Here is a 72089-nt window from a genome sequence, read left to right as displayed (position 1 = left end):
TGAAGAATAGTTAGACTTACTACAGATCTCGAAGACTTTAAGCTGGCCCAGGTCCTAGTGTCAGTCCGGCTCATAGGTTGAGTCATGACAATAAAAAACAATGAAAAGTGAGGCCCCAATCAATGGAGGCAGAGGCATAGGCGCTATAGTAGAAGATGACACTACAAACAAGAAAGACGGTAGCAACAACAAGATGGTCGATGCAAAGCAAGATTAAATAAAGCCGAATCAGCCATAAGATTGGAGTGTCTAACAGCTTCAAATGACTCAAAAAATAAATGTCAGCAAGAGGACTCTCTTCAATGAGCGCACAATATTGATAATAAAATAGCATCAACTCCGCGCAAGAATTTATTTTTTTCCATATATGAAGATGATTATATTAGTAGAGATATTTTTATATATTTAAAATATTATTTTAATCATAAAAATTTGAATGTTGTGAACTGAGAGATAATAATAATAATAATAATAATAATAATAATAATAATAATAATAAATATTATTGATTTTATTAGATTTAATTATAAGTTATATTACATTGTTACAATAGTTAAGAATTTCACACACACACACACACACACACACATATATATATATATATATATATATATATATATATATATATATATTCAAAAAAATTGTTCAATATAGAGAGAGAGATTTCAATGTCATAATTAATTATAAATAAATATTAATTTTAAATTAAAAAATATATATGTTAATTTGTCCCATTAAAATAAGAAAAATAAAGATTTTTTTTTCTAAAAAAAAGGAAATTATGGTGAGAAATTTGGATTGGCATACAGATATAGATAGATAGGCTGGTTCAACTTCTCCCAGTTATCTTCACTGTTACTTGAAGATACTATGCATCAACGCTCTTTGATTCGTTGAATGAAATCCTTTGTTAAGACAACAAAAATAATAATAATAATAATAATAATAATAATAATAATAATAATAATCCTGTTCTTGAGACAGTTTTGGCCTGCTATTATGTTAATCGACTCGTAAAACGGATATGCCAATCTCAAATCAAACAATTTCTGGACACTTATATTTCCATACATCGATTCATAAAAGAAAATTTAAGATTTTATTTTTCTTTGTTTTTGATCATCGCAGAAAAACATTTTGGGTTTTCATTTGTTGTCTTTAGACACAACAAATATAAATATTGAAACAAGGTACTCCCACATTATTTGCAAATGAAAGAAAAATAAGGTAATTGAAAATCAGATCACTAGAATTCATATGAATCCATTCAGTTCCAACTCAAAATTCCTCCAGTACCTTAATAGCATAAATCCAAAATAAGATGAGCATGATATATAAGCTGGTTAGAACATTACTATGGACAGCTTAGAATATACATCTTCCTGTTTCATTCAGACAGAAAAATTCTACTCCTCTTGATGGGATCCAAAGGTATTCTCCCCACTGTAACTCATGTAAAGAAAACCATCTTCATCCTTGTTCTCCTCATAGATTGTAGACATCAATGCAGCTGCAACAACAGAAGAATTTTATCAAACACAAGAATATTACTAAAATAATTTCATATCTAGCGATTAATTAATTAATGTTACTCACCAGTTGGAGGTAAAGTGTTCTTCACAAACACAAATATAGCCTTCTCAGCACTAAGCTTAATCCTTTTACGGACAACATAGACAAACTGGCCCACGGTCAAATCAGCTGGCACAAGATATCTAAATTCACAATAACCAGAAAAATTAAAGGAAAGCTAGCATACGGTAGATTTGAAAAAAAAATTGATTTGGCAATGCCGCTCAATGATCCCTATAATATAAAAATAAGTGCAAGCAAAGAAACTTCCTACTTACATCCAATATTAAATTGGTACACCTTATATTTGGCATGCATGTGTAGAAGCCAAATCTTATCTTTGAATCAACCAATGAAAAAGCACTTAGCAAACCTACCTAGACTTAAAAACCTAAGTTTCTTGTGTACATGTTAGTTTTAACATGCGTCCATAACAGAGACCTAACATGTGCCTCATCATGTTAGCTTTGCTTGAATGATCTGAACTATATTCAAGTTCATCAACATCTTTTACATTATGTTAATCAACATTACCACCACATCCCCAAAAAAAAAAAAAGAAAAAAATACATAGCTTAGGGTAAATCTCCATAATCCCATGTCCTGAATTACTAGAGAGTATTCCCCAAATACCAGTTCTATGTCCATCACCAACAGTTGTGAACCTAATGGCAGCAAAAATCTCACCAAAAAACATTACCACTGCTGCTAAGGTGCACCTTAACTAACCAAAAGCATACAAATACAGTGAAAATACTACCTCAAGCCTATGAAAATAGGCAAAGCCATATGCATCCAAGACTAAAATAAGCACAGCTACCTAGAAATAATTAAGTACTGAAAATTGAATGAATATAAAACTAGAGGTCTTATTACTGCAGGATATATAACAAGTAGTGCCTAAAAAGTAACAGCTCAGTTGTGCAATACAAATGTGAAACTGGAGAGAAGTATAAAGAAAGAAAGAATGCTACTAACTTCTTCTTATCAATATCAGGAACGTCACTCCTCCCAGCCTTTTCCACAATTACCTGCATCACATTTTCAGTAAGAAGATAAGCACATTGAATAAACTGAATGGAAGAGACAGAATCTAGATTAACATATTTAGAAACAGAACCTTACAGGTATTCTATCAGGATACTTCTCCCTAATGCGAGCAGCTTCAGCTTGTCTCCTCTCTGAATGGTAAAACATGAAATTAGACTCCAAGAAGACAATAAATAAATAATCGTGATAATTTTGTCTTCAGAGTATGGAGGACATCCTATAAAGTAACAAAGGAAAAGTTCCACGTGAAAACCATTAACTCGTACATAGAGTTAAAGCTATACACCAATTGAAAAACAAGAGTTGAAAATAGTTGTTCACAGAAATAAGGCAAAAATTCTGTTTTATAGTTTAAGAAAGAACCAGGCATTATATCAGCTACAATTTATTCTATTCATGTGGCATTGAGAAAGATCTCACGTTCTGATGCATAGAAAAATAGGGGGCCCAAAAAATAGAAAAGAAATTCTTCAATCAACTATCAGGGGTATAATTGGAAAGAATGGAAACTTATCACATATATGAGCATCCCATCAAACAAACAGAAAACTCCATCAGCAACGTAAGCCATACAAAATTTCAGTTTCATTTTTTATTTAATTTTTCGGCATTGCAACAATTCTCACCAATTTATACTAGGGCATACAATAGACAACTTTACGCCATATGCTCAAGAGCCATATAGAAATTGGGGAGTAGCCAAATCAATATCTCAAGATTGATCACAACAGATATGTATGTGGTATAAAAAAATTCCATAGTTTGAAAGAAAAAAGAGAAACGAACCCAATGGATGTTCCAGCTTGAAGGAGCTTTTAGCCATGGCTAAAGTCGACCTTCGATTACAGCTCTCTGCGAATATCAAACATGAAAACATCACAACCCCACAAATTCAGAAATCTCCTCCAACCAAAGACCATCAAACAAAAGGGGAAAAAAAAGAAAAAAGAAAAAAAGCACTGCTTCTATACCGGAAGAAGCAACAAACACAAGAAGACAAACACAGTTTGAAATTTTATAACATACCCAACACGAAAAAAGAGAATTAGATGGCGAAATTATGGTTTCAAAGAGAATTGATTGATTGATCCCATCGGTCGTTATGAAAAAGAACGACCCAAAAAGTCGACATCAGAGAGACAATTATTGGGTGTTTAAAAAGAAAAAATTAATCTTCAATTGAAGAGAAAGGAAACTTATCAGAGATTCATTCTGATTCCAACACGAAACCTAATACGTATACGACTTTCAATTCTAATGCAACTCACTTTCGCAGATTGGAATGGGTTGGATTGCCTCAGTTTCAAGCAAATTCTGTCTCCTCGTCAGCAATTAGTGACAGGGAGACTGCCTCATTTAAACGACGTCGCTTTGGTATTTGCCGTTTTGGGCCTCTTGATTTCTGAATGGTTGGACTGGGTTGGCTTGTTGGTATCCTCTAATTAATTTTCAAATATTAGTAATAAAATATATTTTTCGATCAATATAAAAAATCTTTATCTTGTTTTATAAAAAATCTTTATCTTTTCAATAAATCCAATGTTTGATTGTCCTCATGTCTGCCATCCTTAGTGAAGTGACTATTGTTTTTTTTCCTTTTTCAATAGTTAATAATGTGTGTAGACTAATATTCGATATAGTGGAGTTTTAGCCACAGATGAAATTTCAATTATACAACCATCACCGTCATCATATGGTGGATACATAGTCACTATAACAATAATTATGTTTTAATTTAAATTAATTAAAATTAATTATATAAATATTTTATTTCTTATTTAAGTCTGTTTAAAATTAACTCTACATTAATATTTAAAGGTTAATACTTAAAGATTGTAAATTTTTAACATCACAAATTGTATATTAATTATAAACCTATTTTATTCAAAATTTAGATAAAGAAAATTTCTTTTAACGTAGCGAATTAAATACTAGCTACTACATCTTTCTCATTTCAAATGATTTTTAAAATTTTTCATAAATATTAAAGAAATGATTGAATCACCTTATCTATCTATCTATATATATATATATATATATATATATATATATATATATATATATATATATATATATATAAAATATTAATAATTGAGTAAAATATTCTTAAAATAATAAGAAAAATATTACATTGGTAATAACAATAGACAAAGTAAAGTTGAAAAAAAAAATTATTACTTAATTTTCTAAGATGATAAATAAAGTAAAAATTTTTTTTTTTCTAAAATATAACGAAAAATGAAATGGAGAGAGTACAACAGTATCAATAAATTCTAATTTAGTGCTATTAAAATCATCGCTAAATTATAAATTCTTGAATTCAAATGTCAATAAATTAACAAAACATTGTCTTTTATTTATTAGTATATTTTTCTATATCAGTTTTAGGTTTATAGAAGGTTAGTTCCTTCTGGGTTTGTGACCCTTCTCATTAAAATACACTAATTAATAATTGAATGATTTCGTCAGAGGAGTGTACATATTTGAGTCTTTGAGGAGATTTTGTCCGGGGACATGGTGATCAACTCACTTTTGGTTGATTGCGAAGTTTTCTTGGAAGATGCGGAAAATAACACCATGGTTACAGTGGCTTTGGTCTTGGAATTAATTTTAAGCAAATTAGGATGGCTAATGGAGCCAATAATAATAATAATAATAATAATAATAATTTTCCTTGCTTTCAAGGATCAAGTGCCCCTCAAAAGCATCCGCCCACAAATTACAGGCCTTGTATTTTACAGCTTCTGTTTGCTTATCGCACTAACAGATAGTTTAATGTTCATGAAAGTATTCATTAATCAACTAAAGTTTTGAAAATATTTTAACTAAATCTTTAGGACTTCCTACAAACCACAAAGCAATCAAATATTATTGGCACTAGAACCTCATTAGTCCATATCTCAGTTCATTATTTAATTAGCCTAATTTTATCTCAAGCCTGTTGATTATAAAACGTAAATGGGTTATAACATTCAAGATTTAAGGATATATGTAATCATTCTTTCCAATTTTTGCTAATTATTTTGTTTGAAGATGCACGAAAGTATATTTAAGGCACTGACACCTGCAACGTCTCCTCATTACATGGCTCTTGCTAGGCCATGTTACGAGGGAGACAACCTGTGGTCCATACCCCATACCAAAACAACTAAAAGAGCATCTTCCTCACAACCCAATTCACCTACAAATATCTCCTCCCATAATCTCTCTTCTTTATTACGGTTTGATCTCTCTCTCTCTCTCTCTCTCTCTCTCTGTGCTGTGAATTCATAAAATTTCAATTTTGGCCATTATGAGTGAGTGTTGTTCTTCATCATCATCAACAACAAAAGGTTATAGTAGAAAGCGTTCAAACATCAGAAAAAGATGGCTGTTTAAAGCAAAGGAGCGAAGGTCTAGGTTATACATAATGAGAAGGTGCATTATTATGTTATTATGTTGGCAGAAATACAGTAACGAGTATTAATTTATATATATTGTCAAATAACTATATATATACGTACCTATCCACCATCTCTATGTCAATAAATGCATTGTTTGTAGGTTGAAGATGGAATGATCAACTTCAAGGGGATCGAAGATGCATGTGTTTTTGGACTCTACAATTGGTCTTCATGTTAGAACAAGGCAAGAAAAGGGTTATGGCTTAATTCAAAGAATATTATAGATATCCAGAAAATGTCAGCAGTTAGCTAGGGCAAAGCAGTGACACAATAGAAAGAGAGATCAAATGATGAATTTAGGGTTTTAGTAGAAAAAACGTATTGCTGCAGTGCAGGGTGATCATGTGAAAAAAAAAAAAAAAAAAAACATTGATAATTAAAGTGGGACAGTTTTTTCTACTTTGCTTCTGTAGAGGAAGATGAAAGGAACAAAGCATTTATTCATTCAAAAAATTATTTATTGCAGCGCATATATATGTATATATATTAAGAAGACTTTACAAATATTAGATATTTTGTGCTTCAGGTTTTGTTTTTAGGAGTACATATTGATAAGCAAGCTAGCAAGTTAAAATCTTTGCAGAACATGGGTTGTCGGTAGCTAGAAATGAATGAGCACACACACAGATATATATATATATATATATATATATATATTTATTTATTTAATATATTTTATATTAAATATAAAATTCATTTTAAATGAAATGAGTTTTATATTTAGAATGAATAAATAAAATAAAATAAAATAATATATAATAAAAGGATAATTTTATCACTTGAAATATATAAGATTTTAAATTTGAAATTTATTTACAAATTTTATCAATTTTAATGAAATTTGATTTAATTATAATAAATTTTATGAAATTAATTATTAAGAAATTAAAATAAATTTTAATCAAATCAAATTTTAAAATTTTATATTTATAAATAAATTTTACAAAATTTTATGAAATTTATTTATACCAAACACTAACTAAGTATCGAAATCGGAAAGAATGCAATACTCTATATATATATATATATATAGTTGTTGAAAAAATAGTTTAAAATAATTATTTTGAAATTTTTATTAAAATATATTAGATTTAAACTAAAATTTAAAAAATTTTGAATTTATATATATGAGGAGAGCATAATTAAACTTATCTTAAACTTTTATGAATCATGAACATGAAGTGAAGCTTATTGAGGGGTCCAATTTAGAGCTGTAAGTCCATGGATGATAATTTTGCTTTCTCAAATATATAATTAAATTAAGAAATCCATTAAATAATTATTTTCTTTTTTTATTTCTCTCCAAAGATAAATAAGAGTTTCATCGATAAAGCAAAGATTAAAGTCCAATACAATTAATTTGAGTTCAATACATGTAAAGGTCATGGCCTGAAGCAGAGTTCTAACATTACCTGGAACTAACCCATCCTAAACATGAGAGCAAAGCCCGCAAACACCAAAACCCTAAAAGGAAAGGATCCATGCCCGAATCCCTTTACCTGACTATAGGAATTTGTTGCGCTGCAGATCGAAGGCAGAGAAAAATCATTGCTTTGTTGATTGTTTGGCTAGACAAACACCAACCTAGGGGAGACTCATCTGACTAAAGCTCGATGAGAAAAGTCAGCTGAAAAGCCTGATGAAAGAGGTCTCCCAAAAACAGCACCCCCCGAAAAAAACCAACTCAAGAAACGCAGCACAAATCAAACAGAACTAGTAGAAACACTGAGGGGGCAAAGCTTTGGCCACTATTCTCTCAACTTTGAAGGGCTGGTAGGCCCCGAAAGCAGCGCCGTAATGTCCCCAAGTTACCCAGTCCCTGTGGAGGTCGAAAAGCACCATTGAAGTGCACAAAGCAGGACCAAGAAGAACCCTTGCCGTTTAAACTCAGAACTTGCAAACAACCCAACAAAAATATGTACAAAACCCACTCGGAGGTGGGGAGGGGAAACCCACATGCAGGATCCCCCGCCCGTAAGGGGTAGGGGACAATGCGAACACCAACAGACGAACGACGTAAAGTCTCGGAGAGAGAACTTTCTCTCGCTAACAAACTAGAGAGATAGTCAATATCTTTTTTTTAATATTAAATAATTATTTTCATTCTTTTCTTAAGTTGATGAGAACATAACCTATGTATTACGTAATTATTACCACAAAATCATGTAAATTTTATGCAAATGAGAATTAAATTCATGATATTTTTTAGGTCAAATAAAGTGAAGGTACATTCATGCATGTATGATGTATCAAGAAAGGAAAATGCAGATGTATTCACACAAAGCAATACATATGAAGATAGGATGCATATATATTTATCATATGGTCCCATGAAAATGCAAAGATTGCATGATTTTTGGTAGTTGAATCAAACTTTGCCACCAAAGTTGTTTCTTAGAATATCAGCCAGAATCAGCCTAGCTAGCTAGAGATTAAGCGTACCGACCAAGAAGACTTAATTCCTTTGCTTTGCCCCTTCTTTTTGAAATTCAAATGCCCTTCTTCATCCTCATAAATACACAAATTAAAAGCTCAAGGGATCTCATCAGTAAACTTTTTCTGTTGTCTCAAGCTTTAAATTTAATATACCCACCTCTGTTTTGTTGTTGGGTTGGTGGCAAATTCAATGCTATAACTTCTTCTAGGCTCAACATCCCATCCCCTCTCACCTTCCCCCATCTCTTTCTACCCCACCCCACACTCATACTCCCATTAAATAATGGTGATCTCACTTACAGGGCATCTCTTGTTCACTTGCAAACAGCACTTCCATCTTCTCTGCCTCCATTGCTTCTCTTTCTGCATTCTTTATGCTATCTAGCTACTTTCTTGCAGCTATATCTCTTTCTCCTTGGCAATATCAGGTTATATGACCTACTGTTTTCTTCTTTTTTTTTTTTTTTTGGGTATATGCATATGCTGTGTTTCTTTCCACTTATGCATTTATAAGCTTGTGCGAAATTAAAAGAAGAAAGAAGAAAAACGAGATATTGGTGCGGTTCAATCAGAGAGCAGTGCTCTATGCATAGAGCTTTGTTGTTTGATTGAGCCGTGCCAATATCACGTATATCTCTTATCACATGACTGCTTCTAACTATGCATATCCCTTTAATTTTTCAAGGCATAAATGATCCTACTGGTTTCTCTTTTTTGAGGTGCCTTTCCTTTTTTTTTTTCTTGTGTATACTTCTAGCTAGCTCCACGACGGAATAATGGTTTGTTGTAGTTTGATAAGATATTCTGAAAACAGTGCTGCAGGCTGGATCGATCTAGGAGGGTTAAAATATGCATGCGTGGTCACCTGTGAACCTTGTTCATTAGCACTGCATTTTGATTCACATTTTTGTGTTATCAACAATGCATTATTGTCTCATGTCCGCATCCCCTGATTCCATGGATGATTGCTATATATAACATTGTGGATTCCTCAATGTCATATATATATACATCATAGCAAAACTTTCATAAAAATTATTTTGGATTTGGGTGGTTTAATTAGTATCTTGTTTTCTTTATAGACGTATATCTTAATTAAAACCCTAGGTTTGAATTTATCATCAGGTTTACTGCTGAATTTTTCACAAAGAAAGCCAGGTGAGTTAATGAAGGTCAGATAAGTAAAATGTATTTTTTTCTAAGAGTTATAAAATCAAAGTCTAATATTTTATCTTTTAATTTTATGGCAATATTGAATTTGTATTTTTCTTGGTTTCATTAAAAAAAATTATTGTAAAGGGACTTTTCTGGTGGTAGGTGAAGATTGAGAGAAGACATAAATTTTTCTCTGCAATTGATTGTTCCTTCTGGGTAAAGGCCGACCACTTTGTTGACAAAGTGATAGGAGTAGGTTACCAGATTCGATCTTCTACTTCGTTTCATTAGTAAAGCTCTTTTCAGAATCATAATAAAGTTTCAAAACCAAACCCCTTTTACCAAGCCAATTAGGTCCCATTATTTTATCATTAAAATACACTATCTCCTGTATAGTATATATATATGTGGTATTTTATCATAAACCCTTCAAAAGCTATGCTTTTAGTGTCGAATTGTCGATATATATAAACATTCTTCTTGCACCGTTAAATGCAGAAGTCTACAATTAATAAAAGATATAGAAATGCTTTTTATGAATTTATACACTTTGAACGATGACCAAGCTGGCTTGCCATCCACACACTATGCATTTAAAAGATGGCAACAAAGATTTAAAAATATGAAAATGAAAAGACGAAAAGATATTGTTATTCAACTTTTGGGTTGTTTAGTGGTGGCGGTTGTGGTGGTGATAGTGGGATTGCTTTTTCCATTATGGTTTTGTTAGGTTAGGTCTATTATCGATCAACTGTTGCAACAGTTGCCTGGAGGTTTATTAATTATTTGACCAAACAGCTTTTATTTTCCCGCTTTGGAATGGAATTCAGCTCCTCCAACTTCATGATAGGTTTTTTTGATTTTCACCATTGATGTTTGATAATCTCTGGTCTGGTCTGGTTTGGTTAAGTTCTATAAAGGTCAAATTGGAAGCTCAGTGAAACTCTTTATCTATTTTATTTTTGTACTCCACATATTTATATCTTTGAATTTAGGCAAAAAAATCTAACAGAAAGGTTTGTGCCTTTCACCTGTTTTACCAAAATCATTCTATATACACGATGAAAACATGAAAATTAAAGGGGAATATCCAATAAAAAGTGAAGGCAATCATGATATAAGAGGAGATGAAAGATTTTTGTGTATTATAATCATTTATGAAGCAAAAGGCAGAAAAAAAAAAAAAAAAGCTGCCTGCTTATTATGCTTTAGGACCAAGAATTTGGCCATCCAACCTTTCAAAGAATGATTGTTATAGCTACCAGCTAGCCTGTCTTCATTCTTTCTCATGCGAATGAATCTGGGGTTGGTCCCTACAGCCAAAATAGAGGACGACCCTCAGCAGCAAGGCTCTCTCTCTCTCTTCTTTTTTGCCATATGATCCTATAATTTAGTATTACACACATTCTGTCACCAATGTAGCCATATAAATATGTCAACTTTCCTGGCTCATCCTTTATGAGTTTGGAAGAATGGCCGGTGATCTCTTTCAGAATCTCGCACTACATGAAGCATTCTCATTTTTACCACAGTGCTTGTGAACTTCTGCTATCCTCTCAACAGACTTGCTAATCCCGCTACATCTCTAATCAAATAAAGCAGCACAGTTGTTACCTAGCTGAGCCTTCCACTTGCAATCTGCAGTTGCAATCACAATAAGACTTCTGTAAGCGGTATTCATGTATGGCTTGTATCCTCACTCTCCCATGGTAAGAAAAAATCATGGGAACAGTGGGTGGGTGAGAGGAGAAAGGGGTAAAGCACTGGAGTGTTTGATGCTATTGCCATCACATTCCTGCTGACCAAACTCTTGCCCCTCCTGGAAAGGAGTGGTAGTTTTGGATGGCTCAAATTTTTTGCTTGAAAATTCAAATCTAATAACTCAAAAGCAACAGACAAATATATGTAGTTTCAACTGATCTTTAGCTGCTGTTTTGGATGTATATCCTTGCTTTTCTGCTGGTTCAGATTGGCTAGTCAGCTGCAATGTTTCATAATCATCCTTAAGGTTTTTGTATGGGTTAAGTCAGACATCTAACACTTACCTCCACCTTCAATTTTAAATCCCCACGGTATACTGTGGTGGTTCCCCTTAAATTGTAGCTAAATTGCCACAATCAACCAAAATTTATTTACATCAACTCTCCTCTGATGAGTCTGTTTCTTTTATATCTAGGCATCAACCTTTTCACTTATTCCATAGACTAAACCGACATTTAAAAAAAATTATGGACAAAATTATATTTATGCATGTGTGTCAACTGCCATTATTTCAAATTTACCTGGTAGGGTACCACAACATAGTCTCCTATCATCCACATGCTCCACATCTAACCAATAAACCAAGATCCAGTGAAACGTCTTCATTCGCATATTTGTGTAGAACAAGGCAAAATTACCATGATAAGATCAAGTGACAATCGAAGTGCATATATTCTGCAATTTTTATAAGCTCACTCAATCAAACTTGTAATTAAGAGACTTGAAACCACTCAGAGAATATAAATAACTGGGAACTTGCTGGTTTGTTGATATATAGGTTGCCAAAACCTTTGATATGGCATATAGTTGTCCTGTAGCATGACGAAAATACCTGTTTCCTACCTCTCTGAATTTCCATTACTCTGGTTCATGATATCTCACTCCTCTTTTTCATGGAAAAGTTAGAAAATGTATCCTGCTGATTAACCAACTAGAAAAAACACATATAACTCAGCTTACTTTCTAGAAAGTACAGGACCTACTTCATGCAGCCTATATAAATCCGTGGTTTCATACGGTGCCCAGCTAGAGCCATCCCAAGTGTTGCTGTGGTAAAATTACAGCAGATACACCCAGTGAGACATGTTAAATATTATGTATGAGACACATAAAGATTGTTATTATTACTCTCTCTCTCTCTCTCTCTCTCTCTCTCTCTCTCTCTCTCTCTCCCCCTGGTACTATTTAGTCATTTATCTTTATTCTTGAAATTAACTTCTCAATAAAACACTCTCTGGTCATCAAATTTCAGACTTTCTGTACAGACGACAGAGCATCTCAGTCAAGTTTCAATGCAGAATGCCAAACTTAAAATGAATGATCATCGATAAAGTTATCATACGACAATGTATGTGGAGGGAACCAAAGGTTAAATTGATAATTTTACAATTACAGTGATCCAACAAATTCATCAATGCAATCTAACAATGAACATTATTACCATTCCCATTCTTCTAAACAATGTAAACTAAAGCAATTGATTGATTGTTAAACGCTGTAATTCACAAACTCATTGACATCTTCATGATACCTCATTAAATAAAGCAACTGATATTCACACGTAATCATTTGAGCAAGACTACCTTAAGTAGCACCATTACTGTTATCCAATGAACTGAGTTAGATTCATAAGGTCTGTTCTCTATCATTCTATGTGATACACAAAATGCTAAATTACTTGATATTATGTCTATATATATATTAACTACATTCATGACCAAGATGCAATGCTGTGCTCTAAACCAATAATGGCTGCTTAATAGAACATGCCAAAGAATGTTATTTGGAACATGAATTGTTATAATATGTGGGTTGGGAATGGCATTATGGTGTGCTACTTATTCTAAAACATGGTATGGTTAGGGTAGGCTTACATATGGTGAATATAAATTGCTTCACTTGATATTAGAGAGTATGGGAAGAAGTTGACCGAACCACTCATATGATAGACATTATTATTATGATTGATTGGTCAAATATTTCCACTAGTTAACCTGCAATATCATCAGTATTAAAGCCACTGAAAGCATATATAGTCATTGGACAAGAAAAGACTGACAAAAGGCAGACGATTCTTACGAAAATCAGAGAAACACCCCACAACATCAGCCATGCAATAGAGATAAAATCTCACCTGTGACCTATGACAAAGCGAATGATTATGCCCTTCTGCTTCTCCAATTTTTTCTTTTCTCACCTCATGGCATCCAATTTGCATGAACTGAATCTCTTCGCTTATGGCTGCTAAAAGCTGTGTTGATTCCCATGACCATAAAGTACTTTTTGAGTTTCCAGATGGAGGATAGCCATTTCATAAGGATTGATGCTCTGCCTTAGCAGCTGCCAATTTCATCTCTAAAGTTGAAACCTCATTATCTAGTGTTTGGAATTCCATACACGAAAATAAGATCCCTGTTTGGATCAATAGGAACTCATATATGTAAAAAGTAGCATAGCAGAATTGGCATAGCTTACCGTATTGCATACTGGGTTTTTGTAACTTGCCTTAGACTGTTGCTGTATTTATGATTTCCAACCTTCTAATAAGAGCAAATAATGGAACAGAAGATTGTAATTAACAGTTCAACAGAAGGAATATATAAAAAAGCAAAGCTAAATCTTATAAGGTAGTTAAGACAGACTTTAGCGCGGAAAACATCTCAAAGAAGCTAATACACTGAAAATTGCAACCTTTCCGAGACAAATTATGACTACCACATCAAAGGAAAATCATGGGATTGTGAAGCAAGAACAAATATTGATATTGTGATTGCAAATCAAAACTATATGCCTTGAGAAAACTACATATATCCAAAGTACACCAGAAATCTTAATCTCTCAACTCAACTCAACTCAACTAAGCCTTTATCCCAAAAATTTGGGGTCGGCGATATGGATTCGTTTTTTCCACTCTGAACGATTTTGGGTTAAATCCTCAGAAATGTGTAATGCTTCTAAGTCATGCTGTACTACTCTCCTCCAAGTCAATTTAGGTCTACCCCTTTTTTTCTTTCTATCCTCTAGCCTAATGTGTTCTACTTGTCTAACTGGAGCCTCCGTATGTCTACGCTTCACATGACCAAACCACCTCAATCTCCCTTCTCTCAACTTATCTTCAATTGGCACCACTCCTACCTTTTCTCTAATACTTTCATTACGGACTTTATCTAGTCTAGTATGACCACTCATCCACCTTAACATTCTCATCTCTGCAACTCTTATCTTAGATGCATACGACTCTTTCAGTGCCCAACACTCACTACCATATAGTATAGCCGGTCGTATGGTCAGACGGTAATATTTTCCTTTTAATTTATTGGGAATCTTACGATCACATAAAACTCCCGTGGCACGTCTCCACTTCAACCATCCGGCTTTAATCCTATGACTAACATCCTCCTCACATCCCCCATCTACTTGAAGGATTGAGCCTAGATATTTAAAGTGATTACTTTGGGACAGTGCCACTCCATTCAAACTAACTCCTTCCCTATCACCAGTTTGGCCTTCACTGAACTTGCAATGCATGTATTCTGTCTTCGTTCTACTTAACTTAAAACCCTTTGACTCTAGAGTACTTCTCCAAAGTTCTAGCTTCCTATTGACTCCTTCTCGTGTCTCATCTATCAGAACAATATCATCCGCAAATATCATGCACCAAGGAATACTCTCTTGTATATGTTTCGTCAGTTCATCTAAAACTAATGTAAAAAGGTAAGGGCTTATGGCTGATCCTTGGTGTAATCCAATTGAGATCGGAAAATCTCTTGTGTCCCCTCCCACCGTGCGCACAATAGTAGTTGCTCCTTCATACATATCTTTCAATACTTGTATGTACCTAATAGATACCCTCTTTTGTTCTAACGCATTCCATAAGACCTCTCTTGGAACACTATCATAAGCCTTCTCCAAATCAATAAAAACCATGTGTAGATCTTTTTCCCATCTCTATATTTCTCCATCAAGCTTCTAATGAGAAAGATCGCTTCCATAGTTGAACGACCAGGCATGAAACCAAATTGATTGAGAGAGATAGAAGTATCATGACGTAGTCGATGCTCCACAACTCTCTCCCACAACTTCATAGTATGGCTCATGAGTTTAATTCCCCTATAGTTTGAGCAACTCTGTATGTCTCCCTTATTTTTAAAAATAGGTACTAAAATACTCTTCCTCCATTCATCAGGCATTTTCTTTGAGTTTAGAATCTTATTAAATAATTTAGTTAACCATGCCACTCCCATATCTCCCAAATACTTCCACACTTCAATTGGTATTTCATCGGGTCCACAGGCTTTACCTACTTTCATTCTCTTAAGTGCTTCCTTTACTTCTAAAGATCTAATCCTTCTAGTATAATTTACATTCTTTTCGATTGTTCTATAATCTATATTCACGCTATTTCCATTTTGGCTATTATTAAAGAGATCATTAATACTAAGATTTTATTGATTGGCTGCTGAATTATCAAATTGCAATCAATTTGTCATTCATTAAAGAATCCCAAGCTCACAAAAAAGCAGTAGTAAAAAAAAGCAGAAAATAATTAAATTCCCAGAAAAATAGTAAACAAAACTTGCTAGCAGTTTGGAACAAAGAGTGATGGCATAGAGCAGAATTAAGTGGCTTAAATTAACACAGAAGAAATGTAAAATTAATTTTATATCCAAAAAATAAGACATTCAATGATTGCAGAGGTGAGGTTCTAATCTTTCAGTGATTGAGAAAAAGGAAAGATATTTTAGAAGTTATTTCCTTCTCTACCACAATTTTCTTGGCATCTAAAATGAAGGGAAAACGAATAATCAAATCAATAGTAAAAAAGAGTGCTTTTCTGACATTTTGGACTTCATTTCTATCAGAGGCAACATTTTGAACTCTCCAAACTAAGTCGAAGATTGCAGATTAGTATAGAATTTGCTAATAGCTTTTCTCCCCAAAGTCTTCATAGTGTCGATGGAGGCACAGTAGTTACGGAAAGGACTCAATTGACCACCATTTAACTTCAAAATATGTTAATTCAAGAACAAAGTGGAAAACGGACAATTTGTTCCAAAAAAATCAAGTCATGGTTGTTCATGGCATTTGGGATCAAACAGGCCTACAATACAATACAGGTAGAAATTTGAAGAAATCCTTGAGACCAACTTCAATAATGCATTCCATTGATCTAACTCACTAGCACGCTCATCAAGAACCAGCTAAAACACAGAAGCAAAAAGATCTCACTGAGATGCGCCCATTTGTAGTAATTTATTAGTAAACAGTTGACTTAAATGCATCATATAGTGAAGTAACTAAAAAGTTTGCAAATTTAATAAAGCAGTAGAAACCCAACAATCAAAAAATACCTGTTAGTGAAGAACATTCCAGCAAAGAAGCTGCAAAGGCAAAGGTAAAAAGTCCATTTTCTTGGCATCACATTCCTTGCAGCAATCTCTCCTCCAACTCTACTCTTCACAGACATTTTGTTCCCCTCATTCACGTAGCTTTCACCAACAATTTCAAGAATGAAAAACAATAAAAAAGAATTAACAAGAAAGAACCTAATCAGACAAATCCAGGACCAGAATGTTTAGACTATATATATGTGTGTGTGTGTGCGCGCGCGTGTGTTTTCATACGCATACACAGTACTTACTCTCCCTCCACAAGGCGTGAGAGGAAGAAAAAGAAAGAGAGGGGGAGGGAGGGAGACAGAAAAGAGAGAGAAGTGCTAGTGGAAAGACCCACTAACCAACTGCCAATCTTGACACCCCAAAATTACTTATCCTTCTAGGACTAGACGACCAGTTAACCATTAACAGTAACATGCTTCTGAAAAAAAAAAAAAAAAAAAAAAAAAAAACTATTAATTGGCGATGACAGTTTCACCGATGAGTTTCAAGTGGCTTGGGTTCACTTCAGTTCCATGCACATTTTCAGTCGGTCTTACCTTTCCTGGAGAGTTGGTGGATTTGGGCCAGGATCAGTAACCTATGAAAAGCCGCAAGACTTTGACCCGTGCTGGGTTTTAAAAGGAAAAATCCTACTGAGTCAGAAACTGAAGCCCATTCAATTCTATGCTATTTGTAATTGTGAACAAATTCAATTTATCCTTGCTTTAGCTCCATTAATATAGTTCAGTTCCTTTCTAGTCCTAGACATTCCTAATATGGTAGTTAATTGTTCATTATTAATGACGAAAAGCATTATTTAATGTCCCGTCGCCAATTAATAGTATGTCAAGAAAAAAAATAGTGAAAAAAGAAGCCAAAATTTATAACCAGATATATGAACTGCTGCTTGGTCATGGTTCGAAGGTGTATTGATTTGTTTATGTTCACTTGAATTCAATAGAAGGATTTTTTTTAAGAACAACAAACGGCTAGAATGAGGTATTTGTAATTATCTCTTTTTAATTTTCTACTGCAGTCTTGTCTTATAATTTGATTTTTTTATATGCATGCATTTGTCCTTGCAAAGTCATGAATTCTTTATGGCTTTCAAAAGTCTGTATGACTAGCTAGCACCTATTTGGCATGCAATACCTTATCCCACTTATGCTAACTTAATTTTCATGAAGGCCTTATATGAAACCAAATGGTTTTTGTCAGAAACTAGCTAGCACCGGATTCTGTCCAAAACTTAGAATGAAGAAGAGAAATAGGGCAATTAAAAACTAAAAAGCATGCATACATAGTTATCATAAAATTTCAATAATACATAAAAAATAATTAAAAAAAGAAACTGAAAAGGATTAAAGTTACAAATGAAGTCAGAAAAATACAGTAAAGAGAGAGTGCATATAAAACAAGTAAACAAGTTGAAATTTAAAACTAATAAAATTAATGAATAATAAAAAAGCAAAAGGAGGCAAAGGCAGATAAGAAATTAACTAACCCCTTGTCACATATCCTGTTACAGGTGCACTATAACTACTCAAATAACATTCCACTAGGCTACAAGGTAAAATCTCAGAGGATGCCAAAGTCTTTTTCTCCCCCTCTTCTCTTCCAAAAAAACCCAAAACAAAAAGGGCAGCTCTGACTTCTACTCACCCTAGTAGAATACATACCATATTGGCAACAACAATAGTAATTAAATAAAAGATTACATGGGAACCTTATCAGGCAATGGTAAAAATGATGATGATGACGATAACGATAATGATGATGAATCATGATGATAGTAACTTGGTTTTGAAACGTTGATTGAGAAATTACTGTAGGAAATCTATTTTTGTTAAAATAGCATCTCTCACTTTGCTAAGATCTCTCCCTTTGAGCGTCCTTCCAATTCCTTCGCACATAGAGAAAGAAGAAATCTGACTCCTTGCAAGCTTTCTAGCTATCCACTCATGTGGAGGGACCATTTCGTCTCCTTCACCATCATCATCGTCATTAACATCATCAGTACAATACCCATTATAATGGCCGCCAGGATACTCTCCATCATCAGCAGATGAGTCCGCAGTTGTATTTCTCCCATAAATCTTTGACCAATCTGGGATGTTCACAGGAGCTGATAAGTGTTGAACTACCTTGGCTTCATGAGTGGTTACTGCTGCTGCTGCTGCTGCTGTAGGTGGGTTAGCAATATTAGCTCTTGGGATCATTCTTGGAGCACTATGGAGGCACCATGCAGCAGAAGAAGAAGAAGAAGAAGAATAGTAATCCTTGGATTTCCTCATCTTGGGACTTGAATCTTCTCTCTCCTTCACAACTGACCATACATCTTCTTCTTCAAAATCTTCATCTCTCATTGATCTCCTGCTATAACCACCCGCACTGCCCCTTCCCATGATACCATGCCAATCTTCCATTACTGTTTTCTACAATAAAAATGGGAAAAAAAAAAATCAAGATGTAATCGAGAGATCAGAGAGAGAGAGAGAGAGAGAGAGAGGATTTGAGCAACAATAGAGTTACTCCATAGAAAATAAATAGATGGGTTAAGTAAAAGGAGGGCTCTTTTTTAAAATTCTTTTTTTTTTTTTTAACAACACATTTCTCTTTTGAGGTAAAACTGATTTTTTGGTATTGGAAATCAGAAAGAGGGAGAAAGGTGTAAGAGAATAACATCAGGAAATCTACCTAGGCTTTGTTTCAGCACCCTCCAAAAGAAACAGAGCTTTCAGCTTTACGAAGATATCATCTTTAGCGGGTTTTTACTTAACATTTACCTAAAAACTTAAACCAGGAGAAGAGAAGAGAAGTGAAGTGAAGAACCCCCCAGAATACCTCCAAAGAAGGTCACACATTCCAAGGTATTTAAAATGGTACAATGCAACAAGTGAGGAGAAAAAGCCAAGAAAAAAAAAAAGGGGGCCTGATCAAACCAAAACCCTGATATGGACAAGAAAATCCAGATGGAAAATTAGGATAGGTTTTTATTAGAATCTCAATTGCCAGAGTGCCTTTTTATCCTCTTAACTGGAAATGGTCAAAGTATATATAGATGGCTCTAGTACAAAATCCAGACGCCCACCGAAAGAAGCTAGGTTTTTGAAGGCAAAATGAGAGGCATTTAGCAAACCCAGAAACGCCTCATATCAGAGGATATTTTACCTTCTGTAGAAAAAACCACTCGGTGTCAAGAGGTTTCTTGAAATGGGATTTTATGCATGCATGTAACATAACATCATTATGCGTATGGGTATAAATATAAAGTATATATGTAAATCTGGTTAACATCTGATTGAGAAAGGTGGTGAAAAGTGATTGGTTAGACCAACCTCGCAGATTTCATTAACTTTATCCTGTAATGGCTCACTCTCAGTCACTACAACTCACATAGAGGAAAAAGGGGTGACTGAAGCTTTTTAAAAAAGAATATGCATGGTCCTAGTGCCTAGAACTAGGAGAAGAGCATTGTAAAATGTAGTATAGTAAATGTAAAGAGGTTTTAGTTGTGTATTGAGATACGTGGTACGTGGTAAGTTTGTAGAGGATTTCTTTCTTCTAACTGTGACTCAGCTCCCTATCTATTAGTACTTCCGTTTCTTCAATGCATTCCTGGGTTTTGGGGTTCACACACCAGAAGAGAGAAGGCTATTATTTTGTTTTGTGGGAAAGGTGAGGAGTGATAAACTCATTTTATATAAGTATTTTAGGGTAGTTTTGCATCTATTTGTCTTTTTAGTTTAGTAATTTTATGCTTTTAATGCTTATTTTAGTTAATTTGTTAATTTTAGTTTCATTATATTTGATTTTCAGAATTTTAATGTTTTTGATAGGTTTTAATAAGGTTTAAAGGCAAAAAGGCCCATATAAAAGAAATTCAAAGTGATTTGGAAGCTTAAAGTAGTGTGCAAAATAAAGAAAATTCGCTTAAAGAAGAAAACCATCCGAGACTTTCAAGAGCCTCACGTGTTGAGGGTCGTGTGAAGATAAGAGTTAGCCAGCAGGAATCCACATGAGGCATGTAAATTCACACTGGGTCGTGTAAACAGAAATTTCAGAACAAAACATACCGAAAGTTTCAAGGACTTTAACATGCCCCGTGTGGCGAGTCATGTAAACAAAGATTTTGGAACAAATCTGTCGAAAGTTTCAAGGACTTAAACATGCCTCGTGTAGCTGGTCGTGTAGAATCTAAAAGCTTCTCCTCCGAATCAATATGAGGCATGTGGAAAACAACTTAAATCAACATGAGGCATGTGGGATGACGCTGGCAGATTTGCTGACATGAAAACATTTTCTCTTTTCATACATTTTACACCTTTTGTCTTTATCCCTTTAGAGACTATTTTTAGGGAAAACCTTGAGGGGATATATAAGCATCATATTCTCATTTTTACCATAAGGAGAAAGAGAGAGAAAAATTAAAGAGAAAGGAAGGAGGGAATCACACCATTTCTAGGAGGAAAAATGCCTGCAGAGTGACGTTTTTCCAGCTTCCATTTTCAGAAATTTAGATTCTCTTCTTCTGGATTCTTTTATTTTTAGTTTTATTTTCATGTTTTCTTACTCTATTTCATATTTCTACTTGTAAATACAAGCATGAGTGAGTAGATACTTAAGATTTCAGAGTTGGGTGTAATGATTTAAGTTTTATTTGTGGATTTGGACTGGTTTTAACCAAATTTTAGTATATATAAGCTTTTTGTCACGACCCAACCTATGGGCCGGACCGGCACTAGGACCTGGGCCAGCCTAAAGCCCCCGAGGCCCGTAGTAAGCCTAACTGTTCATTTACCCAATTCTAAGGCCCATTTGGGCCCAATTTCAAGAAAACAAACGGACAGAGTCCGGCCATAAAATGGACTTTCCAACGGGGAGTTTTCGACTCACCCGACCTGTAAACACAATAAATACTCAATTGGGGAGCTCAGTTCACCCTCCACATACTCATCAGCATAAAAATAAATGGGAGCTCAGCTCCCTCATCCAATCCATCCAACATGCATAGAATATTAAGTTTACAGGTCCAAAAATAATAATTTAGTTTACAGATCCAAATCAAATAAACATTCCTAACACATGCGGAAATTCTAAGATTTAACAAGTTTATACAAACAGTAATAATTGACCTGCGAGGGAGAAAGCAGGTTAACCTCAAAAAAAGTATCCTCCTGTGGCCTGTAAAAATTTTTGAACAGGAGTGAGCGTTCGACTCAGAGAGTAAAATATCAATTTTAACCATAATCTCTATAACTATCTAAAACTAATGCACTCAGAGTGAAATGCAACATCAACATCATTTTCACATCATAACATCAAAAGGTAATTTGGAGCACTCACACACTCGTAGTATCAATCATAACATATGGGAGCCGATCCCCTATACACTCTCTTAAATCCAACCCGTGCCGAATTACTCAAGCTCGGACTTCCACTTAATAACCAAATCGAGGGTCCCAAATTACTCAAGCCGTGACTACCCTCGAAGGATCGGGTCCCAATAATTACTCAAGCCGTGACTACCCCGTCCTATCCATAGTCCACACCACATCACACGCACGCCAACGCACGCACACTGCTCCAAATTACCACAACAACATCATGGCACTTTAACAGTTATCATGCATCATAAATTGTGCCTAGAGTTTAACTACATAAATATATGCATATAAGTGATGCATGGGCATGCTGAACATATAATAATATCGAAATTACAATTAAAATTAATATTTTACTCACAGACTTGACGATGGTCACTGAGGCGGCTGGGCGGAGGAAGAAGGCTGTCCCGGCTCACCTGACAATTTTATTACAATCATTTAATAAATTTGACTCAATACAAACAAAGAAAAAGACCAATACGTCCTAAGTCGTGCCAAAAATCCGGCAGAGTCTCCCCTATACCTAGGACCTACCCAACCTGCAAAATGGCTCAAAACACACTTCTATATTTACAATCCATATATCCACAGCTCAATCATATCACACAGCCCCTCCTGGGCCCATCAAATCAATCATCCATCACAGTATGTAATATTTCAATTTAGTCCTTATAATTGACCATTTTTGCAAAAACTGCCCAAATAAGCTCTAAAAATTCTAAAACTTTGCCCCGCGGTCCTTAGCAATATTACTAAGCTATTGCAAAAAGAATCATAATTTTCTAAGCTACCACGAATATTTTACGGATTTTTAATCCTATTTAAGCACTAGAAAATTACGTAAAAACAAGGTTCGGGTTTACCTTTGCCGATTCCGACTTCGGGAACGCGCTCGGGATGCCTGACAATGGTGGGGTAGCCAAAACCTCGATCCAATTCGGAGACTTTTCCGGTAGCTAGTCTGTCTGGCCGGAAATTCACAGATCCGGACAATTGTCAAATTTTCGCGAATTGAGGATACCTACACGAAGCCCAATAATAATATATAAAATCAGGGGTGTTACACTTTTATTCTTATCTTGTGTGCTTATTTACATACCCATTGTTGGTACCCTTTGGGTTTTATTCTTAATCTTAGATTGAAGGACCAAGAAGTGAAAATCTATGATAGATAATCAAGATAATGAACTTAATCACCTAGTGTTAGAAATAAACTAGTGGGTTAAGAGGAATTTCAAGTTGATTAAAATGCTTAAAGGGTTTTGGGTAATTAAACATCGCATGAGAATGGGGTTTAGTTTCCTTTAAATCACTCTTTAGTTTGCTTGAAAGAGAAATTAAAGGAAATCATAATCAACTTCCTTCAAACTTGTATTTCCCTGAATCTTGACTTTGCCTATCCAAATTCCAATGAAATTTACTTCATGAATCTTAACTCTGGAATCAATTTTTACCATTAATTAATTAAATCTTTTGTCACTTGCTGAAATTTTAGTAAATTAGTATAGTGTTTAGAATTTTAATTGCTTAATTCATTATAATTTCCTTATTTTTCCAATTTAATTTGCTGCATCTCTTACTCTATTTTTGGCACAAATTATCGATAGCCCAAATAATCACGACTTTTATAGTTTGGCACTCAAACAACAAATCTCTGTGGGACGATATCTTTTCTTTACTACTTGAACGACTCGTATACTTGCGGAGTATGCAATCAAGTTTTTAGCGCAATTGCCGGGAATTTGTTTTGTTTGATATTAGTTGATTGATTGTTTGGTTAATTTGGGCATTTTATTTTTTATTTTAATTTCTCTTCTTTATCATTTTACTTTGAGATTTTCTTATTTTGCTTTTTCAGGTACATATCTTTTATATGAGAAGAACAAAAAGTGCAGAAATAAATTTAATTTTTGATCCTGAGATTGAAAAGACAGCTAAAGCTTTAAGAGTAGAGTCTAAAAGAAGAAAAGCTGAACTCAGAATTCAAAGATAGCAAGAGCAACATCAAGAGAAACAAGTGATAGAATCTATGGCAAAAAACAACAACCGATCAATTAAGGATCATGCTTTTCGTAGTTTTGGAAATTTTAGACCGAGTATTACAAGCCTAGAGTGGAAGCAAACAACTTTGAGTTGAAGCCCTCACTTTGTCAAATGGTTCAACAATCACAATTTAGGGGAAGTCCTACTGAGAGTTCACATGTGCACCTTACACATTTTCTTGAGATTAGTGAAATGCTGAAGATAAATGGAGTGTCAGATGATGCCATCCGACTGAGATTATTTCCTTTTTCTTTGAAGGATCGTGCTAGGGAGTTGCTGCATTCATTACCTCCGGGCTCAATAACTACTTGGGATGAGTTGTCACAAGCTTTCTTGGCTCAATACTTTCCTCCTAGCAAGACTGCAAAATTGAGAAATGAATTAACTTCTTTCAGACCAAGGGATGATGAGAGTCTCTATGAAGATTGGGAGAGATACAAGGATCTTCAAAGGAGATTTCCACATCATGGAATCCCTAAATGGATGCTAGTTCAACATTTCTACAATGGTGTTTCTCCAGCAATTAGAAGTATAATTGATGCATCTTCAGGAGGTGATCTTATGGAAAAGTCAGAAGATGAAGCTTATTCAACATTGGATAAAATTGCTTACAACAATTATCAATGGAGCTGTGAAAGAAATGAAATGAAGAAGCCACCAGCTGGTGTATATGAATTAGATGCCATGAGTATGTTTCAATGCCAAATTTGATGCTTTGATGAGAAAAATGGATAAGTTAAGCATGAAGGTTGACTCATCAATTGGAGGATCTAGTCATACAAAATATGTTGGTGTGGGAAATATGCATTGTATCAATGATTTTCCTTCATATGGGCAAGAGTTTGGAAATGAGCAAGTTGATTTTGTTGGGAATTACAATCAGAACCAGTTGGTAATCCTTTTTCTGCTACATATAATCCAGCATGGAGGAAGCACCCTAACTTTTCTTGGGGAGGTCGACAAGGGCAACAACATAATTATCAACAACCTCCTAATTTTCAGCAACAACAACAGAATTATCAGCAAAACAGAGTACCACCTAGATTTTCACCACAAAGGAATCAAAATGCACATATTCCACAACCACTAGCTCAGTCTTCAGACCAAGATTCAATTTTTAAGTCTATGATGGAGAATTTCTTAACTGCTCAACAAAAATAAGGAGAAATGATTCAATAATTAACTTCAAGGATAGACCAGCTTGCCACTCATAACAGGATGTTGGAAAATCAAATAGCTGAATAAGCAAGTTTTTCTAGCAAAGCACAAGGGAAACTTCCAAGTCAACCAGAGAATCCTAGAGAACATTGCAAGGCAGTGATCCTAAGGAGTGGGAAAATTTTGGGAAATGAAAAGAAAGATGAGGTAGAAGAGGAAAAGAAGAAAGAAGATGAAGACAAAAATGAATCTATTTCAAATCATGATGAAGTTAATGAGGAAGCAAACAAGAAGAAGGAAGTTGAAAAAGAAGAAGAGAAAAAGTATGTGCCTCCACCACCATACAAGCCACCATTGCCATATCCTCAGAGGTTTCAGAAAGCAAAGCTAGATAAGCAGTTTGGGAAATTTTTAGAAGTTTTGAAGAAGTTATACATCAACATTCCATTTACAGATGCAATTTCTCAAATGCCCTCATATGCTAAGTTCCTAAAGGAAATCTTGTCAAACAAGGAAAAATTGGAGGATTATAAAACTGCTGCATGTACTGAAGAATGCAGTGTTATATTACAGAATAAGCTTCCCCCTAAGCTTAAAGATCCAGGAAGTTTCTCTATTCCATGTCACATTGGAGAGACAAGTATTGAAAAGGCATTGTGTGATCTTGGAGCTAGTGTAAGTTTGATACCACTCTCCATTTGTGAAAAGTTGAAGGTAGGAGATTTGAAGCCCACCACCATTTATTTGCAACTAGCTGACAGATCTATCAAATATCTAGTGAAAATTTTGGAGAATGTGCCATTGAAGGTTGGAAAATTTTTTATTCATGTGGATTTTGTGGTTCTAGAGATGGAGGAGGATGTAAGAACACCCATCATACTTGGAAGACCATTTTTGGCTACTGCAGGAGCTAATATAGATGTAAAGAATAGGAAATTAAAGTTGAAAGTGGGAGAAGAGGAAATAGAATTCAATTTATTCCAAGATTCCAAGATATCGACTGTGGTAAATTCTTGCTATAGGGTGGATGTTATAGAAAATGATACTGGAATGGAAGATATTAAGTTGGAGGGAAGTCAAATTACTCTTCATTCTCAGTGTAATCAGCATACAGTGCAAAAGTAAAAGTCTCATTTGCCACTTCCTTTTGATAAGAATGAAACTCCAAGAGAAAAACTTAAGGCTCCATCTAAACAACTCAAAGCAGAAGGTTCATATCAAGTTTGTAAGAGTAATTTGCAAGGTATGGTTGGGATTCTAAACAAAGCAACAGGTGTTTTCATAGTCAATGGAAAAAAGTTGAAGTATAAATTTATTGCATCACCTGTTGAGAAGGGAGGCAACACTTTCCAAATCCAACCACCATGAACTGAAAATGGGTCAAGCTAATGACCTTAAATTAGCACTTCTTGGGAGGCAACCCAAGTTTATTTTTAGTAGTTTATTAATTTTCTTTTCCTTATTTCATCCCTTATAACTCAAATTTTGATATTTGTCTAATTTTTTTATAACACCCCTAATTTTTAAATTTATTATTTTGTGGGTAAATATTAATATTTTATTTTATTTAAATTTTAAGAAATTATTTGAAATTTTTCAGATTTTAGAAATCGGGTTCGATTTTTCAAAAATATAAAACTTTGATATTTTTAAAAATTAATTTAAAGACCACGTGGCAAAACTAAAAATATATTTGGACTCCATGAATTTTTTTGAGTTTTTTAGAATTTTTTCAAAATTTTTGGGCCTTGTTTTCGGTCCAAAGGCAGAGTAAAAATTTAAAATTTTGTATCTTGAATCGGACCGATCGAATCGAACAGGTAGAATCGGACCGGCCATTTCTTTTTCTTCCTCCTTCCCCGCGCGCGCCAAACACTTCTCCTTTCTCTCCCATTTTCTCTCTCCTCTCACCTCCTCTTGTCACGCCACTGCTTCCCCAACCCTCCCCACTCGCCGGCGAGTCGCCCTAGCCCCTCCCCACCGCCGACTGACGCTCCAGGCCATCGGAAAAGCTGCGTGAAACCTCCCCTTCACGTAGCGCGTCGTTTCGCTTTCCTAGCCAAAATCCGGCCGATTCAGCCACCGATCGGATTAGATCTTGTGACAAACCTCATCTACACCTTGAGAGCTTTTCATAGACACCAAGAACACCAAAATCCATCAAGCGGTTTGCTCAATTTTTGTCCGGGAAGTTTTAGCCCATTTCGATTTTTGGATTAGATTTCTTGCAAACTGTGAACCCCACGAGAAAACTGAGAGTAATGGAGTGCTCCACACACCGAGAGCTTCGCGGCAATACCAATTTCAAAATTTTTTGACTCCGTTTTGCGGTGAGTCCCACAAAACTTCGTAGTGTTTTTTCGAGCACTAAATGAGCTAAGAAAATTCCGTAAAAATTATATACTAACCCCCATGTTGTGGGTTTCGTGTAGATACCTTCAATTCATGGAAATTCAATGGTTGCCCGGGTCTATAAATTTTGAGTTGGGCAGACAGGCTACCGAAAAAGTCTTGGAATTGAGTCTAGATTTTAGTTACTCCACCATTGTCAGATGTCCCGAGCACATTCCTGAGGTCGGAATCGGCATAGGTAAATCCGAACCTTACTTTTTCTTAATTATTTAGTGCTTGAATTGGATTAAAAATCCATAGCATATTCGTGGTAGCTTAGAAAATTATAACTCCTTTTGCATTAGCTTAATAATATTGCTAAGGACTGCAAGGCAAAGTTTTAGAATTTTTAGAGCTTATTTGGGTAGTTTTTACAAAAGGATTAATTATAAGGACTAAACTGTAATTTTTCATATTATGATTGTCGACTGTTTGGATGGGCCCCGGAGGGGCTGTGTGATGTGATTGAGTTGTGGATATGTGGTTTGTGGATATAGAAGTGCGTTTTAAGCCTTTTTGCAGGTTGGGTAGGTCTTAGGTATAGGGGAGACTCTGTCGGATTTTCGGCACAACTTAGGATATCTTTGATCTTTTTTTTTTTTATTTGTATTGAGTCAAATTTATTAAATAATTATAATAAAAATTGTCAGGTGAGTCGGGACAGCCTTCCTCCTCCGTCCGGCCGCCACAGTGACTTCGGTTGAGTCTGTGAGTAAAATATTAATTTTAATTGTAATTTCAATATTATTATATGTTCAAGCATGCCCTTACATCACTTATAAATATGTATCTATGTAGTTAAATACTAGTCACATTTTATATTGCATTCATAATTGTTGAAGTGTCATGGATGTTATTGTGGTAATTTGGAGCAGTGTGTGTGCGTGGCGTGCGTGGCGTATGATATTGGATATGGACAGGACGGGTAGACATGGCTTGAGAGACACTTGCTGGAACCCGGTCCTTCAGGGTAGACACAGCTTGAGAGACACTCGCTGGGACCCCGCATTTGGTTTATTAAGCGAAAGTCCGGCTTGAGAGACGCTCACTGGTAGATGTTGGATAAAGAGGGCTGTATAGGGGATCAGCTCACATATATGTATTGTTTGACAGTGTTAGGTGTGTGAGTACTCCAAATTGCCTTTTTGCTGTTATGATATGAAAATATTAACGATGTTGCGTTTCACTCCACATGGTGCATTAGCTTTAGATAGCTGTAGAGATTCTGGTTAAAATTGATATTTACTCTCTGAGTCGAACGCTCACTCCTGTTCATCTATTTTTCCAGGCTATAAGAGGATTATTTGTTGTGGCTAACCTGCTCTTCTTCTTCGCAGGTCCATTGAAAGTATTTAATGTATTTTGAATAATTGAGTTAAATTTTAGACTCCGCATGTGTTAGAAGTACTTATTTTATTTTGGACCTGTATTATAAAAGTTATATTGGACCTGAAGATTATAAACTGTATGCATGATGGAATTGGATGAGGGAGCTGAGCTTCCATTTGAGTTATGATATTTTTATTATGTGGAAGGTGAGCTGAGCTCCCCAATTTATCATGTATTGTGTTTACAGTTCGGCGAATAAAAAACTCTCCGTTAAATGGTCCATTTTATGGCCGGACTCTGTCTGATTGAATTCTTGAAATTAGGCCCAAATGGGCCTTAGAGTTGGGTTGAGAAATAGTTAGGCTTACTACAGGCCTCAGGGGCTTTAGACTGGTCCAAGTCCTAGTGCCGGTCTAGCCCATAGGTTAGGTTGTGACATTTTTGGTTTGTAGGCAAAATGCAAGATTGGATGTTTTGGAAATTGCTGCAAAGAAAACCATGTTGCTAATTTAGGGAAAGTTTTCTGTGCTTCTTTTAATTTGTTGGTAAACAGTAAATTTTTTGCCATGATGATGTGTTGCTTGAGCTAGAATGAAATCATAAAATTTAGTTGAGAGAAATTGATGATAAGGATTAAATTTTGCTCTAGGATTGTGCAATGATTTTTATATTTAATTTTGGCTTATTTCAGTGTTTTAGCTATGTTTATATGTGTTAGTTTGGCCAATTCAGCTTATTTAAATTTGTTAATCTTGAAGGGATGATTGCTATAATTTGGAGTTAGTAATATGCTACAAGAAGGAAGGGTAACTGCTGTTTGGGGAAGTATTCTGCACTTTTATCTCATTGTGAACAGTATTTTTTTATGCTAAATTGCTATTAGGTTGAATATACTTTGATGAAATGAGGAAGTTTGGTTGATATATGTGTTTTGAAGTGTTAATTTGGTGGAATTTAATATAAAGTGTCAAGGCATTGATTTTTATTATTTTGAGTGTCAAGCATGCATTAAAGATTGAGTTTGCTGCATTTTTTTTTCATGCGAACAATACTTTCTTGATTTTTATTGAATATACTGAATATGCTTTGATGGTATGAGTATATGGGTTGACAATACATGATATTGAGTTAAACTTTTGTGTTTTGAGGTGTGAACTATGGTTGAGATATATTTTGAATTGTTTGGAAAATAATTCATACTGATTTGGTTGTTCTTTGATAGAGTATTTTTAGAATTTTGGGTTTTTAGAGTGAAATCTTGAGTTTTATATCAGGTCTGATAGCATTGAGTATGACATGCCTCATATTAAGGGTTATGCTATCATGTGAGCTATTTGAATTGCTTAAAATTACAAAATTTTTGAAAACAACAGAAATTTTCAAGGGGCATGACATGCCCCGTGTTAGTACCTAGTGTCAGTTGATCAGCATTCAGCATAGGGCATGCCGATTTACCATTACTTTAACATGCCTCATGTTACTTAATCAGCACACATGTTCACCTAAAAAAAAAAAAAATCTAAAATTTTCCAATTCACTTTTCCCTTTTTCACCTCACTCACTTCCATTTAATTTGATATAATTGGGATACTTTTGCACATATTTTCTTTGAGCTACATTGTTCATATTATTTTGAGCTTAATTTTGAATTAATTGTTCTTATTTAGCTTTAATTCCCAATTATACATATTTTATGAGCTGATTAGTTTATTTACTGTTTGTCCATCTTTGCATTCATTTAAGCCAATGAGGACATTGTCTAATTTGAGTTTGGGGGAGGGCAAAATTTTTATAAAATTTTTAATCCTTTTAATTTGCATTACTTAAATTGAATTTCATTTATACTTAGTTACTTAGTTCATATACACCATACACCTACACCATATAGATATCATATAGATCATGTATAGTTTTTATTTCAATTTTTTTTATTTTATTTAATTTTTGCATTCATTTTAGGAATCATGCATACATAAAAAAATATATATAAATAATTAAATTTTTACCTAATTCTTAGAAGATTGAGAATCATTTTGAAAAGCAATTGAGCTTACTTGTAGATGGGTTTGATGGATTGAAAGTTCCGGATTGGTATGAGGCTATAAGATTCTTATCTAGGTTTATATCTTCTTAGCCAAGGGTCACCCAATTAATTACATTGAGTTTTGAGTGCTTAGAGAAAACTCTAGAATAAGAAATAACTAATTGTGTCCCACCAATCCTAGAACAAGCGTTCTAAACCTTTCGAGGCGAAATCTTAGCATTCACTTGAAAAGAGAGATGATTAAGGCATTCTTCGAATTTTAAACCCACATTTTTAGCCTTAACTAACCTCATTTTAAATTTTCCCTTTGAAACCAATTTGAGCCTTCATTTATACCCTTTATTTCCTTAGAACCCATAATTTACCTAGCCATAAACCTAAACACTTACGTCCTTCGTGAGAATAATTTTTTTAAGAGATAGATTTAAAAAAAAAAAAGTATATAACAATCAAGTGAGAGAAGTACTAACGTAAAATTGGCTAGCAATCATATCATGTTGCAAAAAAAAAAAATAATTTAGCACCAAAGTATACAAAGAAATGAGTTTGGAGGTGGATTAAAAAGGGACAATTGCAATGCAAAATTTAATGTTATTTATGTAGTCCTTAAAAGAGTTGCAAAAATTGTATGCTAGCATTGGTGATTTATTGTAAAGTTCTTCCTCCCATTTGATTCTTAAAATAAATAAAAAAATAATAATAATAATAAAAGAAAAGTGTATCTTGATCTTTTTAACAATTTAATTATTTTCATGTTTTGCTTCCCTTTTACCTTCTCTTGTAAGCCACATTATTACCCCTTAGCCCCATTACATCCATTAAAAGTCCTTTTGATCTCTTGATTGTATTTTGCTACATTAGTGGAGATTGGATTAGTTGGTTTGCCTATGAGATTGGCACATTATTCATCCATTTAAACTATTTCCATCATCATTTGAGACGCTTTAGTTTATGGATTGTTTTAGAGCCTATTTTAGCATGATTTCTCTATGTAATTGATTGGTTTGGGTTTGATGGAATGAATAATTGACCCAAGGCTAAGTGGTGATAACTTTGGTAAGAATTGAATTTTTTATATCTTGAAGGTGGGTATATGGTTTGTTGGTGGCTAGAGATAAGTTTGAAAGCTTGAATGAGTGATTTTCATGAATTTAAGAAAAGGTACCCCATTGCATATAATTGTTTTTAATTTGCTTGAGGACAAGCAAAGATTTGACTTTGGAAGAATTTGATAAACTCATTTTATATAAGTATTTTAGGATAGTTTTTCATCCATTTTGCCTTTATAGTTTAGTAATTTTATGCTTTTAATGCTTATTTTAGTTAAATTGTTAATTTTAGTTTCATTATATTTGATTTTCGGAATTTTAATATTTTTGATAGGTTTTAATAAGGTTTAAAGGCAAAAAGGTCCATATAAAATAAATTCAAAGTGATTTGGAAGCTTAAAATAGTGTGCAAAATGAAGAAAATTCGCTTAAAGAAGAAGACTAGCCGAGACTTTCAAGGGCTTCAACATACCCTGTGTTGAGGGTCGTGTGAAGATAAGAGTTAGCCAGCAGGAATCTACATGAGACATGTAAATTCACACTGGGTCGTGTAAACAGAGATTTTGGAACAAAATATGCCGACAGTTTCAAGGACTTTAACATGCCCCGTGTGGCGGGTCGTGCAAACAAAGATTTTGGAACAAAATCTGCTGAAAGTTTCAAGGACTTAAACATGCCCCGTGTAGCTAGTCATGTAGAATCTACAGGCTCCTCCTCCGAATTAACATGAGGCATGTGGAAAATAACTTAAATAAACATGAGACATGTGGGATGGCGCTGGTAGATTTGCTGACATGGAAAAATTTTCTCTTTTCATACCTTTTACATTTTTTGTCTTTATCCCTTTAGAGACTATTTTTAGGGCAAACCTTGAGGGGATATATAAGCATCATATTCTCATTTTTACCATAAGGAGAAAGAGAAAGAAAAATCAAAAGAGAAAGGAAAGAGGGAATCACACCATTTCTAGGAGGAAAAATGCCTGCAGAGTGACATTTTTCTAGCTTTCATTTTCAGAGATTTAGATTATCTTCTTCTGGATTCTTTTATTTTTAGTTTTATTTTTATGTTTTCTTGCTCTATTTCATATTTTCTACTTGTAAATACAAGCATGAGTGAGTAGATACTTAAGATTTCAGAGTTGGGTGTAATGATTTAAGTTTTATTTGTGGACTTGGATTGGTTTTAACCAGATTTTAGTATATACAAGCTTTGATTCTTATCTTGTATGCTTATTTACATACCCATTGTTAGTACCCTTTGAGTTTTGTTCTTAATCGTAGATTAAAGGACTGAGAGATGAAAATCTATGATAAATAATCAAGATAATGAACTTAATCACCTAGTGTTAGAAATAAACTAGTGGGTTAAGAGGAATTTCAAGTTGATTAAAATGCTTAAAGGGTTTTAGGTAATTAAACATTGCATGAGAATAAGGTTTAATTTTCTTTAAAACACTCTTTAGTTTGCTTGAAAGAGAAATTAAAGGAAATCAGAATCAACTTCCTTCAAACTTGTATTTCCCTTAATCTTGGCTTTGCCTATCCAAATCCTAATAAAATTTACTTCATGAACCTCAACTCTGGAATTAATTTTTACTATTAATTAATTAAATCTTTTGTCACTTACTGAAATTTTAGTAAATTAGTGTAGTACTTAGAATTTTAATTACTTAATTCATTATAATTTCTTTATTTTTCCAATTTAATTTGCTGCATCTCTTACTCTTTTTTTGGAACAAATTATCTATAACCCAAATAGTCGTGACTTTTATAGTTTGATACTCAAATAACAAATCTTTGTGGGATGATATCTTTTTTTTTACTACTTGAACGATCCGTATACTTGTAGAGTACGCAATCAAGGAGTCTTCTCAGCTCATATCAGGAGGACTTGTTGGACAATAACTTGAGATTGGAGCCAGTGAATGTATGGGTCAACACTTTTAATCTTTATGGACAAACTAATGGTACCAATTTATGTGCACTTTACTCATAAAATTCGAGTTTCATATCCCTAAATTCAATAACAATTGTTTGTCAATTAGTATCTGTAAGTACTAAAATGTCATATATCTCCTTCGTATTTAAAAAAAAATTAAAATAAAAAATCTTTTATTAAAATTAAGAAGAAAAATATAATGAATTAAAAAAGGAATAAATTAGTTATTTATGATAATTAAATATTATATGATTGAGATTTAAATTTAAAATTTTATAATTTTAAAGTTGTTTATGATTAAATTAACCTATTTATTATTATTACATGAGAGCTTTAAAATTTGAAATTAGTTATTAAGTTTTATTGTGAAAGCTTGTGGATAAATAAATAAATAAATAAAATTAGTCTAAATTCATCAACGAATCAGACTGCTAAAAGTATAGAAATGTTGATAATAGTTAATATAATCATTAAATGAAAGGTGGCGATGGGACAAATCAACTTTGTTCCCTATAATAATGGGGTATCCTATAATAATAGGATCATCATTAAACAAAGTTATTTTTTAACAATAATTTGAATAATAATATCAAACAAATCCTTAATATGTTTATATTGATACACAAAATAATTTCAAATCCTAAACAAACTTTAATTGTCAAGGACCAATAAGTGGGTAAATTATTTTGATTACAACAAGAAATCAGGTCCATATATCAGATTCTTCCATGAATAAGAAAACCTACTCTTATACTATGATTTATATATAATTGTTAGCTATAATTCAGTTCTGTATATAATAATTCAGTAAATAAAAGAACTTTATAATTTACTAAATAAGTAATGCCTTTGGATATTTAATGCAGTTAAACTCTAATAACAATAATTATTTTTTGCTAAAAAATAATTAATTAACTTTTAATCTCAAATAATTAATACTAAATTATTTTATTAACTTTATACAACACTTGCTTTTTTTTAAAAAAAAAAAAAAAAAACTTTTGATGGTCAATATCACTAGCTTTGCAAGTAAATCATATGTGTTTTGGAAAGATGATTAAAAACACAACATTAAATGTATATGTGAACTTTGATTGGCTCTTATTAATTGAAATTTAACCAAATTAGTTAAAAAATTAAACTTTTTGTGGCTGCTGGGATTCGAGCCCAGGTCTTCACGGCCACAACGTGAAATTCTAACCACTAAACTACAGCCACAACCTGTTGTGGCTAATCCATGATGAAATAAATAAAGTTACTAAGCATACATTTTATCACCCCAATTTCACTTTTTGTTATTTTTAAACAATAAGAACTACTGTATGGTCGGTACTAATGGCTTGGAATTTCAAGTCACATTTTAGTAACATTCTAGTAGCATTGTGCATTCATATGGAATCCTAAGTTACCAAAATCCTTATAATCATTAGATAGGAGAAGCAATTCCTACCTTCCAAGCTGGGGAGCCACCTGATTTTAATTTTTGATAAGATAAGCATACCTTAACTCCTTTTCATTTCCTGTTTTTTATTTGGGTGATTAGCGGGGTCTTAAAAATAAATCACCACCAATTTTGCATCTCAAAATCTTGTCCCTAGTCAATTACCAAGCCAGAATTTGTCCTTCCCGCAAAAGTCTTGGTCACTTCAAATGCCAACTAGAGATGAAGCAATCAATTGTGGTGGCTAATAAGGCAAGATGTGGTTGCCAACTTGGGACATTTTGCAGAGTGAAGCCTAATCCTGGAATGGGGTCAGTTCAGATCCTGAATCGAATCAGGCTCGGATTAAATTCAGGATCAGTCTTAGTCAATGGTTCATGGTCCAAACCAGCTCTTAACTTTATATAGGAGGACCAATTTCGGTCTACCCTTCCAATCTTGAATTGGAAGTAATGGCTCGAAATGGAGATTCGACCAGGTTCAAATTGTTTTCTTGTTTCGAACAAGGAGGCTCCACGTGGACTAAACCAGATCAAACAGCTCAAAATCGAAATTGAAACCATTGTTAAATCCAACTGGATCTAATCTTGACCCATTTTAAACCGGAATAGACTAGAATTGCCTAGCACCATTCCAGTTCTGGTTCATTCCCTTACTCAACCTTAAACCATTGGTTTTGACCCCAAGCCAGCCCTAACCGGACTGGTGTCCAAGTCTAACTAATTGCCATCATCCAGCAAGCCGCAACTAATACGATTCAACAAATGCATCATTGATCAACATGTACGAATACCTCATTGCAGCCTTGACAAACAATCCCATTTGTCCAATGATATTGCATTAATAACTAAGGTGACAATTACAACTGGAATGTCGTGAAAATGGGACAACCTATACTGTATCCCATTCAAAATTTTGTAATGTACATTTCTGTGCTAAACCATAAAAATGGATGAGCCATTTCAAGTTCTAAAACTGACATCGTCTTGCATTATTTGAGTTGACAATTTATGTGCAAGAAATCGAGCTATTGAATAGGAAAGGTTGAATTAGCTGCCAAACCTGTACAGAATATAGTGTGGAATTAAGCTTTATGTCACACTCTCTATGCCTGACTAAAATCTTTTCACTTGCATGCAGCATGGTAGCTCTATGTATTCAAGAGCAGGCTTATTCCAAGACCAGTCTTGGTCCATCACAGTTTTACATAACAAGTTAAACCGCTCACGACCATCATACCAAGCAGAAATTGCCCTCAAAATTTCATTCGAAAATAGATATTACCCTATAAAATCAAATACAACCATGAATATGCTTGTTTTCTTCCTTGTGGATGCATTAAAGAGAAAGAAGGATCCAAGAATAGAACTTTGTCAAAAAGAATAATAAATTGCTTGCACTGAAGGCACACTTTCTCAATATCTCATATTCAAACTCTAGTTAAAGGGGAGCAGGGAACTAATACGAGGGTGAAATTGGAAACCGCTAATTAAGAAAGAAGATAAATATTTATCCACACCAATAATTAAAGCCAGTTTCTGCTCACCTATTTAGAGCAAAATCAATGCCAGCAGCATCAGCTCCATCAAAATTAAATCCACTTTACAAGACCTTGTGCTTGTGATCTTTCTTTATCATGGTCAACATCAAACACAGTATCATAAAGTCCTACAGAACAAAACATCAAAATGAACAATTAAATACATTGTAGATGCTAGGTGTTTACCACAGAAGGGCAAAGCAAAACAGAATAAATTTTATTATCAAGTAGCAACTACAGAATTAATGTGATTGCATGAATGAGCACAGGGGACAGCAAAACAATTAAAAAAAATGTGCATCTGATTTGGAATGAAGGAAAAGTTATGGGATCTCACAGATATCTCAATTCATAATGGTAATATAGGGATATTATGCAAGTGATCGAATAACACATGATAAGAACAAGGTCTGTTGGTTAGCTGAGTGAATGATAATAGTTAGGACGACAGAAAATCAATGAACAATTCAATAGTCAAAATGTCTAAGAAGCTAGGGAACACACCTCCAGTTTTTCGAACAACAGGTATAGAACCATATCTCATAGCTGTAAGTTGGGTCAGTCCGCAAGGCTCAAAAATTGATGGGACTAGAATGAAATCAGCACCTGCATATAACTAAACAAAGACAAACAAGAGAGAGGGAGAGAAGGAAACAGTCAGGGAAAAATTGTAGATGTGAGAATGAGATATAGATGTCCATCCAAGCTTGAATATTTAAATATCAAAGAGAATATGCCAAGTGTGATAGTGGCTCATCATAAGTCAAACAAAGGCGAGCACGATCATTATGTGAAGAATGCAACTGGTTGGCCAAATTCACAAAATCATTTTGGATGCGAGGATCTGGAGCTGAACCAAGCAATACAACCTGCCAACACAAATTCCATTCAGGCACAAGAATGCTAACACGTTACTTACTTCATTATATGGATGCATCAAGGTCATGCAAATGATGGACGTTGTTGTTCTTACTTGCATATTCAACCCTTAGCCATCACAATATTATCTCTGATGCATATGTGCAAAAACAGTGACAAAACAAATGCACAAAGGAGTAGGATGGGATGACAAAGAGTCCACCAGCTGCATTATTCAGATGTTAGGATACATCAATTTAATCCTTTCAAGATGTAAGTGCTGAGTAAAAGGTCTAGATCAAGGTACCACATTGTTCTTAGAAATCAGAAATAGTGATCACTCGGGCAAAGATCTATAACCAGTTAGCACCATGAACAAGTTTGCTCTTCCAAATAGGATATTGGCCTAATTCAAAACAACTAATACTCTGGGAAATTTGAATAGCTTTCGTTCATAACTTCTAGAGTGAAATATAATTTTACTTTAATGGTTCTTCCTTTACATCTTCATTTTTACTCACAAGGTAAGCACTGCAAAAATTGTAAATGCTAGTTCACAAATACAGAGCATGGAAGACCTATAACTGAAGGCCTTAAATTCAAGAACCACTTGCCAAAAAAATTTCAAATATAACATTGTAATCCACTTACATGAATGAACTTATCATTATAAGGATCCCATATATCCGGGTCAATTCCATTCAGTATTCCATGGAACTTGTGGAGATGAGGAGCAACTGTAAGATTTCCTGCAACCTCCTTTGAATATGTGGGGGATACCTGGAGGTATAACAACAAATAACTCAGATACTACTGCAGCAAATGAATAAACAGTCAAAATATCCTATAAATTATGTGCTAGCTTCCCTTTTGTTGCTACAGATGTCTAATCCTTTCTTTGAAGGCATTAATACACTGGAAGATGGAGGCCTAATACGATTACAAATTTGGAGAGAAAAATGCTCCAATCCACTGAAAAGAATGAGAAACAAATAAAAATAACGTTGGTCACTATTCTCATTCACTTAACAGTAAAACTTAATGCTATTCTTACTTAATAGCAAATTTATTCAATCCTCTCAAGATAATCGCAAGCAAAATGAGTAATGCAATTGAGGTATCTCAAACAAAATGATTAAAAATATTATTTTGTTTCAATAGACATTGCAAACCAGAAAAGAAAAGGAAAACAAGAATAATGAGTTCATATATAAAAAAATGGTAGATAGGATCAGGAGAAATTTGGGTATAGAGGAAAGCAAGTCAAAAGAACTTCTTCAGCTGAGGGTGTCCCAGAAAAGCAAACGGTGAGAGAATAAATGAAGTAATATCATGTATACAAATCAATGAAAATTATATGCACTCATAGTTGTGGACTTGTCTGAATATGCCATAGCTTTCCCAATGTTTCCTGCCCCAAATTCAAGGTTGTGAATTATGAAGACAACTCGAGCTGTGCTGAGACCATGGTGCATATAATGGTCCTTAAACAACCATGCAACTGGAGCACTAGACCAATCGTGACAATGGATAACATCCACCAAGTATAAAACACCTGTTAACATAATTATAGAAATTGTGACTATGCACTGAGAGAGGAGGAGGAGAGGGGGGGGGGGGGGGGGGTGTGGTTTTGGGGTTGTGGGAGGGGGAAGAGGGAATGGTAGATTTAATACCAATAGAGCTAAACAGCAAGAAAAGTTAGTTTTGACATTTGCACACAAAATGTTGTCTTGCACCTATTAATCTGGTTATGTACGCCAATATGAATATACCATATATTGTTATACACACGCCGACAGTTATCTGTATACTGTGTTAACAAGCATCAGTAAGCAACCTATCATTAATGCAACAACTGTTTTAACATAAACCTAGTCTCGAGATTGAGAAACTGAAGCTATATTTTCAGTTAGGAGTGAACATTATTCAGTTTGAACCGAAATAGCAAACGGACTGAATTTGTAAATTCGGTTCAGTTTATTAGGTAATTCTTTTGTGTGTGTGTGTGTGTGTGTGATTTTCATTCTATTCAATCCAGTTCAGATTTAGAGAATAAAAAGGGAAAAACCAAACTGAATTCATTAAACATTGCATTTTAAATTTTTAGCTTTAGGGTTATATAAGTTTCTGTTACACCGCTCCCAGCCTCCCCTCACCCCCTTGCAGTTTCTGTCACTCTCACATATTAGGTAATTCAGTCGGTTTTTTGGTTTGGTTCAGTTTTGCACACCCCTACCTTCAATTAAATTAACAGTTTTAAGGCTCACAACCAATAGACAGCTTCAAAAATTCATTACATATGTTTTGTCAACTGTTATTGTTGAAACTGATATTAATTATTTGTTAGCATCATCAACTATGTTTTACCAGTCATCCAAGAAATAAATATCTTGACAACAATTTATATCCATTTTACCAAAATAAGGGTTAAGTACTAAAGCCATAAAACTTACAGGATGGAATCCATTTTGTAGTAAAAACTCAAGAGCTGCATGACAAAAGAAACCAAACCGCTCCCCATCATTCCGGCAGCTGTATATGCAACCAGTCGAAAACATCCTGCAATGGAAAAGGTATCATGAAACGTTATTGGACATTTTGTTTAAGTACAACATTTGAAATTTGAGGAAACGTCCATCATAGACAATCATAAGCGCAATGATATATTTAGAAAAATAGATAACTAGGTATATATATTGCTTTTCTCCAGATTTCTAAAATTGCAAGAACGAGATAAGGCATTTATGGATCCGTTTAGCCACAACAATAACTAAGCTTTAAAAATTAGTTGGTGTCAACTATATGGATCCTCATTTAGCTTTGTTTGAGACATGGATCCATTTACCAAATGGATAATATATATTTTCAAAACTTCAATTCATTAAATTTAGCCACATCAACTGCATGAATGATAACCCAACCCTTCCAGAGGAAATGAATGAGAAGCAGCCAATTACATGGACCATATAATGCGTGCATAAACTATCTATCGCTTGTATACATATTGTTGAATACAAGTCTTACAAAAATTATAATTATATCAAGCTTCCTTCTAGAAAATTAGTCATAAGGAATATTAGAAAATTTGAAAGTTACTACCCTGAACTGAATCGTTTTATGCACCAAGTCTTCGCCATTAATAAAGCACATCCATGCAAGCATGAATCACATGCATGCACACTTAAGAGAAAAGAGAACAAATGCTGTATATTTTTAAGCAATACAATCCAGTCTGAAATACAGGTGCAGAGAACAGAATATGCAATGTATATTACTTGACCAATGAACGAGTAATACTTTTGATGTAATTAACCATATGAGCAGAGAAATTTTAACTTGTAGCAGAGCATAGAATTACCCATTCAGAGGCTCCAAGAAGTAGACAGAAAGGCCTTCCACCTTCCCAAACCATAATTTTATTTCTGTCCCACCCCAGGAATAGCTTTTCTGATAATGAAAGTCCTTTGCCTATTTCAGGACATGCACATCTGATGAATTAGAATTCATTAAAAATTCGGATCACAAAAAAACAGAAAGCATTGTGGTTAATTACTCAATAAATCTACTTCATTTTTCTCAATGATATGCCACAATCAATGGTAGGCCTACGTACCTATTCAATTACATAATTAATGGTTATTACTACAGAACAAGTGACATACTAGAAATAACAAAAAAAGCACATGCTTAGAAACAGACGTACTTTGGCAGCCGCACATGCAGAAAAGTGTCACATGATGAAAAGGAGGCATTTTAAAAGAAAATTTTTTCCTGCATAGGATTAAGAATTATCATAGTTTTCGATTAAATATTGAATAACAATTTGTATATTAATAATCTCCATGAGATGGGCCCTCAAGGGAGACATTTAAATGGTCACATATAGGTCTTACAATTTCTTCCATCTGCACTTCCAACAGGAGAGAGAGAAAGTTAAAATTTCTACAGTAAAGTAGCAACAATGAAGCTTACATGGCTAAGGTTCAAACAGTCATACTTTGGAAGAATGATATCCACACTGTGATTTAAATCTTGTACAGCACGGAAGAGACTAGTAACAACATCACTGAGCCCTCCAACCTGCAACATATGTTACATAACATAGACAATAAAAAATACGAAGATTATGTCAGTAAGATGTTCTAAGACTGGATGGTGACAATTTAACTACTAAAAACATTATGATTAATGCTTTAAACAGATTCTCAACCTTCTAAGTTTTAACATGAATCAATGATGTCAGGACCAAAGACAGCATAGTCGGTGCCTAACCATGTATATAAGTGGCACCTCTCTCTTGCCGAGGTGTGCATACAATCAGATGTTCCAGATAAGCAAATTCTAGATATGGTTATTAGAGATTCTGCACATTTATTACATAACTTGATGACTAAAAGTTACCTTTGCAACTGGGGCCATTTCAACAGCAACATGCAAATGCGCATTGGGGGCTCCTTCACAACTCCTCCAAACACAGGTATGTGGCAATCCATGCCATCTCTATTGTAAAAAATTCCACCATCTTCCCTCTCCGAGAATACAAAATCCATCATGTATGCATCTAATGGTAACTTGACTGGGAAAAATACCATAAATTGAAAGATTTTTTAAAAATATTTGTCCTGAAGTACATCTATAAATTCATATATCAAAATTTGACTCATCTGACAAGACAGGGAAAAAAAAGAGAGAGAGAGGGAAGGTGGCATATCACAGATAAGATAATCCTCTCATGATCATTGCGAAGAAGGGGCCTTGTGCACTGCAGACACTATTTTTTGATAGAACATAAATGCAAATTGATTTTACCTATATGATTTAGCATCACATTGTACACCTAACAAACTTGCCAACAGATCATTGATCGACCTTCCTAAGGAGCAACAAACTAAAAGCCTAAAACAACAGGTGGATAAAGGATATCTCATCTGCATGTTGGTTATGAATGAAATAAATTTGAAATAATGTAATCTATGAACAATATAATAATACTTGGTGTCAATATCAAGAAAAAAGTCCACTTTGAGACATCAAAAAACCACCTAACTTTTGAAGTTCACACAAATCAGGAAAATAAGATAAGAGAATGACTACCATAGAAGTTAAACCTGAATAGAGTACCTTGTAAGGAAAAAAAAGGGGAGAGAGAGACCACCATAAATAATTACATATAAAAACAAGCAATAATAACACCACGCTAATCAAAATAAAGACATTGTTATGCTATAAATTTGCCAAGGTAAAAAATAACTAGAATTGAAACTTGCCAGTGGATTTGATATGAGAAGCATTATCTGGAGGCAACATCTTCTGAGGTGGCAAAGGACCGTTGTGGTGGGTCCAACGGTTAAATGAACATCTGATCCAAACTTCTGATTTACCATTCAGAACAGTGTTAGCAGGATTATAGAAAACTGTCACAGCACTTCCAGCCTGAACATCAAGAGGATCAATATAGACTACTTGCTTTTGAGACAACAGAAACCTTTTCAAAGCTCTCTCCTTTCTTTCAGCTTTCATACGTGCTGTTCTTTCCACCTGTAACGAGAGAAGAACAAGGAAATAGACTTAGCTTACTAGGCCATAAAGTATTACATTGAACAATGAGATAAGGTTTTCAGAAAATTTAGGTCATAGCAGTTAAGACAAGAAAGCACCCATCTTTGACTGTTAAAGAAGTCCAGAACTCCTACTGGTTAGAAAGACAAGATTCATTCAAAATGACCCAATATGTCAAGTTGTTATTCCATGTTGCAAGCGATCCCCAAAGTTCTGTACTCTTGCTCTGAATTATTCTTTAGAGGTAACATGTGGATACTCAGCAATTTGAATTGTTCTTAATATTCTAGATTCTAATATAATCACTTTGAATGTAACAAGCAAATTGACCTTGGCACGTATAGCCTCCTCTCTTAACGGCCGCTCCTCCTGTAGTTTCCTATATATCTGGTGTTCTTCCTCAACCCAAAACAATTCTTCAGGAATTGACTTCGTGACAATTGCATGGAAATCTCAGTGATGATTGTTATCATATACAATTGCACTCTGAGGTGGACCATCAGCAAAGACCCAATCCAAGACAAGGGTTCGATCAGGTACAACAACTGAAAAAGAACATGGATGCAGAAAAAATAAAATGATATCATACAAGTAATTCAAACACCAAACAGTAGATTTAAATAAAGTTGTTAAAGTTTTATAACATCCATTAGGTGCTAGCCTAGAAGTCACAGGGAAAAGAGTTGATTGAAAACAAAAATATCTTGACTCAGAAGAGTGCTAGAATACAACTGAAATCAAGAAAAAGGTTCAGTTGAAAAATAGTTCTTCTAGTTGTTTGTAGAAATAAGGAGACATCGAATTTAAGAATGCCAAGTTTAAGGTGCCAATCATTAACACCTTCATATGCACTTCAAACACTTATTTTAATTTCATTAAAAGAATATTCAAATGTAAGCCACTAATAGATTAATGAAGATATACATTCCCACATACCATTAGCATGTTGGCGTGAGTCATCAAAATTAATGTATATAGAAACTACAGCTGTAGAGATTCCTTGGTTTTCAAGGACATGCTTAAATTTAGCCTTACATCTTGTATAGCCATAGATATCTTCTTAAACTCTCTCTTTGTACCTGTATATATTGGATACAAATGATGAATGAAATATAGATCTGATTGCTATCTTTAACATGGTATCAGAGCAGGTTGGGTTGCCTGTGAATTGACTTGGAAAGGAACTCAAGCCGCTGAAAGCCATGGAAGACCATACAAAACTAGCATCATCACCAAACACCTCAACCGAATCCAGACTTGACAACTTGACAACCAAGATAACTGAAGTTATGTCACGTACCCAAGCCTCATCCACCATTGATTGTACAATAGTACCAATAAACATCAAGTTAAATGACTCTAACTATGCCTTATGGTCCCAGGTTGTTGAGATGTATATCTCAGGCAAAGACAAGCTGGGATATATCAACGGAGACCTTCCACAGCCACCAGAGACAGACCCATCTTTTTGCAAATGGTGAATAGAGAATGTCATTGTGAAAGGGTGGCTGATCAACTCAATGGAGCCATCCTTGGTTGGTAATTTCATTCGGTTCTCCACAGCCAAACAGGTTTGGGATTCTATTGCTACTACATACTTTGATGGATCTGACTCATCACAGGTTTATGACCTTCGACGACGGGTATCTCGAATGCGGCAAGGCGGTGGATCCATACAAAAATACTACAATGATCTACAAGGGTTACGGCGTGAAATTGATTTTTGTCGTCCCAACCCAATGGAATGTGCTATGGATATACAGAAATATAATTCTCTTCTCCAAGAGGAAAGAGTTTATATTTTCCTAGATGGATTAGATGACAGACTTGATAATATTAGAAGTGACATTCTCTAGCTAAAACCATTCCCTACCATTGAGCAGGCATACGCATACGTTCAAAGAGAAGATACTCGCCAAACTGTGATGGCATTGAGTATGGAGAATGCTTCTAATGGTGCTGTCATGGCTACTAAAGGAGTTAAATCAAGTTAGCCACAACTGACGAAGATTGGATCATCAACCAGATCTAAGGGCCAATCTGGTGAAGGGAAGTGCACCCATTGTGGCAACACAAAGCACACCCGAGATACTTGCTTCAAACTACATGGGTACCCGGATTGGTGGCATGAATTACAAACTAAGAAGAAGCAAGATACTGCAAATACGACTGGAAACATGGGTCACACAGCCGTTGCCACTGCTGAACCTCAATTAGCTCTTATTCCTGGCACATATGCTACTACTGTAGACAGTTATGAAGGTAAATATGGCCAAGCTTTTTATACCTCCAATGATTCTAATGATGATGACTGGATTATCGACTCTGGGGCCACAGATCACATGACTTTTGACGCCAGTGACTTCTCCAAAAGGACACCACCACGGCAAACCTGTATTACTAATGCCAATGGAGTTGCACATCCAGTCACTAGGGCTGGAGTTGTATCAATATCACCGTCTTTGTCCTTATCTCATACTCTTTTGGTTCCATCTTTATCAAATAAATTGATGTTAGTGAGTTAAATTACTGAAGAACTAAATTGTGTGGTACTAATGTATCCAAAATTTTGTCTTATACAGGATATTCTCAGCAAGGAGATAATTGGGCGTGGTACTAAGAGAGGGGGGTTGTATTGCTTAGATGACTTCAGTCCAGGTCGAGCCAATAATGTCAGTAGCAAAGAAGGACAAATATGGCTTTGGCATCGTCGCTTGAGGCATCCATCATTCGGTTATTTACGACATTTATTCCCAGATTTGTTTTCCCATTTACAGAATAAAGACTTGAGATGTGAAACATGTATTTTGGCAAAGAATCATAGAGTTTGTTATCCACCAAGTTTGAATAAAAATAGTACTCCTTTCTCCTTGATACATTCTGATGTTTGGGGACCTTCCCCAATAACTACTCCCTCTAATTGTTGTTGGTTTGTGATCTTTGTCGATGATTGTACACGCATGACATGGCTTTACCTGATGAAGACTAAAGATGAAGTGTTTTCCATTTTTCAAGCATTTCATACTATGGTACAGATCTAATTTTCAGCCAACATACAGGTTCTTCGATCAAATAATGGAGGAGAGTTTATCAATAACAAATTCCAAGCTTATTTTCAACAACATGGTCTTCTTCATGAGACATCATGCCCACAAACTCCACAGCAGAATGGCGTTGCGGAGAGGGAAAATCGCCATGTATTAGAGACTGCATGAGCACTACTTCTTGGTACGAATGTACCTAATCGCCACTGGGATGATGCAGTCACAATTGCTGTTTATTTGCTAAATCGGATGCCTTCCAAAGTCTTAAATTTCAAAACTCCATTGTAGGTGTTGTCCACCCATATCTCTTTGCCTTTAGTTCTTATGCTTCCTCCTCGAGTTTTCAGCTGTGTTGCTTTTGTCCATCTTCATAAAAACCAACGGACTAAGCTAGATCCCTATGCCATTCGATGTGTGTTTTTGGGCTACGGATTACATAAAAAAGGATATAGGTGCTTTGATCCTATCATAAATCGTACTTATACCTCCATGGACGTGACATTCCTAGAATCTGAGTCATTCTTCCAAAACAGAATATCTAACTCAGCTCTTCAGGGGGGAGTCTACAGTTGAAGAGTCGAGTTGGCTTCAAGGAGATGAGAAAAGTTGGTTTCTAGGAGGTGAGGTAATAACAGGAGTTGAAATTGACAATGGGGAAATAGCACTAGAAAATGAGAAACTTAGAGATGTACTTGATAGAGAAGAATCTGACAGTAGAGACAACGATGAACAACTTACCAGTGGAGAGCATGCTACACCAATTACACTCCAATCTGATAATGAAGTGAATGTCACACCCCCTCTCACTCCAGTACCCGAAGGATCTCCTCCTACTGAGAATATTCATGAGGTAAGCTCTCCTATTACTCATCCTCATACTAACAACTTGGATACTTCTATCTATGTTCTGCCTTTTAGGCAAAATCGTGGAAAACCACCAAAGAGATACTCCCCTGATGAGCAAGAAAGAAAGACAAGATATCCAATTGCCAATTATGTGTCCACTCAAGAACTACCCAAGCCTATCAAGACGTTTATGCAAGCATTGTCCTCTCATCATATTCCAAGTAGTATTGAAGAAGCTTTGACTAACCCAAATTGGGTAAAAGCAGTTGAGGAGGAGCTGAAGGCCTTGCAGAAAAATAACACTTGGAATCTAGTTCCACTACCAGAAGGAAAAAAACTAGTGGGATGTAAGTGGGTGTTTTCTATAAAATACAAGGCTGATGGATCGATTGACAGGTACAAGGAAAGGCTTGTGGAGAAGGGATTCACACAAACATATGGTGTAGATTACTCCGAGACGTTCTCTCCGGTTGTGAAACTGAATACTGTTAGAGTGTTATTATCTCTTGCAGCAAATTTAGACTGGCCTTTACACCAACTTGACGTGAAGAACGCCTTTCTCCATGGCGATCTTGAAAAAGAAGTCTACATGGACATTCCACCGGGCTATACAGTCTCTCTAGAAACCAAATTTGTATGCAAATTGGAAAAGGCACTATATGGACTAAAACAGTCCCCTCGGGCATGGTTTGGTCGATTCAGCTCTGCTATGAAAAAATATGGCTATTATCAAAGTAATTCAGATCACACACTTTTCCTAAAGCATAGACAAGGAAAGGTAACTGCTTTGCTTGTTTACGTTGACGACATGATTATCACAGGAGATGATGTTGAGGAAATCTCCAAATTACAAGAGTAGTTGTCTGCTGAATTCGAAATGAAGGACTTAGGTGGGCTTAAATATTTTCTAGGGATAGAGGTGGCAAGATTGAAAAGAGGCATATTTCTTTCTCAAAGAAAATATGTGTTAGATTTGTTAGCAGAAGTAGGACTGGTGGATTGCAAGCCAGCAGATACTCCAATTGTTCAAAATCATGGACTTGGGTTATGTTCTGATCAAGCACCAGCTGACAAAGGAAGATACCAAAGGCTAGTGGGTAAGCTGATTTATTTGTCACATACTCGCCCTGACATTGCGTATGCTGTGAGCATAGTAAGTCAGTTCATGCACTGTCCGAGGGAGAATCATATGGATGCAGTTTTTCGGATTCTACACTATTTAAAAGGCTCACCAGGGAAAGGGTTGATGTTCACCAAGAATGGTCATCTAAATATTGAAGGTTATACGGATGCGGATTGGGCAGGGAATGTCATGGATCGAAAATAAACCTCAGGATACTTCACTTTCGTGGGAGGAAATTTGGCTACATGGAGAAGCAAGAAACAAAACGTGGTGGCGTTGTCAAGTGCTGAAGTTGAATTCAGAGGTATGGCTAAAGGACTATGTGAGCTTCTCTGGCTTCGGAAACAATTAACAGAGATTGGTTTTTGTCCTGGTTCTGAAATGAGTTTATTCTGTGACAACAAGGCTGCCATTGATATATCTCACAACCCCGTTCAACATGATCGCACAAAGCATGTTGAAGTAGATAGGCATTTCATAAAAAAGAACCTTGATGAGAAAATCATTCAATTTCCATTTGTCAGATCAGAAGACTAACTGGCATATGTACTCACTAAGGCAGTGTCCAGTAAAAAATTTCATGACTCACTTGACAAGTTAGGTGTTAGAGATATCTTTGTACCAACTTGAGGGGGAGTGTTGGCGTGAGTCATCAGAATTAATGTATATAAAAACTACAGCTGTAGAGATTCCTTGGTTTTCAAGGACATGCTTAAATTTAGCCTTACATCTTGTATAGCCATATATACCTTCTTAAACTCTCTCTTTGTACCTGTATATATTGGATACAAATGATGAATGAAATATAGATCTGATTGCTATCTTTAACATAGCATACCACCAATCACCATCCTTTCTCTCAGATTTGACAAGTTTTCATCATTCCAATTATTATATCCACCATGAATCCAAAGGTCATTAGAATGAGAAAGTGGACCTGAGCTTTTGTTATAATATAACTGGACCAAGCCTCCATCTTTAAAATCACTAGGTTCAATATGCCAAACATTATCGACAGATCTTGCAGCATTTTTCATCAATTGGAGCAAACTTTCCCACCTCTTTTCAGTTTCCACCTTTGCCTGGGCTCTATCAACTTCACTTGCAGCCTTCTCTTCTTCTCTTTGCCTCTTCTCTTTTGCTTCTCTTTCTCTCTCAACTTGCTCCCTTGAAACTTTCTCTAGCTCCCTAAGCTTTTCCTCAAGCAAGAAATCATCAAATGCAAATGCATCCATTCCACCTTCTACAGGTATTCAGAAATCCTTTTTTTCATTATTGTCATATGCATTTTTCCCATTAAAGAACACAAAATCTATCGTTTATGCTTCTTTTGGAACATGAACTTGGCAAGACCACCAATCCCCTTTCTAATGAGTTTTGTTTAACCTTATGGTAAAAGATTTCCATTTCCGGTCATTGAAGGCTCCCATAATGAAAACATCTGGCTCATTATTCAGAGTGGATAGACTCCTATTAAGGTATAGTTCTATATCTTGATAAGATTTCACCAACTCGGGATAAACAAACAATTTGCTACCCCTTGAGAAGTTATCCTCAGCAAGCCCCTCAATTTCTCGTTTCCGCAAGTTTTCTTCCATTTCCAACCTTAATTTTTGAGAAGAATCTTCAGTTGATTTTTCATCAGTCCCAGCACTTTCCCCTTTTACAGTGATATCATTCTTTGAGCTGCCAAACTGCCTTTCCGCTATAGTAATTTCATCAACTGGCCCAGTCATATCCTCAACACTACTAACAGTTCCATTTTCCATACCTTGATTGCTTTTGGCAACTGACACCTTTTTGCTAATTGATGATGCTTCTTCTGTTAGCTTTTCTTTTTTAACTTTCTTATCCTTGGTAAGTTCAATTGATTGTTCTTTATCTATATCAGCTTTAATTTCAAGTGTTTGCTTGTTGGGATCCACAATCTCACTAGATGCTGAAGTATTGTTCTTAGAATCCCTCTTTTGGAGGCCTGCTCTTGCTGACGTTTTTGGTTTGAATCCTTTTGGAGTAGGCCCTCCAGACTTTGCAGTTGAAATTTTCCTATTTCTCCTCTTGGAAAAGTCTGCCATAAACAAGGCCAAATTCAAAAGAAAAATGAGTTGAAATGACCAGAAGGAATTAACATCGTAATAATACATATAACTTTGTTGCTTTAAAAAATTAAAAGATAAAAAAAAAAAGCTAACCTGCACCAGCAATAACGTCAAATGAAACCCCACTTTTTGGGTACCTGTTGCCACATGAAGTAAGCTGAAACGAAATGCTCTAAATCAGATATTCAGATTTATTTAATTTATAATATGTAATAGAGTAAATTCAATCCTAATTAATTCTATTCTTCTGCTTGCACAAGTCACAGATTCAAAATTAAAATCCTTGTCACCCCAAAACAAAAGCCAATGAGATCAACGACATGAGACTCGATCAATAACAAAGAAGGCATACATAAACCGTAAACAGACAAATACGGCAACTCCAAAAGCAGAAACCTTTAACTGATATTAATACACCATTTGACAACGAACATTCAAAAAGGAAAGAAAGAAAGAAAGGAAAGAAAGCACACATATTATAAAACTGAAAGTGAACAAACCAATAGCAATTCAAGCAAAACAAACCCACTCATCTAAGCAAGAGAAGCAAACTAAACCAATGAATCATTAATAGTTAATAAATACAAGTACTTACACTGGTAAAATGGCTGGTTTTAACATGAGGGAAAGACCCAAGAAACGCCTTGATCTTGAAAAGGGTTCTCTCGTGAAAGACAGCTCTGCAACTGAGTGGTCTATGCACCTGGAACTGCAAACCCACTTCCATGGTTGACAGGATTATACTACTAACTCAGTATCGTAAAAAGTCAGGAATGTTTGCCGCCAAGAACAAGCTTTCACTTCAAAGATGAGCTTCACCCACCATTAAGGATCGATGTCTCTCTGGAACTGTGAACTTACATTAAAAAATAAATAAATAAAATTTGGCTGACATAACAACAAAAAAAAAGCCAAGAATCTCAGCCATAAGCGTCAGTAATTTTAATCTGCGATGCAGCCTACTGTGTTAACAAGGGTGTATCATTTGTAACCGTCGATTGCAACGTTCTTGTGAACGTTCAAGTAGATATTAATTTTTCATGCAGCTTGTTGTGGACTTGTACATGGATAAGCAGCCTGAAATATTTTAAAATTTTAAAATTATTTACAATATTTTAAGATTTTAAAAGGCTAGTATCCCATCCCATGATATAGGCTTAGATTAGTTAGAAAGTGACACGTCATAGACGATGCCACGTTGGCATCCTTTTGTTGGAATTAGCTAGTCTAGTGTCTAGAGTTTGGTCATGGCGGGTCATGGCAACAATTACTAATTTTATTTTTTTATTAAAATTGAATTGATTCAATTTTGAAATTCGATTGAATCCGTATTATTTAAAATTAGGCTTAATTAAATTAGAGCTAATAAATTTAAATTTGAGTAAAAATTATTTTTTTTTTAAAAAGAAACGTTTTTAAAAATTAAATATTAAAAAAATATTTTATTTAACTTATAAAAAATAATTTATAAGCGATTGAAATTTTAAATAGTTATATATTTAATAAAAAAAATAATTTATAAACATACTTACCATTAAAATTATTAAAAAAATATTAAATTATTTTCTGAAATAAGAAATTATATTAACTTAATATTTTATTATAATATTATCAAAATATATTTCAATCATCTTATAATTAAAAAATAATTTTAAATTTATTAAAATTAATGTACATAATTAATTTAAATTATTACAAGAAAAATATTTTTTTAACAAAAAAATAAATAAAAATAATAATCCTTTCCTACAATTTTTTTTTTTATAAGCATAACTTAAAAGTTCTAAAAAAGCCTTAAACAAATAGGTCAGTTTAAAATTTTAACTTAAATTAAGACAAGGATCCTTATAAATTTAATCAAAACAAGATTAGACGGATCAAAACTTAAATTAAAATGGCTTTTCTTTTGAATTTAATCTCCTTGATTCATCTGAATTTGGCAAAATCCAAGAATAGTGTATTAATCATTATATGAGAATATTTGAAGAATCAAACGTGTGTATTTTCTTTATCTCCCTTTATGTTGGATTAGTTTCATTTTCCAATGTTTCCTTTAGGGTTGATGTTGTTGGAAGTATCCTCCATACTTCTTGTATATGAATATGATGGCATTAAGCTCCTATAAAGGATTTGCTGAAGTTTTCATTGACCATGCCTCTGCAATTTTTATTTAGCGTTCAAGATGCCTTAAAACAATAAAAGGCAAGCAGCTCTTCAGAATATGATGAATGGCCTTGCTCTTTTAGCATTTGAACTGAAAGACAAAAATGATACTGAAGTAACATATTAGGCATCCTGTAGTGAAAACGTCAGGCAATACAAGTAGTATAAATACCAGGGGAAGAGGCTGAGGTATAAGGATAAGCAGAATGCTCCCTTGTTCCAAAATAAATTGCCGTTCTCAATGTGCACAGAGTTCTTTAAGCAATTTGAGAATTACAATGGAAGGAGAAAAAAAAAAAAGTATCTAATCTCATAACTGTTATTAAAACAAGAATATTTGAATGAATTAGAGGAAACCCACGAATTTACCCAAAGAGAATCAGAAGTGTGGAGGTGGTGATTGATGAGTAGAGAACAACCACTATTTTTCTAGGTTAATGCATTGGCACCTGCAACAATCTCCAATATCTCATCGGTAATCTTTGCCTGACGCTCCCTATTGTAAATTATGGAACGGGTCTTCTTCAATTCCACCGCATTGTCAGTTGCATTGCTCATAGCGCTCATCCTACCCTGGCTAGTGATTCTTGCAATGGCTTCAAAATCTGACTGTTCAAGTATAGAGGTAACAAGGCATCAAGAATCTGAACTGGGTCCTGCTCAAACTGCAAAATGGGTGAGAAATCTGCTGTTGGAGTCCTAACAACATCTCTTTCTACTGTTAACTTCCCTTCTTTTGTTGTCAACCTGAAGAACTCATCCTCAGCAGCATCCACACAGTTCCCATTGATGTCACAAATCTCGCCCTTTGGTGAGAGAGGAAGCAAGGTGTGCATAACAGGATCAGACTTAACCAGTGACACAAATTTTGTGTATAAAAGCTCCACCTTATCAACCTCTTCGCTAACGAAGAGTGAAAAGACATCATCTGCAATTGCTTGAGCCTCTTTAGCTGTAGGGAGAGAGGCACCCTCAAGATACCTATCTACTGGAAAAAGGATGCCTTAAAAAATAGGAGTTACCCTTCTTTCCAACGCTAATGACAGTATAATCAAGTCCAAGATCCTTCAATTCTGCGATTCTTGATTCTGCTTTTTTGATAATATTATTGATGAAACCTCCACAAAGACCTCTATCACCAGTAACAACAACTAGAGCAACTTTCTTGTCCGGCCTAACATTGGTGAGAGGCATATCTATGTCCTCAGTTTGGAGCTGTTCATTAATATTGTATAGAACTTCTACAAGAGTTTCAGAGAAAGACCTACCATTGACAACAGCTTCTTGTGCTCTCCTCACTTTGGCAGCTGGCAGCTGCAACAAGCTTCATAGCCTCGGTGATCTTCTGTGTGTTCTTTACTGAATCTATACGACTTCGAAGCTCTCGGGGGCCACAGGAATTGGGGTCACAGAAGACGATCTTGAAGGATTGCTGCTGAACGAACTATGTGCGGGAAGCTGAAAAGGGTTGAGAGAAGAGCGAAAAGAGAGTGAAGAGGTGTCACAATGAGATGGTTTTGAGGACACCTACATTGTCAGATTTGAGCAAGACATGGTGGTAGTGAATTTTCTGTAGCTCTGGCCAGTGATCAAAAAAGAAGAAGAGAGAGTTCAGGCTGTGGTTTTTGGTATACAGAATTGTTTTTGCGTCTTGTCTTTTTCTTGTTTATGGTATGGAAGAAAAGAGAGGGGAAATGAGTGGAGGGAAGGGAGAGGCAGTGGATGAAGTTTTGGGATAAGGATTTTGAGATTGCTTAGCATTATGGTTCGCACAAATAATAATAAAGCAGACAACGTGGGAGATTGAGACTTACATTCTATGACTTGCAACCCCCGTAAGGAAGTTTGCTTTTAATTCTAATACAAACTGTCTATGGCGTGGAAAATAAAAATGATAGCTAAATTTTCTGAAGCTTCAAGCCAAACTATTCAATATTTTCAAAATTCTCAAAGTTTTAGAAAGTTATCTTACTAGGGAAGAAGTTAAGAATCAAGATAGAAGTTGCTCCAAGTGCTCCTGAAGGATCAAAAGGTAAATTTTCAGAAAGAGAATTCATCTTACTTGATTCACTACATCACTGTTGGTGCAATGACTTACTACACCAGCATAGCAACACAGTGTACATATTCAGGCAGATGCGGATTAGGGGTACTGCACCGGTGATCCCACACATTCTGATCAGAAGTATTATGCTGCTATGCGACTAGGATGCTTTCTGGGAGGCAAAACTGGCTCAAGTTCCATGCAGTGAAAGTCAAAAATTACCTCATTTTGCTTTTAATCATTTTTTTTTAAATAATAATTAAAGTAAAAGTCTGACGCGTGGGTTAATGGGTATGAATAACACAAGCATGACTCCAATTAAAGAAGTCTTCAATGTCACCAAAAATAAAAGTTCACAGATTCAATCAAAAACAAACTTTCACGGAAGGTTCAATAGCAAAAACACAAAAAGTTGAGGGGCTTAAAATTTATTATTATTTTTTTCTATTCTCTGGTGGGGGAGGGGGAAGCAGTGGTCAACAGGGAGAAGTAAATTGCAAAAGCCTGAAACTGAAAACAGGATGTACAAATGCTATGACTCAAACCCGTAAAGGCCCTGCAATTTTACATTCATCTAATGATGTAGCAAAAGTACTTGACAAGAGAAAAATCCAAATATCATGGCCAAGGGACCTTTTTTTTTTTCAATTGTTTATCTGTTTCTCTGCATGCCAAGCTTAAAAAATAAGCTGGGGTTTGCACAAGAACACAAAAACTATAGTTTGTGTCGAGCAAAACCCTGAAATATCTAATCTGAAGAGAAAAAGATGAATGAAATCTTACCTTTTTCCTCAGGCAAGGCACACTACTCTGCTGCAGAAAAAAATAAGTTCTCTGCTTTTCTTGAGATGGCTAGCTGCTATTGTGTTGGCTGTTTTTGTACTAATAAATAACCATGCAAAGTTGCAAACCTCATTAATACAATAATACTCAAGTTTTTGGAGTAAATGATCAAATATTTAAAAGCCATGAAAGGATTTCATCCATTAGGAACTAGATTTCCTTTGTTAAGGAAGGAAGGTATGGTAGTTCCCTTTTTCATTGATCTCTTTAAACTACATTATGTTTCAGCAGAAAAAGAAAAAAAAAAAAAAAACATTATTCACAATAACCCATTCCTCCCAAATTGGGACTGTTAACAGAATCTACAAGCAAAATATCATATGTACACAACATAACGATTAAAGAAACAATACAAATTCCCTAATCTTAATGCACTAAAAACATATTCACAATAAATTAACACAGTGAACCCAAAGAAAGAAAACCCTTCCTAGTACCTCCAGTGGGCATACGAATCAGAAAAGCACCAAGAAAAAAGAGTTAGTGAGAAAGCAAAGCATCCTTCAAAGTCCAGTTAGTCAATTTCTCTGCTGCTTTGATATTTAAGCTTTGACTCCACAAGCTCATTTGCTAATTGGGCAGTTGAAAGCCAAGCAAAACGACTATAGCTAATTCAGACTATTCAACTAATTCTGTTTTCTTTTTTTAGGGAAAATTTTGCCTGCTGATTATCAAAGAAGATAGTCAAGCTACAATCAACCAATGAAATTTTCACTTATCATAACTGGGATTTTCAGTTGCCATTCCTGTGCTCAAACCTGTATTTGTTCGACAAGATCGCTTCCTGGGTTTCTTCAGTGAGGAAACAGCAAGAGGACCAAGGCTGAGTTGTTGTGCCATGTCTATAACATCCCTCTCTATTACAACTGTTTTCATGCTTGTAGTCTTCTTGCAGGATCTATTGGGACGACGTGAAGCTAAGTTTTTGGACATAGGACTATCACTGACTGTATGCCCTTCATACCTAGCCTTTGTGCTTGGAAGATCAACAGGTGGACATGAATCTAAAGTTAACCAAGAGCTACCAGTAGCATCTTTCTCAAGGCTTGCCAGACCCAACTTGAAGAAAGAACTGCCTTTCCCAGGGACAGAAGTATTACCCTGAGGATGAACAGGACTCCTCCATTCACATTGTTTATCACCACAATCTGCATCAGTTGTAACTTTCTCTGATGCCAAACTTGGAACATCCTATTAACAAAATAATCAAATAGAATGTCAACTAGTGAAATAAATGTGAAATGAGGCATTTTGAGAAATGTAATCAGTTTCCACTAGAAAAAATATTAGAAGCATTTATGAGTAGATGAGAAAGGAACTGAACCATGGCACTTTATCAAACCCCAAACATCAAGAGATAAACAATATCAGAAAACAAAGAAACATAGATTGTCTCCCACCATGCAAGAGCAGCAAGACGAACCAGAATGAAAGAATAGCTGTGAAAAAGATGGCATCATAATGAGGATGCCAACCCCCAGCAGTTAAAAAATAGAGATCTAATCAGTTATGTGATATGCAGTGAATTATATGTAGAACAGCTATGTGAGATAGTGAATCACTACGAAATGTATCAACAAATTAAAGTGAAAGTTTGATTTGGACATAATAATCACATGACAGTGATTCCATTAAGTCATGAGGAGTTCAAGAGCGCAGCTGAGTCTCCTGTGTGTCTCTGGAATCCAAAGTAGTCAAATACTAATAAAAAGAGATAGCAAGGTCACCTTATTGTGCACTTCTGCAATTGGTTCACAGCCCAAATCCTCCTCCCCATCAGAATCAGCCATCTCCTCACACTCGAACTCTACGTGTTCTTCAGTTTCTTCATCAGAGTCGCTCAACTCTTCTTGTTCCATCACAATCTCTGGGTGAGACCGGTCTCCTAGATCATCCATATTGCAACCACTGTCATTATTGCTTGAGACAGCTGATGCATCAGCAATTGAAACAAGGTTGCTCTGAAGTGGGCAATTTGAACTCTGTTGGTGGCATGAAGTGTCAGTTTTGTGCTTTTCAATTGTATTTCCCGCATTTGATGCACTTATTGTTGACTTTGGTTGATTATTTGCACCAAAAACTCCACTTCTCTTAGTTTTCTCTTTTGCGGATGTAGAACTTAGATGAATTTCCAAGTCCAGCTCATTAGTTTTCTCGTCTGCGCCAGTAGCAGATGGGCCTCTATTGACCATTGATGCGGTCTGAGCAGCACTTAAAGGATTTTGAAATTGAGCATATTTGCATCCCAAGCAAACAAATTGGTGGGTATTGGAGCATGCTGTGGCAAGGTCACTATTTTCTTCATCAACTCTTTGCAAAAGAGGATGGAAGTTAATCCCACATGATGCTGAAGCAGATTCCTTTGTCTTTGAAGATTTATTGAAATAATCAGCAAAATGACTTGCTTGGTGTGGACCTTGAAAGAGACTCAGATTCAATTGAGGCTGATTTGCTGAAATGAATGTAAAAGAACTGGAAGCACCAGTACTGCAGTTTGGTGGAAAATATGATAGACGGCCATCTTCAGGGGCCTGGAACAGTAAAGGATGCATCTGAAGATCTGATTCAGCACCGCATGTATCATGAAGAACTCCAGATTCTTCTGCATGTGAACTCGAAAGCTCTTCTGGGCATGAATTTGTGACATTATCTGTCACTTGATTGCCTTTATCCCTTACAGCTTTTGCTAAACTGGTGGTTCTCATAGTTGCAACACGTGGAAGCTGAGGAACTGTATTTTCTTTTCCAGCACCACCAATACTACATCCTGAGGCAGATACCTTGATAGGAGCTCTGCACTGGTTGCTTTTGAAAGCTGCCTGAGAAATTACACGTACAGTTGGTGGAAGATTTACAGGAGGCAAGTCTGGAGCCAATTTCACTAAGTGTGCGCCATCAGTTCCACGAGTCCGATAAGGCCGCAAATAAATTTGAGACTTAGCAGGATTCTGTGCTGCATCAGAAACTTGATGGTTCAGTTGCACGGAATTAGGAGCACAATGTCTGACATGAGTAAAGCGAGACATAGTATGAGGATATTGGCAATAGTGGGCATATGGAAACCCGTGCATAGTGTCAATCTTGGATTGCTCCCTAATGCAAGTACCCTCGCTTGGCAATGCACCACTAGAAAGATTTTTCCCCCTAATGTTTAAGCATGGATGTTTGGACGAAATAAGGCATGAGGCATCTGGTCTCCAATCTGCTAAAAATGCCTGATGAACATAAGCTTCATTTGCATTATCTACATTATCATCTCCAACAGTACTGTCAACAGGATTTTCCTGCAGCCAAATAAAGAACTTAATGATGTTAAATAACCATCTAAGGACAAACCGTTAATCACCCCACAGCAAGTAAAACCTGAGTTGAGTTATAGTTATATAGCAAGCCCAAGCAAAGGTCTTCTTACTTATTGAAACATGTAGCTCAACTTGGAACAAGTAATGATATGGCACAATACGCATGTGCACTCAGGGGTCGGAGAACAAAAAAATAAAAAGGTAAACCACATAATTCATTAATCAATTTTTAACTTGTGCTCCATTTTTTAAAAAGTATCACTAAGTTTCATATTAGATTATCAATTTTCTTCTTCTATTACATATTGATATTATACTTTGAAGCATAGAATGTGATGACCTAGAATAAAACCTAAGCCAGGCATAGTCCAGCACTCCAGCTTATTCACAACCCAAACCCATAAACATTTATGCAAAATGATTTAAGAGCATGGCAAACTTCAACAAGCCATGAGTCATTAAAACAAGGTTTAATCCACCAAAACTCATTAAGACAAGGTAACAAACTGTTACGGTAATTGCATAATATGTAAGATGTGAAATTGTGGATGACAACAAACCTCTTTATCTGATATCTGTTGCCAGTTTGCCAAATCTGCAGTTTTGTGCCTTCTTCTATTTAATTCATATATCCGTCGTTTTTCCTTTTTGGCAGCATCTAATTTATATGACCTCTGAGTTCCAAGGGAAATCCGCCACTGTCGGGGTAGCAAGGATGGATCCCTATGTGGGACAATGAGTCTCCACACTGACATCCAATCATGTTTGAAAATCCTTAGTCCCTGGAGTAAGGTGATAAAAATCAGACAACTAATCCTGCTGAAAAGCATTTATGAGCAGCTGTGGGGCAGAATTGAGAGAGGTCTTGCATGATGTTACCTCTTGAATGCGTTCTATCTCCTCTGCAGTCAATGGAGAGGTTTTCATCCTCCTAACTGCCTGTATAAATTAGCAAGAAGTTGGATTAGATTTTCAGTTTTCACTAATTAGAATTAATGAGAACACATCCTAAACTAATTATGAAACCATTTAAAAAGATTACACGTGCTTTTAGGGCAGTTAAGTAGACAGACTACATATTAGAGTACAATATATTGCTATCTGGTATGGTAAAATATTTCCATCATGGTATGGAGAGAGAGATGGAGGGAGGGAGGCAGAGGGAGGAGCAAGCTGTGCAGACCACAGCTTAAAGGCGTTAGTTATTGAAAATAAACAAGAAGATGAATGCATACTTCTGACTAGCACAGATAAAACTGAGAAAAAGGACTAAGCTTTTGAGCACACCTTTATGGGATTTTCTGGTGCTTTTGATGAGCAGCGATTTTTCTGCCTAACAAAAATCTGTAATGAAAGTAGCAGATGTTGCTTGAGTGCCACAATGCTGCTGATATAATAAATAAACCATTACTTGCAGCAGTGTCTTAAGAAAACTAAGCACTACCAGAAATACATTTCTTGATAATGAGACGCATTTAAAAGCTGTAGTAACCACAAACTAATTATATGCATAGTAGAAAATGGAGCATATAATTCACACTAAAATATTGACACGTACAACCTTTTCATTGTAGACCCAAGACTTCTTATAATTAAATTAGACAAGGGCCAAAGTGCCTGATTCAGAAGTGGATAAAAGTGCATAGACCAAAGGCTTAAGAAAAGGAAGATGACCTAACTAACTTACCTGCTAAAGATCGAAATATATGGTTTCTATAATCATTAGCATAAATAAAACGAATAATAGACACACATATTCACATCTAGGCTTACATTTTAATTCATACAAAAATTATCCAAAGCTAGTGTTTTTGCAATATAGAATCTACAAAATAAACTACCTGGTGTTTAGATTTGCAAGGAAGAAAACGCTGTTGAATTGCCTTCCAATCTGTATTATGTTCCATCATTCCCATAGCTAACAATCTGCATTAAAATCCCTATTAAAAACTGCTGAACCTCTTGACAACCAAATCTTATTAATTATAAATTTATAATAGAAGAACACTATTGATTGACACTATACATAAACATAGCAAGTAATTAAAGAAAGTGCATTGTCAGCATAGACGATCAGGAAACAAAATGATAGAATGCCCCAAGTCTAGCATCAGGCAAAGAAAACCTGGGATCAAATCTCAAGATCAGAGAACATCCGTATGGACAAGCAGAGTTTTGTCCTGTTAATCTGGGTGGGATGGGAGGTTGGTGTGGTGGGGCCACCCATAGGCCATATCCCAAGCTCAATGTGTCCCCAGTAAATCAAAGAAGAAGAAGACTAACACCACTCTCCAGTAATTGCACTTTTTTCATGCTTTTAATTCCTTTAAAATCTTAGAGGTTAACATACACTCTTAAATGCTACAAAAATATTTGCTTTTACTTGAACTAGTTACCCATCAAAGCCCGAATGCAATGACTATAAATAATTTCTTTATCCAAACTTCATATCATTTCCTTCAAAAAAATGACAAAATTATGAAATGCAACAAACCTTGAGGCAGAATAATAATCAAGCAGCAAAAATAAGTCAATTGCAACCACCTGTAAAATGAAAGCATTGAAAGAGCCTATGAAATAGACAATGAGAAAGCATGCACTCACTCATCCTCTGAATCAGTGAAAAGGACTCGATTTGCCACAGCTGCAGGAGGCGGCTTATGAGGAAATAGTGCTGGATTGAACAGAGGAAAAAACCTCTGTGCTAACTTGCTAATATCTTTTGGAACTAAAGCAATTGATTGCTTCTTGGCATTTTCAACAATGGAAGCAGCCAATGTCTTCTTAGGTGGTTGTTGACCAGGAGTAGATGGCACTGCACTGACAGCAGTAGGTATGTTTTCTTTTGAAACTTCACCATTTGGCTTAGTTGAGGCTGGAAAATGAGGAAGGTTAAAGAGTGGGGCCCTCTCATTCCAGGTATCACAACTAGAATCCAAATGACGCTGCCGATACTCCTGGACAGCTGTCAAAATAAATACAAATCAACGTCAAGAATTTAAATGTTAAACTGCTGAATGAGCATATGAAAGCAAATGCAAATTTTAAATGACATACCATTGACAACATCATCCATATATTTTCCAACCAAATTAAGCGGAGCTACATCCATAATGGACATTATTGGACCACTCATGAAGGGTACCCATAAAGAAACAGCAGTTTGTGAGGAGTTATTCTGTCCATTGAAAACGGGATCACTTCTTCCCTTAGCTGTAAAAATGTTCTGAGAAACTAACATCTGCATGTTTGGAGTAGAAGATGAGTCAGTGCATTGTGCTGGGGTATAGTTGGGAAATTCATCTGTCACTGATGGGCACATGTAGGAAGGGTGAAAGCAAATACAAGGATAAGGCACACTTCTGCAGGCGATTACTTCATCGTGTTTATGAACCATCTCAAAAATCAATCCCTGAACCTGGGAGGCAACCTGTTGCCGGGAAGGATCAAGAATGCTAAGAGAAAACACTTGAATAAGTAGCTGCATATGTTCATGTATCAAACAATACAACTGGCCTATTTGCTGTGGAGTGAATCCATTTATCAAGCCATTTTCTGCTGGAGAAGACAGATAACTTGGGGCAGTTTCAGGCATCAAACCCTTCGCATCAGAAGTAGGAAACGAAGCAATTGCTCCATTTGGCAAGATTGGTAAAAGGGGACGCAATGGCCTCTTTGTCTGTTCTAAAAGCTTCTTTTTGTATTGAGCAGATGCCTTTTGGCGTCTATTCTGCCTTGTCTTTGGCCTTCGACCACCTCTCTCATGATCCACTTTTCTATCTTTATCCCTTTTATTGTCATCAACGTCACTCTCAAGCAACTCTTCAAGTTCTATCTCAAAATCTCCATCATTATCCTCATTTTCATCATCATCATTTTCATTACCTTGAGTTGACTGACCATTACCATCTCCACCCTGTAAAACAGATGCAAGAAATTTCCTGTACTCTTCTTCATCATCAACATTCTGAAGGTCATCCTCATCATCAGTTTCTTGAAGGAAAGTCTCAAGTTCATCAAGAGTAAAACTTGCAAGCGAATAACGAGCCCTAGTGCGCTTCCAAATAGCATCCTCATCATCCAAACTCATTGCAGGTTTACTGAAGGTATTCTCCTTCTCTCGAACATTTTCATTTTCCTGTTGAGAGATGGAATCAGATTTCCTCTTGTTAGATTTTGTATGAAAGATTCCTTGAAGTTCTTTTTCACTCTCAGGAGAAAATGCAGTTTGCATCACCACTTCCTCCCCATGCTCAGAATCCCCAACAGCATAGTTTCGCACTTCACCCATTGTTGGTTTCAACGAATTACCATCTAGACCTTCAACTTCAGAACTCAAACTGGAAGAAGCTTCTGGCGAAGGTGTTCCCTTCAGAAAGGGGTTGAAATCTAAGTCTTCCTCCTCGTCTTCATCGTCATTCTCATTTTCAACCGCCTCCTGAGGCTTTGAACCGCTCTCATCAATATCCAGGGAGGCGTTTGGTTGATCACTTGGTTGCCCATTGATACATGAAGACATTTTGAACAAAAAAACATCCAATACAAACCCAATCGACCCTAAGCAAATCCGAGAAAACATAAATGAACGGAAATTTAAAGCCAAAAAAAAAAAGATAAAATATAAATTGCATTTGATATCAGGAACATCAGGAACCCTAGAGAGACAGGAAAGCTGAATTGGAAACACATAAACAATGAAAAATGCTACTTGGAAACAATTTTCACAACATGTGAGACGCCGAAATGAAGCAACAAATAATATAGATAAAGAATTGGAAAAGAGTGTACCTGTGAATTGGAGAAGTTGATTGAAATTTCCGGGGTTGCGTCAAGAAACCGGTTGATTGTGTTTGTGATTGTTGAGTTTGTGATTGGAGAGCGTGGGAAGCTCCCCGTTCCCTTGGAGACTCAAAACGTACTGTCGTTTTATGGACAACGAAACTATGACGCTTGGAGAACGAAGCAATGGCAATTGGAATCATATACAAATTAATACAACTACGTTAAAAGCGACTTCGCAATGAACAGCAGATTGCAATTGATTTTGCAATAACTTCACTGTCCTCTACCCGTTTGCTTTTGTCTCCTCTTGTGGGTTTTTTTGGTTTTTTAAATGACGCGTTTTCCGCTTTCGCGAATTAGCCCTGCTTCCTACACATCCTTGCCCGTCGTGAGTGCTCAAAACGACGTCGTGTACTTTGCTCCTGTCTCATTAAGCACTGTGTTCTTCCTATTTTATCCCACTTTTCTCCTTGCTGCTTTAGATCTTTCAGTGATTTACATGGATTCGGTGAGATTTGCCTTTGGGTCTTTCAGAGATTTACATGAATTCGATGATATTTGTGTGGATGAGGATTATCAATTGGGTGAGAAGCGACTTGCGCAGAAGGGTGGGTTGCATTTTCCCGCCGTGAGGATCGCCAGGTTTCTCAAGGCTGGAAAGTATGCCAAGCAATTGGGTGCTAGAGCTCCTGTGTGTCTTTCTGCTGTCCTCGAGTACCTTGCTGCTGAGGTATTGGAGCTTGGGAATTGGGTTGAAAGCGGGTTGCAGTATCAAGCATCAGCTTTAAAAGCGAGCTCATATATTGAATATCAATTGGTTTTAAAACCAGGCGCATGGAAATGATGAAGTTTTGGTTTTTGATTTATTTGAAAGAGTTGAAATTTTGGTAGATTTATGGATTTTTTCTGTGATCGTGTGTATAAATTTTAGAGAGATTGATACTCTTGGATTTTGGTTCTGCTTCCTAATTTTTGGTTCTTAGTTTGTACAATTTTGATGCTTGAAGTTAATCATCCCTTTTTCCTTGCCTAATTTTGGAAGGATCAAATTTCTTAAGATATTGGTATTTGTCTTAGAAATTAAAAACTAAAATATGAAAAAAAGAAACTGTTAATTCCTCTGCCCCCTCCTTTTACTCTCTTTCTTGGTGTTTGCTTTTAATTTCTCATAATGTAGTTAGATGGAAAATCTACATTTTAGATAGCGTGCTTATAAGCAATTGAAAAAAAAAAAAAGAAAAAGGTAAGAGTTACTATAGAAGAACAGAAGGGAATCCTAGGTTTTAGAATAGAAGAATATTTATTTGCTGAGAAATTAATCTACTATCTTTAACAACTTCGCTAATTGTGAAACGTCACATAACTCACTTTCAGGTGTAGCTGTTTTAGGGCAGAAATCCTAGATTTTGCAAAGCACGAAGAACATCTTATGGAAAGAAGTGATCGGATTTGATAGCGTTGATAGCAACAGTAGTTTGAATTCTCATCAGAACCAACCAAGTGGTTCTCGTTCTATCACTTCATCAACTATGGTATGCTTGGGATTGTGTCTCTTTGTGTGCTGTCCTTAATGGCTTCTTAGTCCACCTGTTAGTTGCTGTGATTATGTTATTTTTTAACTTTTAATCATTAAGCAGCAAAAGGAATTTTTAGAAATAGTAATAATGATGATCCATGGTTGTGATCTTTTTTTATTATTATTATTTTTTATTCAAGCTTGATCATTTATTTGGATATTCTAATTTATGCATATGAGCAATTTTTAAATAAATTCCTTCATCAATATTTATAATTTAGTGTTTTTTTTTCCTATTTTTCATATATTTTTGTATAAACTCTAATGAGAATTCTTATTTATTTTGCAATTGGAAGGGATAAGAGTAGACCACATTAATGAAAAGAAGTCATCAGAGATGAAAGATGGATGGTTGAGACTTGAGACTGACAATTTATGTAAATATGAAGCACTTTCAGGTAAGCCCATGCCGGTATTTTCTTCATAAGGAAATAATGCAATTTACATGAAATTTGCAGAAAAAGTTTGTTCAGCAATTCAGGAAATGCAGAGAGTTGGTTATGAATGTTGCTAGGGAATTCTCAAGAAGAGTTGGAGCATCAGAATTCAAATGCCCATGAAAAATCCACAACTAATTATATAATTATAAAGGTGCATGAGTCAGATTTTCCCACCGGAATAGGCCAAGAGTTCGAAACATCTAGAATTTAACAAGGAGCAACCAATAACCCAAGAGAAGGATAAAGGACAGAAGGTAGAAGAAGTTGTTGAGATATAATTAAAAAATTATGCTTATAAATATAATCTGATATGAGGAATGGTTTTCAGATGCATATATTCAATCAAGTCTGAACGTGAACTATAGGAATCGTCATGAAGTTGTTAATATTACCTCTGCATTTATTTCTGTTTTCAGTCAATCATTTGTGTGTAAACCAAAGTGAGAAGGAGATTTAGAAAGTTTAGAATCTAAAATTTCATCTGGAAAATTATTTTTTTTGTTTACCAGCTTGATTATTCTCTTTTATTTTTTTTTTCTTCCCCCAAAATTTTACATATGAATTGTTCTATTCATGTGCAGTGTGATGATCTGTACAACAAAAGGAAACCACTACGACAATTAAGTTTCAGGTTTGGTTGACTATTTGTGAGTTGATCCTATGTTATTAAAGATAATTTGCACTAAACCATTAGGAGAGAAACTAAGATATTTAAGTTTCCAAACCAGTTGTGTAACAAGGGAGATCTGTTCCAGGTCTCAACGATTCCACTTGGAAAATTGGTTGTCCCTTCTTTGGATTTGAGTGAAGCAAGTTAATCTATTTTATTTTGTTGTCCCAAAATAGTCCAAGAGGGGGGTGAATTGGACTTTAACAATTTTTCGGCTCTTGCTTGTAGCCTAATGAAAAATTGTGACTTTGTTCAACTATGTGCTTCTCTACATATAATGAAACTAATATGTGTTTCAACAATGTGTTCCTAAGTTGCAATTCAAGCCTCAATCTATATTTATAGCTATATCTAACAAAACATGCATCATACAATATACAACTAATTTCTCAACTCACTCAGTATGTCCTCAAGTTTATTAATTCAATCTATTCAACCAACATTCAATATCATGTATAAAAGGAAAAAAGTTAAATTGCAGAAAAGTAAGGAGGTCAAGGTTAGAGAGATCAAACACAATAATTTTTATAGTGGTTCGGCTTAACTAGCCTACATCCACTCTCTCAAAGAACCCTCTTTGAGTCTTCTCTCCACTATTTGCTCTTTTGAAGGCAAGAGACCAAAAGCCCTTTACAACTTTTCAACACCAAGCTTTTACCAAGGTAGCTTGAAACCTTCACAAGTGCTATCTCAAGCACTTACTCTCTCAAGCTTCAATAGGTGCTTATACAACCTCTCTTAAATGCAACTTAATGTTTTTACACTCACTCTTACTCAATACAAATCAAACTATAAAGAAGAGATGAGTTGATTTGCCAATGGTAGCTCAAAGACTTTAAGGCTCTTGAATGAAAGCAATAAATAAAAATCAAGGTTGGAGTTCAAATGTAAGCTTTTATCCAAAATAAAATGAAGTAAAGAAGGTGTATTTATAGTCCCAAATCATTTTTGACCATTTGAAACCTTTTTGGAACGTTATACACACTGCTCAAGACAAAATGGCCGTTATTTTGTCCTTTTGTGCGAAGTTGAGCAGCTCTGATCATTTAGCAAACTAATGAAATTTTGGCAACAGTAGTAAACTGGTTAGTAAACTAATGTTTTAGCAAACTAAAAATTTTAACAAACCAGTTAGCAAACTAAGTCAACAGCTGCATGTCTCAACTTGCAATATTAAATAAAATGATTTAGACCTTAAAAAAATATTCCAATAGTAGTGTCCAAGGTCATGATGAGAAAAAGTAATCAGAAAATAAAATTTCATTTTTGAGTTCCATTTGACTAAATTCTCATATATTCTTTTCACATAAGACCTAAGACTCAATCTCTAACTCTATGACTTTTATACCTTTTCTTTGAGTCTTGGCTTTCATAGTCTTGTTCTTTTCTCACTTTGAATTTGTTTTGGGATGCCTTTGAGTATTCTTCCTCCTTAAATGCAACTTCAAAAATTCTTTATGAATAAGAGAAGGAATTTACACATCACTTTAAAGTTGGGTTAGATAGATTCTGTTTGAGTTTTGTTATCATCAAAATCAATGCTCATTTTGAGCTACACGGGGTCAACAATCTCCCCCTTTTTGAAGATGACAAAACTCAATTGAATCAACAATAAAAAATAAAAGTGTGTGAAAATTTATGTGAGTATGTGAATCCAAGCAGTATAGTATGCCGAAAATGCTTCCCCTAAATATATGCACATAATTTCCAAGAAATCTATTTTCTGTACATAAGCTCCCCCTGAGTTTATGCTATAAAGCATATTCACAATATTCTAAAAAAAAAATTTCCATTTGTCACAAGTATAAACACATATCCATTAACACAAGTATCAACACATTCATATCCATCCTATAAACACATATTCACATATCCATATCCATCAACACAAGTATCAACACATTCATATCCATCCTATAAACACATATTCACATATCCATATCCATCAACACAAGTATAAACACTCATCCATATCCATCCTATCCATCCTATTCTCTCCCTTTTTGTCATCAATCAAAAAGGAAACATGAGAAAATAATCCAAAAAGAATCATGTTAGCCCAAATTTAAACGCAGTAAGGTGAACAGTAGCAAACTAAAAACCAATAGTAGCAAACAGACTAGTAAACTAAAAATGCAGATAGGAAACTAAAAATCCAGAGGAGATGCTAATCATTTAAGTCTTTTGCTCTTGCGAGTGGCTTTAGAAGGCACCATCTTCTTCTTGGTGGGTTTAGCAGCAGGTGGCTGAGATCCTTGGTCAGCCAATTTGTCATCTTTCTGTGCCTCATCTTCATCAGATGGTGGTTGAAGAGCAGCAGCTAGTGACTGATATGGATTTGACACGGTCGACTTAGTTCTTTTTCTACCTTTCTTGGCTGCAGGGGCAGCAGCTGCAGATAGTTGAGATGGAGCACTCTCTTGGTGATCCTTTAGAGACGCTTCCTTCTATTGCGTAGGGGCAACTGCAGGTTCAACAGTTGGTGCACTTGGAGGTTCAACAGGTAGCTCACCTTCAGGTTCTACAACCTTTTCACTACCATGCTCAATAGGGACATCAGTTGTAGGACCAACTTCAGGTTCTATAACCTGTTCACTAGCATGTTCAACAGGAGCTTCAGCTGCAGGTTCAAGTTCAGATTCAACCATTTGTTCACTCTCATGTGCCACAGCAGCTGGAGACTCACCAACCTTATTACTTTCACCCTTACCAGTACTATGAGCAGAGACTTGAGTAGCAGCCTCAACCTTAGTTGGGAAACCAGTTTCCTTGGCCTGCTGAAGATCCACAATTAGCCTTTTTAATTCCTCATTTTGAGTAAGTAGGTGACTCAATTTGTAGTCAACCACATCCACAAATTTTCTCAAAAGTTCAATGGACTGATGGGTTGAACTAAATTGATCATGAATAGCAGCTTTTAGCCCTTTAAGCTCACTCATAAATTCATTTGTGGAATCTGAACCAACCTTAGCTGAGGAAGAACCACCCTTTTCAAACCTTTTCTTTCTTCCATCAGTGTCAGAGTGAATTTCTCTAAGCACAATCAAATCAGTCCTAGAACTTTCCTTAGAGACATTTATATTCAGCTCTTTAAACACAGCAGTCAAGAGATGTGCATAAGGCAGTTTTCCAATCCCATAAGCTTTGCACATGTTCTTGAAAATCAAATAAGCCAAATTCATCCTTACTTTGTTAACAATGTGCCACATGATACACATGTCCAGGTGACTCAAATAACCATAGCTGCCAGACTTAGGACAGAAAATGTAGTTCACCATACTGTGAATGATTTTAATATGTTGAAAAGCTTTTGTGCTAGTGGACTTTTCATTTATGGCAGTGTTGGCAGGGAAGACTTCATTTTCAAACTCAACCAAATTAAAGCCTGGCACCTTAGCAATATCCTTATGTGTGAAAATTTTATTTCCATCATTAGGCAAGTTCAAAGCCATAGCAAGCATCTCAACAGAAACAACATATACACTATCATTCAAAACAACCTCAAATTTGTCCTCATCATCAACTGTTCTTAAAGTCCTATAGAAATCTTGAACAAGCCTAGGGTAATATGCATTTGTACATTCACAAACATCCATCCATCCTTGAAACTCAAAAAGTTCTTTGAATTGAAAATTTACCTGACCAAAGTACTCCCATTTGATAAATTTACAATCTAGCAGCGCCTTATCCACTGAGCCCGAAGATTTGACAGCGCCCTTTTTGCGTTGGGTATCAATCCCTTGCATTTTTCGCTTCTTTTTCATTTCCGGTGTCGATACAGTGGGTTCAACAGCCTTGGATGGGTCGGAAGACGCACTAGCTGATTTCGATTCAGGTGAGTTTTTCTTTCCTTTCAATTTCTTTCGTAATGCGGCGACAGGGATATCGTCGGAGGTTGATGAGGATGACGAAGCAGCAGCAACAGGGGACTTGCATTTAGTGCGAGCCATCGACACAAAAAAAATGGTGAAATCTGACAATGGCTTTTCGATAAGAGAAGATTGAAGAGGAAAAGAGAGATGTGAGGTTTGATGAGTTTAGGTTTGTTTTGCCAGAAAGAAAATGGGTTTGTTTTGGAGGTGTATTGTCATGAACCAATGCAGAGGAGAGAGAGGGTGACGGTTTCGTGTGGCAAAGGATTTAAGTTTTCTTGAGTCCCGCGCTTTTCTATTCCAGTGTACTTTATCTGAACTTGTTTTCTTTCCTTTTTTTTTTTATTTCAAACAAGTCTATCTATCTTTATATGCACAAATATATATTTCTACATGTCTGACACAGCACTGAGAATGTGATATTAAATGTGAAAAGATAAGTGCATTGCTGGACACGCAGAGAATTTGAAGCACAATCACCTTTTGGTTTGAAATTTGAACAGTACACGATATAGCAAACTAATTTTAGTCACGCAACATTAGCATACAACTTAGTAAACTAATTTCTCGAGTACACAAACAAGTTAGCTAATGTTCTTTAGAGATTTCTCAGCAAACTTATATCACAGTAAATCACTCACACATTGGATAAAATGAAATTATTATGAATTAAATTTCAAGCAAGTGGTTCACACATACCAATTTCCCTTCTAATTTTACAAAAGGTTTCTTCATTAAGTGGTTTTGTAAAAATGTCAGCAAGTTGATTTTCAGAGGCAACAAATTCTATTTTGATATTTCCATTTTGAACATGATCTCTAATAAAATGATGTCTGATCTCAATATGTTTTGTTCTTGAATGTTGGACTGGATTTTTTATCAAGTTTATGGCACTTGTGTTGTCACATCTAATTGGAACAAGATTATATTTTAAACCAAAATCTTCCAATTGTTGTTTCATCCATAAAATTTGAGCAACACAACTACCAGCAGCTATATATTCTGCCTCAGCTGTAGGTAAAGCTACTGAAGTTTGTTTCTTACTGTGCCAAGAAACTAGTGCAAGACCAAGAAATTGACAAGTACCTGAAGTACTTTTTCTATCCAGTCTACTTTCAGCAAAATCGGAATCACTATAACCAACAAGATTAAATGATTCACATTTTGGATACCATAAACCAATTGAGTATGTGCCAATGAGATATCTAAAGATCCTTTTAACTGCACTTAGATGGGATTCTTTTGGACATGATTGAAATCTTGCACACAAGCAAACACTAAAGTGTATGTCTGGCCTAGATGCAGTAAGGTACAAAAGAGAGCCAATCATACCTCTATAAAGCTTGGTATCTACTTCTTTACCTTTTTCATCATTGTCCATTTTAATTGTTGAACTCATAGGAGTGCCCATGCTCTTCAAATCTTCCATCTTAAACTTCTTTAGCATATCCTTGATGTACTTTGATTGATTTATGAAGATGCCATCTTTCATTTGCTTAATTTGAAGTCCAAGGAAGAATATGAGCTCACCCATCATGCTCATTTCAAATTCATTCTGCATAATCTTAGAAAATTTCTTGCAAAGAGATTTATTTGTAGCACCAAAAATTATATCATCAACATAAATTTGCACAATGAGCATATCATCATGATGCTTCTTAACAAAAAGTGTTGTGTCCACTTTGCCTCTCTGAAAATCATTTTGTAAAAGGAATTTACTAAGCCTTTCATACCATGCTTTAGGAGC

General features: G+C 35.3%; 4 protein-coding genes, 1 long non-coding RNA gene, 2 other non-coding genes and 2 pseudogenes across 11 annotated transcripts; 2 read left to right on the top strand and 7 right to left on the bottom strand.

Annotated features, from left to right (window-relative positions):
* Window positions 1-1243: 1243 nt before the first annotated feature.
* On the bottom strand, window positions 1244-3971 carry LOC110640122 (autophagy-related protein 8C-like). 4 transcript variants are annotated; one of them, XM_021791312.2, is made up of 6 exons: window positions 3891-3971; window positions 3409-3474; window positions 2698-2753; window positions 2551-2603; window positions 1597-1715; window positions 1244-1510 (listed from the first exon to the last, which is right to left on the bottom strand). In XM_021791312.2, exons 2-6 carry the CDS (start codon window positions 3443-3445, stop codon window positions 1407-1409), a joined length of 369 nt encoding a protein of 122 aa, XP_021647004.1. In that variant the 5' UTR covers window positions 3446-3474; window positions 3891-3971; the 3' UTR covers window positions 1244-1406. The 4 variants fall into 4 exon arrangements, with proteins under 4 accessions (XP_021647004.1, XP_021647003.1, XP_021647005.1 ...); XM_021791311.2 differs by lacking the exon at window positions 3891-3971 and adding an exon at window positions 3649-3884; XM_021791313.2 differs by lacking the exon at window positions 3891-3971 and adding an exon at window positions 3594-3628.
* A 4452-nt stretch (window positions 3972-8423) lies between these two features.
* On the top strand, window positions 8424-10196 carry LOC131175957 (uncharacterized). Its single transcript, XR_009146068.1, has 2 exons — window positions 8424-8929; window positions 9627-10196. It is a non-coding gene; the product is annotated as an uncharacterized LOC131175957 (long non-coding RNA).
* Window positions 10197-18293: 8097 nt separating this feature from the next.
* On the bottom strand, window positions 18294-19803 carry LOC110640121 (protein S40-5-like). The gene is made up of 2 exons (XM_058140973.1): window positions 19493-19803; window positions 18294-19230 (listed from the first exon to the last, which is right to left on the bottom strand). The coding sequence occupies exon 2, from the start codon at window positions 19219-19221 to the stop codon at window positions 18619-18621; it is 603 nt and encodes a 200-aa protein (XP_057996956.1). The 5' UTR covers window positions 19222-19230; window positions 19493-19803; the 3' UTR covers window positions 18294-18618.
* A 4788-nt stretch (window positions 19804-24591) lies between these two features.
* LOC131176264 (small nucleolar RNA R71) lies at window positions 24592-24698 on the bottom strand. The gene has a single exon (XR_009146387.1). It is a non-coding gene; the product is annotated as a small nucleolar RNA R71 (small nucleolar RNA).
* Window positions 24699-25851: 1153 nt separating this feature from the next.
* LOC131175924 (uncharacterized) lies at window positions 25852-26508 on the top strand. Its single transcript, XM_058140623.1, has one exon. It carries the CDS (start codon window positions 25852-25854, stop codon window positions 26506-26508), a length of 657 nt encoding a protein of 218 aa, XP_057996606.1.
* An 8775-nt stretch (window positions 26509-35283) lies between these two features.
* Window positions 35284-35355, bottom strand: TRNAH-GUG (transfer RNA histidin (anticodon GUG)). The gene has a single exon. It is a non-coding gene; the product is annotated as a tRNA-His (tRNA).
* A 1028-nt stretch (window positions 35356-36383) lies between these two features.
* On the bottom strand, window positions 36384-51537 carry LOC110640127 (soluble starch synthase 3, chloroplastic/amyloplastic-like; annotated as a pseudogene).
* Window positions 51538-53005: 1468 nt separating this feature from the next.
* On the bottom strand, window positions 53006-54594 carry LOC110640115 (ATP synthase gamma chain, chloroplastic-like; annotated as a pseudogene).
* Window positions 54595-55955: 1361 nt separating this feature from the next.
* Window positions 55956-63995, bottom strand: LOC110640130 (uncharacterized). 2 transcript variants are annotated; one of them, XM_021791319.2, is made up of 9 exons: window positions 63791-63995; window positions 62060-63559; window positions 61607-61967; window positions 60844-60928; window positions 60290-60346; window positions 59882-59941; window positions 59563-59784; window positions 57428-58984; window positions 55956-56891 (listed from the first exon to the last, which is right to left on the bottom strand). In XM_021791319.2, exons 2-9 carry the CDS (start codon window positions 63519-63521, stop codon window positions 56412-56414), a joined length of 4284 nt encoding a protein of 1427 aa, XP_021647011.2. In that variant the 5' UTR covers window positions 63522-63559; window positions 63791-63995; the 3' UTR covers window positions 55956-56411. The 2 variants fall into 2 exon arrangements, with proteins under 2 accessions (XP_021647011.2, XP_057996624.1); XM_058140641.1 differs by lacking the exon at window positions 60290-60346.
* Window positions 63996-72089: the final 8094 nt, after the last annotated feature.

This window comes from Hevea brasiliensis, chromosome 18 (genome assembly GCF_030052815.1).
Source record: "Hevea brasiliensis isolate MT/VB/25A 57/8 chromosome 18, ASM3005281v1, whole genome shotgun sequence".
NCBI classification, from domain to species: Eukaryota; Viridiplantae; Streptophyta; class Magnoliopsida; order Malpighiales; family Euphorbiaceae; genus Hevea; species Hevea brasiliensis.
This window is presented reverse-complemented; position numbering and strand designations above follow the sequence as displayed.

Coding starts and splice junctions, on each gene's coding strand:
- LOC110640122 (XM_058141034.1), bottom strand. CDS start 3,499: ATGTTTTCATGTTTGATATTCGCAGAGAGCTGTAATCGAAGGTCGACT. Junction 2,754..3,408: donor CAAGCTGGAACATCCATTGG/GTTCGTTTCTCT, acceptor TTTACCATTCAG/AGAGGAGACAAGCTGAAGCT. Junction 2,604..2,697: donor AGTATCCTGATAGAATACCT/GTAAGGTTCTGT, acceptor AATGTGATGCAG/GTAATTGTGGAAAAGGCTGG.
- LOC110640121 (XM_058140973.1), bottom strand. CDS start 19,221: ATGGAAGATTGGCATGGTATCATGGGAAGGGGCAGTGCGGGTGGTTAT.
- LOC131175924 (XM_058140623.1), top strand. CDS start 25,852: ATGCCCTCATATGCTAAGTTCCTAAAGGAAATCTTGTCAAACAAGGAA.
- LOC110640130 (XM_021791319.2), bottom strand. CDS start 63,521: ATGTCTTCATGTATCAATGGGCAACCAAGTGATCAACCAAACGCCTCC. Junction 60,347..60,843: donor CTTGCAAATCTAAACACCAG/GTAGTTTATTTT, acceptor CTTTCATTACAG/ATTTTTGTTAGGCAGAAAAA. Junction 56,892..57,427: donor TTGCAGAAGTGCACAATAAG/GTGACCTTGCTA, acceptor TTTTGTTAATAG/GATGTTCCAAGTTTGGCATC.